This window comes from Psittacula echo, assembly GCF_963264785.1.
Source record: "Psittacula echo genome assembly, chromosome: 7".
NCBI classification, from domain to species: Eukaryota; Metazoa; Chordata; class Aves; order Psittaciformes; family Psittacidae; genus Psittacula; species Psittacula echo.
In genome coordinates, this window is record NC_137740.1 from 31152609 (window position 1) to 31224697 (window position 72089).

The window sequence follows — 72089 nt, forward strand, 5'->3', positions numbered from 1 at the left end:
GCATGGCTGGTTAGGCACAGAAAATTAGACATTCCTTCCAAAACCAGATGACACCACTCTCCCTACTACCCCTGCCTGATGTCACATGCCACTTTGGTGGAAAAGACAAGACAAATTCAAGACTTCTTAACTCTTCCATCTATTCAGCCATAAAACTTACTTAAAATAGACATTGTTATCTAGGAATTATACTTTTTAGTTCCATTCCTAGATCATGCTGTAGCCATATTCCGAAGAAGAGGAAACCATAAAGACCATAGCAAAACATTCCCTCAAAGAGGACGGCATCTCTGTATAATAAGCCAGTGTGAGGTCTTACCAGCCCAGGTCCAGCAGCTGGTGTCAGCTGTAGGAATTATGGCAAATTTCAGAAATTAAACTTTAAATAGTACCAGTTGGCACATACTCAGTTTTTCTTAAGCAAGCAGCACTGAATTTCTCTAGAGCATGAAATGAAGTATATGTAATTGCAGGCAGTGAGTGAGTATTGCTCCCCTTCCCTGCATGTGCTGAACTGCTGCTGACCGGGGATGGCATTTCAAGTACCGGTGAGAGAAGGGGACGTGAGGACACTTCCAAGGAGTTTGGAAAAACACTGCTATGTTCAAATCACATATAAGCTTAATGGTGAGAGTTTTTTAGCCTGAATGTTATCTGTTACCATCCTGTGCATAGTGTCGCTAGAGGGTGGGCACCATAAGAGCTCATCATAGCACAGTTTGTAACCTCTAAGTATTCAGTTAAAAAGGCAAGGGTTTCCTTTGGCTGATGAGAACAAAGGTAGACTTTCACTGGTTTTTACCCTGTGCCCAGGTTATACAACCTTAAAGACAATGACAAAGCCTCACATCTTATTCATTAAGGTATCCCTGAATTTCAGAACACTCTGAAGTTGGAAAATATCTTCAAATGTATGTTTCTTAAAGAGATTAGAAAGCAGAACTCTAGTTAGCTTTTGTCTGTCTGTTTTGCTGAGGGTGTTATTCTAAGAGCATGCAGGAGATGAATGATCAAAACTGAAAACCTTGACGCTTCTTTAAATGCCTTATTTTCATTTTTTAAGAAATATGACAGCAAGAATTAGTACTGGATCTTCTATTTCGATAATGGTAGTCATGTTGAAATGACAACAAACATCATTACATTTACATGCACATTTATGTAGACAAAAATTGTCATTACTTATTTTGGTGGAACATTTTATAATTTGCCCTATAAACAAATAAAATCTGTATAAGCTGGTTTTAGCCTTCAGCAGTATGTCAACACAAGCAATTTAGAGCTAGACTTACTGACACTTACTGGAAAGTATCTCCTTCCATTTTTAAAGAGCTTAAGATTAAAAATATAGTATTTATTTTTCAGTTTTTAACAGTACAATGAAAATAATTCTTGATTGCTGGCTGCAAATAAAAACCAAATTGTTGAATGCCCTCAGATGTTGTATATTTAAATTAAAATGAGGGAAAATAAAGGCATATTCATGTGTGTTTTGACTTTAATGTTCAAACTAAGGAGGAAATAAAATACGACAAAAAATGAGATGCAAACCAAGAAAAAAAAAACACACCTTCTTTTAGTCCATTTGCAAAGAAAAAATATTCTAATATTCTTCCACCATATTATTTACTTCCTCTGTTCTCACTTTTGTCTTTTATCTATGCTCTAATTGCTGTTATAATCAACCTAAATACTTTGTACTACTCTACAGAAGTTTTATGGTTAAGGCCATAAGTGCTAAAGCATTTGGGATACATATCTATTAAGCATCAAAGGTAAACCATAGAACCAAAGAACTATAGAATAGTTTGGGCTGGAAGGGACCTGAAAGATCACCTAGTTCTAACCCTCCTGCCATGGTTAGGGACACCTTCCACTAGACCAGGTTGCTCAAAGCCCTGTCCGACATGGCCTTGAACACTGCCAGGCATGAAGCAGCCACAGCTTCTCCAGGCAATCTGTTCCAATGTCTCACCACTCTCACAGTAAAGAATTTCTTCCTAATATCTAGTCTAAATCTACCTTCTTTTGGTGTAAAGCCATTCCCCCTTGTCCTATCCCTACATGCCCTTATAAAATGTCCCTCTCCAGCTTTCTTCTAGGCCCCCTTTCGTTACTGAAAGGCTGCTACAAAATGAGAGTATCATATAGCAAAAAGCATTTCCTAACATTGAAGGAGCTGAAGTGGTTTTTCTGAGTTACTTGTTTGAATGTGCAAATGGATAATGTCAGAAGACTCAGGAAGTGTCTGGGCAGACTATGAAATAGCAGGGAAGAACTCGATGTGTACTGTGCAAATCTTCCATAATTAATATCGGATTTAAAACAAAGATTTAAAAAAAAAAATCAGCTAATTAAGCTATAGAAGACAGTACAGGAACAAACTTGCTATTATATTTGGTTGTCCTGAATTTTTTTTATGGATGGATTTCTTGGATCAGCTTTCCAATAGAGAATGTGGGAGCAGAGAATCTAACTTGCAGTAAGGTGGATTTCAGACATTCATGATCAGAAGTATGCAACACATCTGTGACTGCAACGAACAGATTTATTGGTCTAAGATGCTCCAGATAGTCTTGCCCTAAGTTTCTATTCTAGCTGTTAGCATCATATAAAAATTAGCAGTGGTCAGATAATTTAGACAAGTAGGTATAAGATGACATAGAATGGAGAGGGGCTGATCTGCAATGAGAACATATACCTGTCCTTACATTTCAGCTCTCCCATGCTAGCAGGAGCCAGATCTCAGCAGAGGGTGGCAAAATGGCTTTTTACCTTGGTACAGAAGTTTTGTAATTTTTTTTTATATTTCTTCAATTATTTCTTCTTTCTCTTTTACGTTTGCTAACAGTGGCAAGAAAGGGATGGGCTTTATGAACCAGAGTGTGTAGAGTGCTGCAATCTATCTGTCTGAATGTTACCACTGGAATTCTAATCATTATAATTTAATACACCAGCAGAATCCATGTCACATCTGAGCCAAACTCTGCCCCAGATTGTGTTGAGCAAAGAAAATCTACTGACTGCAAAACAACTGTTTTGCATTTGCCTCAGTATGGCCAAGAGAAAAACACTCATGGTTCTCTTTAATATCAGGTCTGTTTTCAATATTAGTTACATTGGCCCAAACTCTGCTTTTTAAGTAGCACATTATACACCTGGATTAGCTTTGCTGAAGTAAACATAGTCATTCTACACTCGTACCTATGCAGTTTACCTGAGGATTTTATTTTCCTATTTCTTAGGGCTTTCAGCAGTCAAGATAGCTCTGTAAAAGTACTGAATATGGAGGACTTTATAAAATTTGCTATCAAAGTAAACCAAGAAAAAAGTCATATAATATAAAAAAGTCATGTAAGTTGACATACATGAGTGCTGATATAAGAAAGTGAATAAGGATCTGAAGAACAGCTGGACAGTCACCTCACACGGGTCAGGGTTACAAATGACTACTATTTCTGTCATATTGTTGACTCACTGTTATTGGCTCCAACAACACAGTCATATCTTCCCTTTTTTTTGAAATTCAAATGTGAACAAAATGCATTACCAACTACAAAGTTGGCAGTACAAACTAATACAACCCATTATAGGAGTAGCTACTGCTAACTCATAGTAGCTCTTACTATTGCTTCTTGAATTAAAAAAAAAATAAAATGGAAAGTTTTGCTTTGAGGAAAACTACCTGGCTGTTCCTTCATCCTCATTGTAACACATGATATAATATTATATGAGATACGGATTTAACATAGTCCTTTATTCTTCCTCCTTGCCTCACAGAAAAATACTGTGTGGTAAATGCCATTTATTGTTAAACAACATGTAAGAGAGGAAAAAGGCCTTTCACAGGATGTACCTTTGGGTACCATAATTAAAAGAAAAAAGCATAGTTTTATGATGTAAGAAAAGGAAAGCAACATTTGGTTAACTTAAATAATTGTAGCATATTTGTTGCTGTTTTCAAATACTTTGAATATTTGCATAGATTCCAAATATATTTCTGTTAATGAATAGTAAAATATGGCAAGTAGAGAAATAGGTGGTTTGCTTCTCCTCATTTAGATCAGAATAACATTTTAGTGTTGTTTTCTTCATAAAGATCTAGCTTCTCTCAAGGTGATACAGGTGATAAGGCAGGCACATATGGTAGATATAGTATCAGTGGGTGAAATAACATGAGGAATAATTTAAGCAGAAGCTTTTTTCTTTGGCCTTGGGGAAGGGTGAGGGAAACCTAAAACTAAAGCATATTCTCATCAGGAAAAAGAAACCCAATAATTTAAAAGCTTGTAATAAATGAAAACAATTTACTTGTGCCAGTGTTCTTAAGTGCCACAAACTCTTCTGCTTCTGCTGCTACATTCCCTAATGATATTACTGCATATGGCACATCTCATCTAATCTGTTAGTAAAATCCTAAAGTCACTTATGTCAGTCTCTAATGCAAGCCAAATGAGTCTTCCCAGTAATAAGAAGCTTCACAGAATTAGTTTTCGTTTTGCAGAAAATTGCCATTGGGGCTGGCACTTTTATCTAAAAATTTCACTCGTGCATAAGCAAAAAACTCATATATTATTTGGTTACATTCCATCAGTATGAGAAATAACATTGTGAGAATTCTATGCATGCTAATGATATATAGAAATCCACCTGCTTTCAGATAAAATGAGTTTAATTTTCTGTTGCCCACTGCCTGGTTGGCCTTTCATAAATTACTTATGCACAGCTATTATTAAAATAGAGGGAAAGCAAATTAGAAAGTCCTCATATCTCTCCACTGGATTTAACCAAGGCAGGGCTGTGACAGCTAGAGTCAGCGTTTTTGAAAAAATTCTGCTGTCTTGAAAAATTTTGCATCTCTATACAATTCTATGCCACTGTTGTAAACGTTCTGACCTGCCTTCTTACCAAATTAACCTAAATCCTTTCTATTTTTTAACATTAATGGAATCCTCTAGAGTCCTGCTGATATATATTAAAATATATTTATTGGTTAATTTGAATTCCAGCATTTTGTACCTCATTCCCCAGTACTTCTGTTATATTTGAACAGCTTGGAGCTTTAGCATTAGAAACTTACAAATTAAGATAAATACATCTGACAATTATCAGATCAAAACAACTTAACTTTCATTGGAATATATGATTGCAAATTTCCCTTCCTGATGAAAGAGAAAATGAGGACTGTCTGCTTGAAACAGTTAATTGGATTTGAAAGTACTGTGCATTTTAGCAATCGGTGCAGCTTTTGGTTGGTCAATGACTACTTGACCTACTGGTTTTCCAACAGAAAACTGGTTTTCATTTCTTGAGGGTCTTTTAAGTCCATAGTTCATGGTTACTTTAAGATTAATTTTCTGTTAATGATATTATTTTGCTCTTTTAAGATAAAGCTTTCTTGTGCTGAGCAACAGTGGCAATCCCATTACTGTGAGGAAGGACACCTTCTCAAATTGCATTTTTTTTTACTATCATCTGCATACTTATGCTATTTCTAAATGTAATTTTAACACTTTGGGGTTGTATTTCACATGCATTTAAACTGATAGCTACTTCGCTCCTTGAAAAAAATTACAAATATAAAAAAAAAAAACAAATCAAAAAGGCATTGTGGTCACCTGCCCAGTCAAAGCTCCCTTTTATGAAACTGGGTCCCAATTCTAATCAGCTACTGGTTTAATGCCTTCCATTTCAGTAGACTGACTCCTGATTAGAAGTGGTGTGGGTTAGTTTGGGCCAAGGACATGCCCTACAGGTTTCAGGCTCAATATCTCTATTTTAAAGCCCATTAAATTTGCATCCATACCATATAATAGAGCATTAAGCCAGTACACGCAGCAGGCAATTTTCTAATGCTAACAACAATTTTGTCCATAGCTGACATCCACAGTGCTTTGCTAAACCCAGCCAATCAGTGCTGGCACTGCTAAGAAGTCTCTCCAGTTCTCATACTAAAGCAGCTTTCCTAACAACTTGAAGCAATTATTTCAGAGGAGTTTTTCACTAAATTTACATAAAATGCATATTTATTTGTTATCTGCCTTGCATTCTCAGAGGGGACTAGAGACATACAGTGCTGGCCAGCTTTCAGGCTGTTATTTCATCTGTGTGCTGCAAATCTAACAGCTACCTGTCGCCAAGGGGGGCCATCCTGCTCTTCTTCTACTGCCATTGCACCAGCTCCCACAGTGAGGCAGTTCACAGAAGTAAACTAGAAGAAAACCATCCACTTTTTTTGTAAGGTTAGTTTTCTGGTAGTTTAGGTTCCTTAAATGGTTTATCAGGAGACTGAATAAATGCCAGAGTGGGGTAATAGAAGCAGAGAGAGCATACAGCCATCAATGGGAAGGGGGAGCAGGCAGCTATTAGACTGACCTCGGTATGATACGAAACCAGCTTCCCTAGCTCTCCTCAGCAAATTTAAATTCCACTGAAGAACAAATGGTTTCTTAATGAGGTATTTCAAATGTCCATCCATGAAAGAAAGCTCTGCATAGATAGGAGAATGAAAGATTATTATCCGTAGGTCTAAAACTAGACATAGATTGCAAAGAAACTGCAGATCTCTGAAAATCCGCTGGAACCAAAGCTAGAAGCCTGAGTTCTTTATATGTTTAAATGAAGAAAAAGAGAATCAGTTGAATAATTTATGTAAATTTGGTTTCTGGGTCTTAATTTCATGACACTGAGTAGGAGGTGCTCAGCAGGAGGTTGCTGGTCTCTGCTAAGGACAAGGGGTAGGACAAGAGGAAACGGCCTCAAGCAGTGCCATGGGAGGTTTAGACTGAATGTTAGGAACAATTCCTTCCCCCAGAGGGTGGTCAGGCATTGGAACAGGTTGCTCAGGGAAGTAATGGAGTCACCATCCCTGGAAGTGTTCCCAAATTGTGCAGATGAGGCCCTTAGTGACATGGTTTAGTGGTGGCTTTGGCAGTGCTAAGGAACTGTTGGACTTGATCTTGAAGGTCTTTTCCAACCTGGTTGATTCCATGACTCCATTGGGTTCTCTCTGTGGCAAGTGGCACAGAGTAGTGCTGTGGCTTTCGTGGTTTTCTGGACTTGGCTAGCTTGCCCTCTGGTTATGTAATCACCCAGGCCAGCACTCAAGATCTAAAATTGAGTTTTAAGCCACTTTTATGCATGGACATCAGAAATACTGTCTGTGGAGAATGAGAATGGGTCTACCTTTGTGGGCAGATAAAAAAGAAATTTAACCATTTCAGTTTTACTCATATCAGTAACTTTTGCCTCATTCAGGGTAATCATGTGAGAAAAGCCAACTCAGTTGCAAAAGCGCAACTAAGAATAAATTCTGATCACTGGACTCACGTGTTTATCATCCCTAAAGTAATTCAGAAGTTTTTAATTAAGAGTGCTTCCTTATGCTCAGTAGTCATTGCTAATGCAGAGACTGGTCCTATTCAATAATTCACATTACCAAATACGTAGCTCTATATAACTGGGATAAGTCAGACAAACTTTGTGCAAGTTTTGTTATCAATCTTAAAAAAATTTTACTTGGGTAGTAATTGCAATGAAAATGCAAACCATTGCACATGGTTTTCACTAGATTCCTAGCAAAAAGTATTTTTTTAAGTGACTGAAGTCCTAATAGGGAATATCCTCATTTCCTTTCCCTATTAGTTTTAGAACATAAACATTTTCTCTCATTTCTTTCAGTTCTGTTATCTAATAAAGATGGCAGGTGGCTAACTGATTAAACACAGATTAGACAGTTTTTAGCAATATTAAAAACATTTAAAAACTCATTACTCAGCTTCTCTAAAACCAGTCATTGTTTTAGCTATATGTATCATTCATAGCTACAACTACTGTTAAATTTTTCCCTGGTTTTGTGACTTTTAGACTGTACTTGCTTTGTAGTCTCCAAAGTTAAAACTCTGAGTCCGTATCCCTCCACTCTCAATAAAAATTTAAATTATCATAAATTCATGTGAATCCAGGAATATTCTTTAATGGAAAATATAAGTTGCAAAATTTGTGATTAAATTGGAAAAAGTAGCAGGTAGAGTGTAACACAGAGTTTCACACACAAAATTGCATATTTGTATGCTTGAATAAATTGAAATGCAATGTACTAAAAATACAGAACACTGCTGTCCACAATATCTGATTATTCCTTGCAGTTTCCTATCGCTCCTGGCAATTCAATGTCTGTAAATCTCACCATACATTTTCACGTATCTCTTACCCTACGCAGTCAAGGCCTAAACAGTTCATCTTCAGGTCTTAACGGTACACACATAACACAAAGGCTTTAGACACAGTGATGCAAATCACCTGTGATGAAGTATTGTAATTTATGACTTCTGGGTGCACATAGGCATTCTGGACAGGACCCCATTATGAAAGATGTTAGACAAATGTAGAAAATAAAAGGTCATTCTTCCTGTCAAAAGTCTGCAATTGAAATAATGTAAGTTATAGACATATCTGTGAACATAACACAATATGCTACATTAATAGACTGTGAGAAATCCATAGACTAAAATACATTCCCCTAATGACAGATAATTTTGAACATTAATGAGCAATTGAATTAAAAATAATTTAAAACCTCTGCCTCCAAATTGCTCTTGAACACAACAATTAAAATATTCACTTTATTTAACTTACCTGGATGCAGCAGACAACACTGAGTGAAAGCCTGCCATGAATTAAAATAGGTTCTGAACATACAGAACACCAAAACCTATGACTTCTATACCCTTTCAAGTTCAGAATGTCCTGTGCACTAGTAGAGGACATCCTATACTATAAGGCTGTTGAAATGCTATAATTAAAGGTCTGACAGAGTTTCCATTAAATCCCTGATTTTCAGGGTTTAATTAATAATAACAGTGAAAATTAATGTGAGTAGAATTAAAGCCACTGTCATAGCTTTACTGCATATTAATTTCTGATTTTAAGTCTCTGAAACATGTAGCCAGCTTCCTATCTTCAGGCAAAACTCCTGTCACAGGGGAAACCTCTTTCAATATAAAATTTGTTATAGGAGAAAGTGGATATTTGTTTCCTATAAGAACACAGAAAATATGATCAGGCTCTGAAACACCTATAGCATTTATATGGTAAGTTAAATGAATGTTTCAAAAAGTCAAGAAATACTGAAATGCATAAAGTTTTGGGAGAAATGTGTTAAGCACAGTTCAAACTCATATACCATAAACCCAATGAACACCCACGACTCCTCAGTTAATTCTTTCCCATCAATCAACTCAATGTATGTTTATCCATTTATCTTTGAAATATTAGTATTTTTAATTACTTCTATTTTTTTCTAAGTAAGAACTAAAGGGTTGGCCCCACAATGGAAGGTTGAGAACATATGGAAGTACTGGGAAGTGGGCATTCCCTGGAAACATGCAAGCAAATCAGATATTCTGTTACTGAAACAAAGGCTACTGGCATTTTGGATTTGGGTGCAAATAATCTGGAACACAGAACACTCCCTGAAAATAAGCACTGGTATCTCACCGTACAACCCAAGTAAATTTAATTTTTCATATAAAAGGATCAAATAAAACTACCTCTGTGTGGAAGTCTAGAGAAGGACCTTGAAGAATACTAGAGGATATTCAGTTCTCTTCAAAGTAAATAATACTACAGCTGAAAAATGTGAAAGCATGAAATTTTCTCAACACTGCTGTGAGAAACAGACCCAGAAATACCAGACATATGCAAAATACTATAGTAAAGGGTGGAGACAGTATATTCAGAAATTGTCAAAAATGTTAAGAATACTTTATTTCACATAAAAGCAGGTATTATAAAATACACACAAAAAATTCAGATTCCAAACTAATAGGTGGCATTATTTTCTCTTACATTAAAAACCTATCACACACAGGTTAATAGAAAAAAAGGGTTCAATACTATTTGCTGTTAGAACTGCTAAGTAGGTCAAGGGAGTTCACAAGTGAACACCTTCATATTATACAGAAAAGTGGGTATTTATATGGTTAAAGAAACCTATGCTGTCTCACTAATTAAAAATTCACATTGTCATGTATAATAATATAGATAATAAGATGAAAGCAAATTGAAGATATTATAATCTGTTTTCAGTAAACCTGGATACATTTGCACACCACCACAAAAAGTGTACTAGAAAGGAGGCAATCAAAAAATACATGCTGCTTCTATTGTGATCTTTTATCAGTACTGTCTTGATATCTAAATGTGGGGATCCACTCACTAAAAGACGGAGTCTTTGATATGGAGACCTTAAAAACTAAACAGATAATGTGGACAAGATGTTGGAAATGAAAGAATTATCATAGCTTTATCAATCTAGAATTTAGCCTATAGTTCCAGAGCAACCTAAACCAGAAATGTGACTGCCAGGCCCTGCTTCTGTCCTCCCCACTCTATGGGCTTCCTAGGCCACTTGCTGAGCTGTTCTAGTCCACTATTCCAGCAAAAAACTGTCCCTTCACAACTGAGCATTCTTTTGCCAGACTAAGGTACTAACATAGATCAGTAAAGGAACTGACAAATATCCATGGCAACAAGTGACACAGATGTGTGGCCAGGTTGGGGAGGATGGAGGAGAAGAACTCCTGCTTCAGGACAACTCAAACATAGGGATAAAGTCATTCATCCAAATTGACTTAGAAATTCTATGGCATGCATCATGTAATTTTTCTATAATGAGAATAAGTAGGTATAAACAGATCCTGAATAAATTTAGGATAGACATTTCAGAGACTTTTTACTCCCTAGAGCGCCAAAAGTTTGCACAGCCATCCTGTGAGGTTAATAAGAGCAAAAATCATAAGGAGATTTTAGATGGAGCTTTGCCTTATATGAGATGGTTGATAGAGATGATAAAGGGTTACAACTTGAAAACTCAAAAGTGTCCTTTCAGTTCTATGCATTTTGAAATGGCTCAACTAATTCATAAGTAAGAGAAGCTGAAAAAAAACCTCCTTTAAGTACACTGCATTGGAGGAAGTTAAATCAAATGAATGCCAACACTAAAACCAGGAAAAATATATGAATCTAATTCTGCAACTCTTAGGAGCCCAGAGTAGTACTCTTTATGATTTACTAATGTCAACATAAACCAGTACACAAAGAACAGTTAGCCTCCTGATAGAGAAAAATTACCAAGCAAAAAAGAGTAATCTATACTATTAATCTGGAGAATATCTTGCTCTGCTTCCATACTCTTTCAGAGTTTAAAGAATTAAAAGACCAAATCAAAACTGCATGGGGACATAGTTTGCTGAAATCCATGTCACAGTAGACAAGGAATCTGTCAAACAAAACTGACAAAGCCATAACCGTCTGTGTATTGCTGAGCTATGAGCTCTTGTGTTCAATTTAAGCTAGGCATCACACCACCCACTTTCTCCTCTCTCATTTTCTCCAATGCTGAGGTCACATGACAAACATCTGGTGATCAAAGCAAAATCATGAACTGGGTAATTTCTATTTGGACGTTACTTTTTGGCTCTACTTATTCCTGCAGCTGGAGCATTTCCTTCCAGCAGCCCTATGCTGTTTTGTGAGCAATGCTGGCAAAATGCCACAAATTTATGAGAAACTTTGAGGGGGCTTAGTGTTAAAGACTTTTACTTTCAAATCAGTACAGCTTGAATCAATAACACTGCTACTAAATGTAAACAGGCATAATAGAAATTTTACAAAGCAAAACCATTTATATGTAACATCAAAACCAGCACAAGGTCTCCACTCCATAAGAGTGCAAATCACATTTAAAGTAAGGCTAGAGAGAAAAACAAGATTACTCGTGATGATTTGCTGCAGAGTTCACTATACTATTTTCTTGATAATGAATTTCAGTCATATTGTCATGTACTTCAGGCTTCATCAACAGTGCTACACTGCAAAAAAATTTGATTTTAGCACACGGGGACAAGGGTGAAAAAGGAAAAAAAAAAGCACACATTATTATTTGATTTTATGAAAGTAGTAAATCCTAAAAATATTATTTTACTATAAATTTAATTTATGTTTCTTATGCATACTAAATACAGAATCACAAGGCCTTCACTGGATTTCAAGTTCGTAACTTTCATAGTATTATATTCAGTACAGCAGGCTTTTTGTTTTATTTCACTTCCGTGACAGCAGACAAAATAGATTATGTCTATTTTTTCTTTTTTAAAATAAAGACCAGGAAGAGATAAGACTTTTTAAAATAAAATTTGAGAAAACATCTTGCTCTGTCCAACCACAGATTCCAAAAAAAAAAGGAAAGGAAAAAAGTTGGAGGGTGCTGCTGGAAGAATGAGCATGGCTTCAGGTATACGGAGTAGTGGCTAATTCTGTGGTAAGATTTTGCTTCCATCAGAAATAATAAATGGGAAAAGATTACTAAATACATTTCCACTCTGAAGGGAAGAAAGCAGCTTCTGGTGTGTCGCACTTGTAACAATCTGCATTTTTTTGCCTTGCCATTATTTACAGTATCTTAATTACATTAGTTAAAAAAAAAAAAAAAAAAAGACAAACAGCACCTTCTGTTCCCTCTCAAGTCACTTCAATGTGCTCTCAAGACCATATGTACTATTCATATAAGCATGGCTTCAGTCATACCCAGAGAAAGCCCAATGATAAAGTATATGCAGTGCCTTAGTATGCTGGAAGACCTTCCAAACATGACCTGCACACGTTGTCTATAGGCACTTCATATGCCATGAATGGGAGGTAAAAAGCTCAGAAAGCACATCATGCTCCTGGCTGCTCTGCGTGTGCTTTTTAAGAGCTGTACACACTAACAGCAATTGGTTGAATAGGTACAAGCAATTTTCTCTTGGCTTTGGTACAATTGTAAGTAATTAAAGAATTTATTGATCAGGTCAGGTTACAGAAGCTGTAGCACACAATAGCCACATTTTGTGGCTCAAAATCCCATGTGATATAACAATTACAGTATTACACAGTTCTCAGTCCCTTTCCTCTCCTCTTACATTTAGACTCTGGCTGCTTCTGCTTGTACAGTTGCTCTTCTCAAGTCCATGGCTATACTTTTGAATTAGCAGGAGTAACTGGACATGGAGGAAGAGAACAGCTGCTTTTGCCACAGGTCTTGCAAAGAACTTGCTGGGAATTCTTCAAGAAAACTGTTTCTAAGAATTAAAACTTTTCACAGGAGTTTACCAATTTTCGTGAAACTTTCAGAGGGAAAAATATCTGAAGTCAAAGACAGGATTTTTGACCAAGGTCAGAAAAAGAGGCCTGGCCAGCATCCTGGGATATACATACTAGCTTGGAATGTCAAAGGCAAACATTCAAGTGAACCTGAGGCAGTATTTGTAAAGTTGCAAATGCAACATTGTACTTACTCGAATACTTGTATTACCAGATTGTTACCAGTGCGGAAGCTGCTTGGCTGCATAAGACTCCTGGATGTTGACTCAAGTTACGACCTTTACAACATGAATGCTGTCACAGCATTCATAAAGAGCCATCTTTCCTGTGCAGGTCAGAAGTACAGAGCTGGTTGAATGCCCAGTATGCCTAGAAACCTCAGTCTTAGGGAACATGTAAATAGGAGCTTATAATGAGCATAGAGAAGCAACAACTGGAACGTTGCCTAAGGACTGTAGAAGTGCTCGCACAATATCTATTTGATAATGAAGTTACACCAATGAGTTCAGTGAAAATATCCTTATTTTACACAGGGGTCAGAGAAAAGTGAAGAAGTTTAAACTGTAAAAACCTACCTTGTACATCTTATCATGCAAATTAAATTAAAAACCCCCATGGAAATAGTCCAAAGAACTTTCTCTGCATGTGGCTGTAAGTCATTTAAGTCACTCAGTCAGATGGGATAATGGCCATTATTTTTCACTTGGCCAGTTCATATTGTGACACCAGGAGAAAGACAGTCTGTCAAGTTTTTGTTTTTTCACCACACTGCTCCTGCCCTCCCTCCATTGTGTCAGGAGTGCATTAGGTGTTGGAAGGGCAAGGAGAGACTCAACCAGTGGGTGGAGAGGCTGCAGTATTGGAACTGAATAGTAGGCAGCCTGTGGAGTCTGTCTGAAAGGCTGTGCTGTTTCTCTTTATGGCTGATATGTATCTATGTCCCCATACCGTATTACATGGAAGGGATTAGAAATAGGATTTCTGATATTTCAGCTGACATGTCAGGAGAGATCATTTCATGCAACTGTCTATGTTGCAACCTAAATCCAAATATTCTGCCTTTTAAAGGGATTGTATATATTTCCATCTGTACTCCTCGGCTCAGAACCGTATTCTGCAGTGACTGATACTGCAATGAAATGCACTTCAAAGGGCCTGATTCATAGGTAATGTTTTGTATCTGTAGGTGCACCTTACTCACTGCCGAGTGACATAAATCACTACATGCAATGGGAATAAGTGTTGAAATAGCTCCAAAATCTACGTGTATCAGAGTTTGTAAGTTTGGAAGTTCCTTTGCAAATAAAAAAATCAAACAGTGTGGTGAGGGGTTTTTTTGGTTTTTGGTTGGTTGCTTGGTTTGCCTTGTTTTTAACCAATGCCAAGAAAAAAAACAAAGTAACAGAAAAATAGCTCAACTGGAAGTGCAAGGTATCAAGGCCACAGACTATAAATACAAATAATACTACTGCACATCAATCTTAAACAGCTTACTGCAACTGTTAGTGTAACTTTACAGTATTTACAAGTTTAATCTTTTAAAAGAAAATTACAGGATCATAATATCAAACAAGATTATGCTATGTCCTATATAGTATTTTACTATACATACAGCAGTAACAGGACAGCCAATATGCACTTGAGCAATATCAAGTAACTATTGCATGAAGATGATAACACTGCATGCCAAATATTAAGCACAGCCACAAATCTTAGGACCATCTGAATCCCCCCCAAAAATTCGTGATAGCCTCATTGTATGTCTAATGGGAAATGTATAATTTTTTCTGCCTTCATATGAATATGCATTGAGTATTCCAACTATAATATATGGATGTAAGATTTTCAAACTCTTGGCTGCTGAGGCAGTCGAAATTCCAGAAATGCTAAATGCAAAAAATATCCTTGGATCCTGCCCTTGTGACAGAATAAAGGCACTTTTGCTAGGTTATTTGCATTTCTAGCACCCTTGCAATGGCCCTTTCCTGTTGAATTCATGCAGTGCACAGACTCCACCAGATAGAAATTTAGCATAGCTCTGTTGTTTTGAATAAGCTATGTGCTATAGTATTTTTTGCTAAGGGTCTGCTTCCTTGTTTTTAAAGCTTGTCCAGCATGAGAAACAAATCTCCCAGTGAAAGCAAGCAATATCACCAGTAGACACCCTTCTTCTGGAGCACTGAATAGTGATAAAAATATTATATTAAGTAGAAAGTTTTGCTTGCCCAAAGTGCTAGGCAGGAAAGAAAATCAAGCTCCTTCTCCCTTCCAAAAATCTAAACCCATTTGATTTATGCCAGTATTTTATAACATGGCCATGTAATGACCTTGTTCTACAGAACAAATACATTGAAGAGAAGCCGAGTTTGGGCCTGCAATTACACACCTGCTTACACATTAGAATGTTTCTGCCAGAAGCATACGCTCCATCTCATTATGTTGCACTGTGTGTAACTTCCAGCTTCACTAACCCGTAAATAGATACTGTTTGCAGTAAAGGGACCATGCACATGTTTATATGACATACAACAAAAGACCTTGGTTCTCCAGAGGACATTCCTGTCACTTTCTCTTCTGTGGCTCCCCAAGCAAAAGCTGTTGCCTTGACAACTCTGGGGCATTCTCTGGCTCCATGTATGCTGGTAGGAGGAAAGCCCATCTCCTTCCACAAAAAAGAACTGCTAAGAAATAAACAATTAAAAACTGTTATGATTCCCTCAGTACCGCCAAAATGGGAAAGAAAATGAAGGATCTTGTTACAGACACATGATTTTATAAGCCAGAAGCAGAAGAATTCAAGCACTGAGGATTCATAGCACAAGCGAGATACAGAAGAAATTGCAGTTACTTGAGACCAGCAAAATACTGGGAATGGCAATGGCTAAGGTCAGGCTAAGGTTCTTCTCTTTGATCAGCTTCCTATAATTGTAAGGCCACTTGCCTTTCATGGCATTGCCCTTGCTTTACCATTATACTCTTTATGAAGAAAGTGATAAATAACAATAAAATTATAAAAACAATGTTAAAAATTAAAAAGGATCATTTTCTCATTTCTACTAACTTTGCATATAGCCTCTCATAGTAGTAAGTAATTTAAGACTAAATTTCTTTATCTCAAATTTTGTGTCCCATTTTTCTTTTTTGAGTGCCACTCTTCGAGTGTATTTATGAAGGAAAAAAAGAGAAAACTGATGGTCAGTAAAGAGATCACTGTCACTGCACTCCACTAGAAAGAAAAGTAGACAGAGATGCTGTTTATATGTAACACAGAGAAAACTTCAAGCATGCTGCCTTGAAGCTCTGGTCTTTTCTGTATCCTTTAACCAACCTGGGGACTATCCAGCTGTGAAGTATTCAGCTCTGTACCAAAACTCTCACCACATCCATTAGAAAAATAATATTCATTCAAAGTCAAAGCTTGTATGTAGAAAGACAGATATGCTATTGTAATATTTAATTTCTTCATTACCTTAAGAAAGTACATTGGCTTTTGGCATTTCTGTCTTATCAAACCTTCTCCTCCTTTAAGGACTAGTGAAAGTTCAAGCTGTCTGTATTGGCAGTAGATATCTAATGATAACAGGTGATGTAGAATCATAGAATAGTTAGGGTTGGAAAGGACCTTAAGATTATCAAGTTCCAACCCCCCTGCTATGGGCAGGGACATCTCCCACTAAATCATGCCACACAAGGCTCTGTCCAACCTGGCCTTGAACATCGCCAGGGATGGAGCATGTATGTGTCCTTTATCAAAATAAAATTATTTTGGAAAGTATCCATTAGTAATTAGAGTTGGATTTTCAGAGTCAATAGAAGCTAAAATACAGGAGAAGCTACTCACAATTTCATGATGCTCATAGAATCTATAATAAAAGCAGTGGACTGTATTCTGAAGAGACTGCAGTACATCAATAGACACGTCTGCAAAAACACCTAACACCACTGAAGCTCTAGCATGTATTTTGTTTACTGTATTTTATTCAAGGAAAGGACAAACAAAAGCTACTGTAGTGACACCTCTGCTGACAGTTAAATTTAACATGCAACCATGTATGGCCAGGCTTCAAAACACACCAACCTGATAGTCAAACTAACAGTGTTTCTATTTTAAGTTAAATGGAAGGGGATTAGGGAAGGAAAACTCCCTCTATTGACCACTGACATTGTTTATTACATAAAAGGTAATTGCTTAGAGAAGATTCCATCTCCTTTTGCTGCAGAAAATGTCTTGGTTTGCTGTTAACCCTTCTCCCATTATAGTGTAGTCACATATGCACCACTTCTCACAGAAGCATAGAGAGCCTTCTGCATGATTGAGGGCAAGAACTTTGTAATGTGCTACCTTTATCTGTCATATTTTGGTCTACAGCAGTAAATTTTGTATGCTTCTACTGACTGCTCCTGGAAGTATGGTAAAGATGTGGCTTTTTATGAAAAGATAAGGTACACAGAAATGATATCCAGAGAAAATATGGTAATAGAAGAGAACAGGCTCAAACAACAATGAACAGCTCACAGTCAAATCCCAAAGTATTAGAAGATTTCAGGCTGTGTTAGTAGAGTACAAATCCACCATGGATCAACTTATTCACCCATTTACTGTGGTCCCTCGCTTGGCCTGGCAATTAGTTCAACTGTGGAAGGCTACTTGAGTACATTCACAATCCCTATATATTCTCTGCAGCACAAATGGACTTTGGAAAGGAAGAACTAGATACAGGCTACCCTATGTAAACAAAATAACAATTACTTTCATACAGATATTACAGTTGTGTCTGAAAATAAAATGCGAGTAAAAACAATCTAATCTACTTTGCACCCTGAGCAATGTAAGGCAAGTCGTTGAACCTCTTTATGCCTCTGTTCTGTCATCTTTAAAACAGGGATCATGCTACTTCCTTTAGGAGACTCACTGCCTAGTTTTTGGACCTGATAGTGTCATGAATTTTCCTGTTATGTGTAACATACATGTGGAGCTGGGAAATTCTATGTGCCTTTTTAAGACAATCCTCTCTCATTAAGCCATCTTAACATGCAAAAACCCGATCTGCCAAGCAAAATGTTATGTTAGCAAAAACTCAGTTAGGCAAAACAATATCCACAAATAGCGAAAAAACAAATCTGATCTTTAACACATTCTTGAGGAACTCACCTGAGCAGACTGATGGTAAAAATTAATGTCATTGGGTAGGCCTGATCTGCAGGAAGAAATTTTTCCATTCTTCAAAGAAACAAAGAGAAGAAAATTCCTATTTTTAGAATTATGATTTGAAATGGCTGTTAGAAAATTTATGAAAACCAAAATTATTTTACCTTGTTTTCCCACCAGTTCTGACTCACCGTTCCATGACAGTTTTTACAATTTACAATAAAATACTGCCATTAGTTTAATCCTGTAGTAATGAAAGATAGTTTGTACATGCATAAATAAAACTGCTTTATACTTAGCAGTAAGTCTCAGTCTCTTCCCCAAAACTTTTAAAGTAATTTTGGTTACAATTAGCAGCCCCTCGGAACATAATTATTCTATGACTGGCAATTTTGCAGTGAAGACTCCTGTCCTGTCAGATAGATTTTAAACAGAAAGGTCATTTTGGATAATAATCTCTATGATTTTATCTCCCTCTCCCCCACAAAGTTAAAAGCTTGAGTTAACACATGATGTCTTAAGGGAAAGGAAGATGTTTTCTTCTAGTGTTTTAGAAATGTACTATAACCTTGACCTACACAAATAACTTCTGGAGGCAAAAGTGCAGTTTTGTTTCTCAGCGTAGGTCCTTGGCTTTACTCTGAAATTCCTCAGAAGGCTGCTGATCATAGCATCAAACAAAAGGGTGATTTTTAACAAGTTTTGTGCTTGAATCTGTAGGATTTGCTCATCTAAAGCACAGTGCTGCTTTTTCTTTTGCATTTGCCTGCTCCCACTCAGTGTAAGCAGGTCCTTTCAGCTGACTAGTGTCAATGATAATAACAATACATTTTTATTTTTAGAACACTCAAATCTAAAGGCAAGTTAGCTCTGCACATGTATGCATGCACACACAAATGTAAGTAATATCTGAACGTTTCCAAAGGACAACAAGTCCTTTTGGAATAGTAATGAATAGAGAAATCATCTTGTGCCCTGCATGAGATAGGTGCATTTCAAAATTTTCCTGTATAGCTTCCATGAAAATTGGCCCCTAAGCAAGGGTGTGAGTCATTGATGAATACAGCTCTAAGGCTTCATGCTGTGCAGCAAGAGCTGTAAAAGGCATTAGAGGAACACAGGGGAGGAGGAGGAGAGAGAGAGGGGGTTAGGAGGTTATTAAATAAAACCTAGTAATGGTTTTACATGAACATTTTCTGAACAGTGTTTTGAAAACGTACATCCTAACCCACTGGGCACCATTCAGACTGCTGGCTGCAGTGCCCTCTGTTGGCTGATTCTCAAGGTGGCTATACAGAACCTTCGCCACTGACATAAAATAAGCTTTTGTCTATACTTATCAGGATTTGTTGTTACAGCTACCCTAGCAGACTGTCAGTGAAAACTGAAGTTGTGCAAGTAAAACCAATTATCTTATGCTGGTATGCCTTACAGTAATTTTTCAAATTAATTTTGCAGATAAAGGATGTTTTTTCTCCTCTGTACACATATCCATGGCACAAGAGCCCGTGCCCACAGCACTGTGCCATCAAAAATCACAACCTTTACCAGCACAACTATGCAAAAAGTGTAGGATGTGCCAAAGAGAAACCTATTGGTGACAAATCTAAACTCCCTCAAACTTCAGAGGTATTTGATTTTGGCTCATATTTGTCTTCTTTTTCTCTAAGACCAATGTTTTAAAACTGGTGTCAATTTATATCATTCACTGGTTATCCATAGTCTATGTATAACTGATAACACATCAGACCTGGATTATGAGCAATTTCCCTTTTTATGCAACCATGTTTCTGCTATCCAAGTCAGGAGATCCAGGTTTCAACAAAGGCATTAGATTTTTAGTCAATACTTCAGTCATTGTCATGTCAGATTCTCTATCATTCAGATTTCCTGCATGTTCTGATCTCATACTCACTTGTGCGGTCTCCTCAATCTCTCTCCCCATTTTCACTTCTTCCATTGTGTTAGCAGTCTTAGTGCACCCATCTGAAAGAAAAGATACAATGTGTCCCATTACATCCCATTATCAAGCACCCTGTGACTTACAGGGGAGAAGGTTCACATGGGAAATTTCTTATAAACAGTGATTAAATGACACTAACCGCCTATACTGGGTTAGCTACAAATAATCAACTAACCCTTTAAATGAGTATTTTTTCAGAAGACGGCTTAGATGTACAGACAGGGAAAAATTTTTTCTGTATTTTAGATAACAGAAGTATCACTTGTTAGAAAGCCAATCATAATTAAAATGTTTATTTTCACACAGATAACAATTTAAGGAGCTTGGGCATAAACAAGCGAACAAAAAAAAGATTTTTTTTTTTTTTTTTTTTAACATGCACAAGAGGAGCTAGAAGTCTTTTGAAGGCCAGAAACTGCAGTTTTACATTTATGTAATTTGAACAAACGGGCTCAGTGGTCTACATAATTGAAAATTCAACTAAAAAGGAACGCTAACAGAGGAAAATAGTTTGTCATGTTGCAATTACTTTTGTTTCTTTAACAGCTTTAAAAATAACACATATCCTTTAGAAAAAAAAGAAAAAAAACCCCACATCTTTGTGTGTATATATACATATACATATATTTAAGAATAGGAATTATATATTCCCCTTTAACCAAGTGTGAACAACTGGTGTTGCTTAAAAAAAAAAAAAAAACCAACAAAAAAAAACCACAACAAACCACAAAAACAAAAACAAAAACAACCCCAAACAAACAGAAGAAAACCCAACAAACCCAAAACAACCCCCCAGCAAAACCACCCTGAAATACACAGGCACGCAGCACCATCTGCTGGATTAGCCTGTCTGTCAAACATTTAGGCATTTACAGAATACATTACCACAGGCAGAAGTGAAAAGCCATACCAACAAAAGCATACCACGGAGATTTGTTTTGTAAGGCTCAGGCAAGAAAAATCAAGGGGTGTGGAATTTCCATGAAACTTGTAAAGTAATACTTTTTACTTATATAACACTTTTTCAGGCACCATGTATAAACACGAAATTCACAAAACCATGAACAGAGCACTTAACAACTACAAAAATTCAGAAGTTTTGTATGTGTTTTAAATAGCTTAATCAAGATTGATTTAATTTAGTTTCTTGTATGTATGTGTTATGATACATGATTATAAATTACCATTTTTTTTCCACTTGATGCCTGTCTTTCTTAATGAATAGGTCTGACTGTTCACCCAGCAACAAACAGCTATCCAATAATTTGCTTTCTTCTTCTCAGGCACTATGTGGTCTCATGTGTTATTTAACAAACAAGCTCTGTGTGGATAACACAAGATTATCAGGTGCCCATCACTGCAATGCCACATTGCATTACAGACATTAATTTAAAATCCCTGCAAATTGAGTTGCATTTATTTTTCACTGAGTAAATAGAGGTCCTTATTTTGGGTAGGAAAGGAAGGGGCCCCTAATATGTACACAGCAATGTGCCATTGTACTCTCTGCTGTCTTTCTAGTAGCTTGTAGTGTCTTTGGAATTCAACCTTTTCATTCAGCCAGATCACCTAACTGCACTCTGCAATACCTAGCTCTTGGCACGCTACCCTCCAGCAGGTCAAAAAGCACAGTACTTAGCAGGCAGCCCTTTCACCTGACACCTTCCAAACAGCTGAAGCTTCTGTCTTGTTATTACACCAATGCATCACCTCTGCACTGATCCCTTTTGTGCTTATTCCCATCTCCGATACAGTGCTGAGAGCTGCAGGTCCTAAGAATTAATTGTGAAAAGCCAGCTGTATACACATGTCAATCTTCTAGAAGTCTCCTCTACATGTACTAGAATCAAGAACACATCTATCTTAAGAAGCTTGATTTTTCTGCCTACAGAAATTTCCCTTCTTCTTAATGGCCATATATCCCAGCTATCTTTTATCCTCCTGCAGCTGACCATCTTTGTCTTGTCCACGCTGGTAGCACAGGTCAAGTCATTCCACATTCCTCTGGAGGAAACTAACTGTATTCTGCACATTATTTTCACAATCAGACAGACATCCTCACTGAGCTGCAGATTGTAAAAGTACATGGCAAGGAGATCAAAACATAGGACTTTGGCCATCAGAAATTCATCCACCCCAGAAGGCAAACACTAAGGTGTTTGGAGGTCTGTTGCCAATTCCTGTCTTGAGCCACTACGTTTTCCTGCCAAGCTTGCTTATTCAAAAATTCAGCACATCTTAGAACTGTCCATAGCCCACCATGCCACGTAAGACAACAGAGGCAAAAAATATCTGCTGCATGACCTCTGTATTTGTTTCACAGGTGGCTCGAGGCTCTGAACCGATACCATTCCTCTATTTTTAAGAAAACAGATTGTTCTCTTTCCATCAATGCTGTTAGGAATAGCTTACGACTTTTCTCAGGGGAATGATCAGTAAAGTGACCAACAAAGACCTGCAATAATCTGCACAATACTGAAAGTTCCTATTTTGGAGCACCCTCATCAGGTCTTCCACAGTTCTTCAATCTTATCTGAAAATCTTACTCCATAACACATGCAGATATCTAGCAAGATCAATGCTTGCTGCTCTGGTCAGTGTTTCTACTTTTCCACAAGCCTGTGTTTTGTAACAAACCTCACCTTGCTCCTCAAAACCACACCCCAATCATTTGTCAGTGCTTATTGCTGTTTTGCTCAGCACTTTTTAATCATGCTTTGCTTGATTCCTTTAATGTCTTTTCAGACATTTCAGCCAGACAGTGGGGTAAATAGTTACCCACAGAGGGTTCCTGCAGTAAAATTATGCAACCTGCCAAGGCTGGCATGCTTTTCTCCATCTATCAGTGATGGAACTCAATGGCACTGTATAATTTACAACCCAGAAGTACAAATAGGTTCAAACAAGGTAACAGCCAAGCTTGCAAAGGTTATAGCGTAAGTGTTGATGGTCACCTGGATGCAATCTCTGGCTCAGGGAACCCACCTAGGTTACCTACGTTAGGGCGTAATGCCAGAGGCCTATTCACAAACAGAGCATGTCCCACGTATGCTCCTAGAAATCGGCTATTAAGTGTTATAACAGCAGGTGAGGTACTCTGCCTGCTCTGACCCCAGGTTTGATTACAGCTGCGGCGCAAGCTGGCGCGGAGGCACTCAGAGTCGCTGGGTCTGATGCCTTCCACCTCAGCACGCTTACAAGCGGCTGCCGGCAAGACCATTGTGTCCAGACAGGTCTGGCAACCCCACTAACAACAGTTCTGCTCAAGAGTGGATATATAGGCGCTCAGACCAGCCGCTTCGAACCTAGCTAATTTGTCGCGGCAATCCCCGCACGGCGGAGTCGCCAAAGGCCGGCGCCAAATGGGGCGGGGCGGGAGGCGGCCTCCTCCGCGGGCACTTCCCGTCTGCTCGGCCACCGGGGCTTGCCGTTGCTAAGGGGACGGGTAACGCCAGGCGCGGCCCGGGCCAGCCGCGGTTCGCCGGTGCCTGGCGGTGGCCATGGACAGCATTAACAGTAACTCCACCGCCTCAGTGCTGGCTGAGGTCTGCTGGGACGATGGCTACGCCGTCCCCGTTGCCGACGCGGAGAACAAGGAGCTGGAGGGCGAAGTAAGAGCGGGCCTGAGGCCGGGGGAGGGAAGAGGCATCCACCTCCCCTCAGCAGCTCTGGAGGACTGTTGCCACCTCACCGGCCCCTCGGCTGAAGGGGGTGACGACGCTCTGCCCCTGTCTCCCCGCCTCGGGACGCGGGGCGGCACGGAACTCTCCCCGCCACGGCCAGGCTGCGGGGCCCGGGGAGGGAGGGAACGAATTAAAACGCATGAGTTCTGTGGAGGGAATCGGGGGCGATGAGCTAGTCTCAGAACGTGGGACCCGCGTACCTGCAGGCCTTGTGCCGCGGGGACCCCGTCCTGTCTTCGGTGAGGGGCAGTGTTCCGAGCGTCCTGCCTGCCCTCGTGAGGCTGGCGGGGGCCTGTGGAGCCAGGGGTGCACCTTCCCTTAGCAGAGCCGGGCATGTTCTGAAATCCCGCATTTCACAGCTTTGGGGGAACCTAGTGCACACTTCTTATGTTTGGGGATTAGTAATTGCAATTACTGTATTTTTAAGTAGATGCAGGTAACCAGCACTCAACCAAAAGTACTTGACAATTCTAACCCTTAAATAGCTGCAGCAGATGCAAAAAGAAAAACTAAGCCTGCAAAATGAGTTGACCGACTTTGAAGAACGTATAGGAGCAATGACATCCCACTTGAAAAATGTGAGACAAGAGTTCAGCCTCACTCAGGTAAATTGCTACCTATAGCAAATGCATTTTATCAGACAGACTTGTAACCTGAGTATCTTTATCCGGTGGTTTCCCTATGTATTTTGCCGGCTTTATTAGAGCTTTGTCAGGCCTTTATTCCAGACTTCTACAGGAAAGAAACTGTATATCTCAATGCTATTACTTGATGGTTATTAAAAAGACCATCCAAGATCAAATGCACCTAGAAGAAAGCCAAGAAGGATGCATTTTAGAATTTATTTATGAACGAGGACTTTTGTAGATGCTAAGAAAACAATTGGTGAAAGAAAATAAAACATCAGTGTAAGGGAAAAATACATTTAGAATGTTTATAATGGTCAAGACTTAACTGTGAAGTATTAGTGAAGACTTAATTTGTGGACATGAAAAATGAAGTCACATGGTCAAGGTGGAAGTCTAGTCTTGCACTGAGTTAATTGGCCAAAATGGGTGGTTTAGGGATTTTTTTTTTTGTTGTGCTTTTGTTTGTTTGTTTTTTGGTTTTTTATATATATACTTTATTGTGGAATTATAACTGTATTATTTTCTAGTCTCTTTACAAAGCCAGAGAGAATGAAATTGAAACTGAAAAACACTTTAAAGCCCTTGCTGAGAGAGAACATGGACGTCTCAAAAGTGAGATTAAACGACTGGAAGATGAGATGGTTATCTTAAGAGTAAAGAAAAACAGTCATGAAGTAAGGTTTTAAATTTTTGCAAGAGAACCCCAGTATTGAAATTAGATTTTATAAATTGTCCTCACTTGCACTTACAGAAATAATGTAACTCAAGAATTGCTAATTACAATTAAAAGTTATAAACAATAATGATGATCTAGGTGTGTTTTTCCCTGCATAGGCAAGTGGAGTGACACTGAGTATCTCCATTCATAGACTGGTCAAGACTTAGCAAATATGAACTAGGTATTGAAAGACTTCTGGTTTTAGTGTTCTAAATGCCAGATACACAGCCACACACCTATATTGTTAAGTCTTGCAGGTATTTTCTTTATGGTTTAGAAAAGACCTTTTTAATGGCAAATCTTCTCTGCATAAAATAAACTTGGGTCATGATTTCAGCATAAAAAAATTGCTTTAGGCAAACAACAAAAAAGTAATTCTACTGAATTACAGTCTTTTCTGTTTAATGGAACTGTTCCTTTTCCTTTCCATGGATAATTTGTGTTTATTTTTTTATTTGCTGGCTGTCTTCTCACTATGTCTGTTTGTAATTGCCAGTCTCTCAGAATGGGTAGCAGGATTAAAATATCCTTGTATTCAGCTGGATCCTGATTCTCCAAATTTGTGTTAGGAAGTCTCTTCAGAGTCATGTGGGGCCATTTGTAAATTCATAGGCAGGATAAAGGATGTAAGAACTGAGCCTTAGTTTGTGAGGGAGAAATTTTACTCTATGATGCCTCAGATCAGTTCATTATGTGGAATAAATATCTCGCATATATGTCTATCTTGCCAGAGGTTGGCTTTCCTGTTTAAAATTATTTGCATTTTAAGTTTGTGATAACTTACTGTCTTCTTTCTTATAAGACCAGGATGTCTATTTGCTAATAGGTATCCTCAAGTATAATACACATTTAACAAAAAAAACAAAACCTAGCAATACTGTTGACAACAAGATGTGTGTAAACTTCTTACAGTACCTTGAGCTGTTTGTTTCAGTTACTATTCAAAGAATATTAGATATTTAATATTAAATCTTTATCTCCAATTTTCTTAGAGTACTATAAATAAAACCACTAAGAAGTTGGAAAACTTGAAACAACAGATGAACTGTGATGAGGAAGTTCTGGAGAACTGGATAAAGGAATCAAATCGTAAAGATAATGATGCCATCACAATCCAGAAGTATGCACAAAAAGATAAAGGGAAACTAGGAGTAAGTAGCAATGACAGCAATTTTCAGAAACAAGAGAGTGAACCATTTTAGTATTTGCAGACCTTGTTACATTATCTAGTCAAGCAAGATGGTGACAAGATTTTATACAACAGCACTTTTAAACTGGTTTCCACTTAGCTCAACAGGGCGATTCCATAGGAGTCTCATTTTAGAGGTCAGAGAGAACAAGTTTTATGAAAGATGGAAGGCATAATGAAAGACATTAATTTGTTCATCTGGGTAAAATTAAAGATGTGGTTTTGTTTCTTTGTTGGTTTTTTTTCTGAAAAAGTGCACAAATAGATAATAAAGTGTAGAAAACAGTGCTACTGAATTGAAGAGTTCGTTAAAATGCAGGCCAAATATGAGCAGATAATGTAATTTTTCCCATTAGAAATGAACTTGTTAATATTACTGAGATCAAAGTACGCTTACTTCAGTAAATCTACCTGGAATAAGGAAAATTGTATAAATAGATACTCCAGTCACAATTTCAGACTTTATATGGGTCAGTGCTCAAGTATATTATTAATTTTGAGATAGGTATGTAACCCTGGTTAATATTCTTTTGAGTCTTTACGTACAGGGAGGAGAAATTTTATTTTTACTAATTAAGTACTGAATCCCAAATCTTTAGCTTACATATACAGTTTCACTGATACCATTTATATTAGCAAGTGGCACAGCATAGGAAGAAGAGTAAAGCCAAACAGCTGATGCAGAGAATGCTACATACACATTTACAGACAGTGCAGGGTTACTTTGGCCTTGCTGCCATTTGATCCTCAAAAGTTTAGGAGGCTAGATTCTCAGGTATTTGTTCTCTAAAATGCAATAAATTGATGCCTCAATAATTCCATCCCAAACTGTACTAGAGCCATAAGAATTTATAAGTTATTATATATTTGTTTTCAAATACATAAACTAGATGCTCTTAAGGTCCTTTCCAACCCTAAACATTCTATGAATTTATGATTATATTTTCATATCCTTTTATTTTAGGCATTAATCCTTCAAGTAGACAAGTTGACCATGCAAGCAAATCAGAAGCGCAAAGCTCTTGATAATGAACTTACAGAAACCATAACAGCGCAGGTTAGTGCTTAATGTTCTTGAAGATACCTTGTTACATGTGAAATGTTTAACAACAGAAATCATGAGAGTGCTTTCTTGTAAACAGATAGAGCTTGACAAGACAGCTGACGATTTTCGCAGAGTTCATCAAGAAAGGCAAGAAGTCATCAGGCAGTGGGAGAATGCAATACAACAGATGGAAAAGAGAGATCAACAGATTGATCATTGTGCTTTGGTAAAACTGCTGTGATTGATCCCTATCTGTGTGTCAGCCTACTTTTGTGTCTATGATATTGTTAAGAATTTTGCTGCTCACACATAAACTGTTAGGGTGTTTTAGGCATTCAGTGGTCTCTTTGTATCTACCTCTATTGTATTAAGGTGTTTCAAAGTTCAGGTATTACTGAAATATATTCAAAATTTATTTTGGAAGGAGTGTCTCTCAGTGTAAGTAACGGTGCTCTGCTCGATACTGTGCAAGCTTTAATTTTTAATCTCAAGGTTGTTGGGAACTGCAATGCATGCCATTATCATCTTTGACTTAAGAAGCATCAAGATGGAATGCTGTTTGTAGAGATTAAGGACAGTCAAGTGCAAGGGGGGGATTCTTTGTCTGGGCTGCAATATTAGAAAGAAAACAGAACACTTGGAATGGAAGGAATTGGCATTTCTAACTCTGAACAAATGCCTGACTAACATTTGTGTCAGAATTATGTTAAATAATCACATTAAGGTTAAAAATTGGTCCTTGCATACATTCTGCAAATGGGGAGAAGCAACACCACTCTTCTAAGCAAAAAAAGATCTTATTTGGATCTTTTAGTTAGTATGAGTTAGTATTGATTTCTAAAATATATAGTCTTCATTGGTTTTGTCAGTGCCTTGTGCACAGATAGTACAATGGCAAGAGGTACAAATGAAGTATATTTTGTCCTGGATTTGTCAAGAGAAGCGTGAGCTCCTCTGAAAGTTCTGCGGGGCAATAGGACAGATGCACCAGAAAAAGCTTAAAGGATCAGCGCAGAGGAAAAAAATTATTAATGCGGGTTCCAAAGTAACAATGGCTTTTTTTTTGAAGGGGGGAAAAGCATAACTGAATGTACAAGAAGATTCTACTTAAATCTTTTGCTTTTCTAGAATGATATTTTTCTTCTTAAAAAATATCAGCTTTAAGTTGCCCATGCGGGTATTACATATACCTTGAGCAGAAACAGAATGGTTTAAGCATGAATTAAGTTATAATGCTAAAGAAATGTAATAGCAGAAAATGAGAAGCCAGAATAAATACTACCAAGCAGAAAATATGACGGCCTAATTTAGCAGAAATATTTTGGATTCCAGTATTTCAGGTCAGAAGACTTCTGCAAAGAACAAATGACAAAACCCTAAACAAACAAACAGCACTTTCCAACAAAAAAGCCCCAGCTCTGGCCAAACTTCCATACATTAGTAGTCCACAGAATACTCCTACTGATGCTTTTATGAACAGTTTTGGTGTGGGGTTTTTTTTGTTTTTTGTTTTTTTACATTATAACTACAGTATAATTTGCCCAGCAGCTAATTTTTGACTTAACCTTTCAAAGTACACAGTTTTCACTGAGCTATAAATTTGCCAGCTAACCTAAGTGTCACTACTGTTGCTAATTTTGCGGAGCTTGTTGGGGTTTTTTTCCCTACTCAATGAAAAATAATTTTTATTTCATACAAGTTTATAGTGTTAGGGCTTTTTGAAATTATGGGACTATTTTGGAAGTTTCCAATCCTAACCACTTGTAGTATTTTGTGTTGTGATGTATTAGTAGAATGACGTAATTTAAGAATGATGTGATAACTGAGCTGTCTCATGCAAAGAGTAGTCTTCATAGCAATCTTCTGGTTATACCCTTTATTAATGTAATACATCTTAACTGAGGCAACAAATCTGAAATATTTTTATCCTGATAGCTAATAGCAGAGATAAAACAGGAGATCAGAAAGAAAGAAATGGTGCTGAAAGAGAAGACTGCCTTTTTGGTAAATGAAACCCTTAATAATATGGAATATGAAAAGAAAATTTCTTCTGCTGAACGGGAAGCTACCAGCCTCCGACATGAGTATCAGACTCAGGATACTTACAGGGTTCAGCTGCAGGATGAGGTAAGGATGACCAAACGGTTCACAAAAGCAGACTGAAACTGTAACTTTTGACGAGATGGAGGAAATACAGGAATAGGGTTTGCTTTTCTCTGGTTTTAGACTTGACCCTTAATAATTCAACAAAATACTTGCACTTCTCAGTTTAGTCATGATTATTGAGGTCTGAACCCTCAACTTCATCCTTTCATTGATAGTGGTGAAGAGATTAGCTTGTATTCTCTGCTGTGTTGATATAAAATGCATGAATTTTCTTTTAAATAGGATAACCCTTAAATGCTAAAGATGGAGGAGTGTCTTGCCTTTAGCATACATAGACAGCAGTATTGTACAAGGATGAGAGAAACCTTTTCTGGATTCTAAACAATTCCTATACTGCCCTCTCAGAAGTGAGTTTTGATGGCCCTTGTAGACAAGTTGAAATTATTGGTGGAAAAAAAAACCCAAACATTTTCACATGGCTTTCTAATCAAGAGGCAGTAGGATAGGGCTGCCCTGTGAACAAGCTATACTTGATGTTGTCCATATATTGTTGCTTATATTTAACCTGCACTTAAAGCTAGAACTGAGCTGCAGTGCGTAATTGCTTAAAATCGAAGTATTTCTAAGAGGTAATTCAAGTTTCATGGCTCTGTTGAGAAGGGATACACTTGTATTGACTTAAGTTTTCTCTTAACAAGAAAAGCAAGATTGGCAATTAAAAAACAAACAACACCCCCACCACCACCTGCATCCTTAACTTTGGGTAGTTTTTTCTGTAGCAGGTGGTTCATAAACTGATATCCTAATTAAATTGTAGCAGCTCAAACAAGGTGTGTAGGCTGCTAGATTACCTTGTGGTTCATGCAAACTTGAGGCTTCACAGAATTGGTAGGTTTTCATCTCCCAAATGTGAGATTCTTGCCTGAAGTTTTTTTTCCACAATCAATACTATCTAATGTGATAATGAGAACAGTCTCCCATTATTAGGTGTTAAAACATTTGTGGCATGCAAGTGAGAAACAAGGAAAGAAACAGACTTGCGGTTCAGCTGACAACTTGTGACCTTCCAGTTTCTTATTCTGGTACAGAGGAAGGCCTGCTATATATACTTGATCAGGTTTCTTCATCTGTGAAAGTGAAAACAATTACACTGTTAAGTGATACTATAGAGATGAATGAGCTCCTGATTGTAAAGTATTCGTATCCTGTTTAATGAGGGCATGCTGTCATGTATTTTTACCAAATTAAATGTCTGTGTATGTTTGTCACAGTGTTCCTTTAACTTAATCAAAATAATTATATGTACTCAATAAAGTTTGAATTAGTAGCATTTATTAGATATAGAAGTGTATCCATATTAACAAAGAACCTCTCAAAGTCAGCTATGCTCTATAAAACCATGGTTCCACTTCTACAGATGCTGCCAAACAAGAATTGCAGCCCACAGTACCTTCATAATTCATTCTTAATCATAAAGTATTTTGTCCTAGTATTCAGATTATGCAACTTAGTCTATTGAGTTTACTAGCTGTATCTATTTACACCACCTCAGAATTTGCAGCACTTCTCATTTGGAAAATACTGTTAAAAGGGAATACTTTCCAATAAATAGGTCCCTTACAAGTTTAAATATCTTAATGTGTACCAAAGTACGTAAGAGCTTGATTGCTCCCTTTTGTAATTTATTAGCTGGATACTTTGAAATCCACTGTGGACAAAACTGCTTCTGATCTGGAGTCTTTGAGAACACAAGTAACCAATCTGAAGAAAGAAATTCAGAAAAAACAAGCCAGGTAAGAAGCAGACCTTTAAAAATATAATTTGTAAGGGTTAGCACTATAATCAAATCCTTGAGCTAGCAGAGAACCTTAAATCGTGTTGATGATTAAAGCCTCCAACTTTTTGGTTACTTCAAGTCCTGCATAGTTTCTGGCACTGGGCAGTTTAGGCAATACTCCTGGTAGTCCTTGCTATTAAAGGGTGTGGAAAAAATCTCTTAGGGCCTTGGTTACCTTTGATTCCAGTTCAGCCTACTTTATTAGGCAACTGCTCAGCAAGGTATGCTGCTTGATTTTGTCAGTGTGTATATGCTATGTACATTGAACTTGATAAACTATGTAATTTTCTTTAGATTGAGCTTTCTTAATGAAAAAAATGCAAGTCTTTCCAATAAGCTGAAGCTTGTGACTGAGGAGACACTCAGTTCGGAAGACAAAGCCTGGAGGATGGAAGAAATACTAAAGGAAGAAGAAAAAGTTGTCAAGGTAAAATGTTTTTAGTGGTTTCTGCAAATGAGGATTCATTTGGATTTGCAAGCTCTATCTAGAACAAACAGTTTGGATTAAAATGAAATGTAAGTATTAATATGACATGTAGCTATTTCATCAAACAATGAGGTAATGTGCATGTAGTCACTGTCCCTGGAAGTGTTCACAAGCCATGTACCCAAGGCCCTCAGTGCCATGGGTTAGTGGTGGCCTTGGCAGTGCTGGGGTAAGGGTTGGGCTTGAATGATCTTAAAGGTCTTTTCCAACCTGGTTTATTCTATGATTCTATGTAGATACATCAGTATCTCTGCCAGGAACACTCTGGAGGAAAAAAAGTGGTCCTAGTAATTCAGAAGACTGTGTCCCCACATATGAACACAGGATACTGAGCTGTCACTATACAAATCAGATATAAGCCCAATATTCTGACTACATCAGTGTACCTCTGACATCAGCTAAAAGTGACTTACAGCTTCTTATCCTGATTGACATAAAAGTTACTTACTGGAATGTGGCAAATTTTGCTATAAAGATATAGTAATATCCTCTGCTTTGTAACAATATTGAAAATTTTCAAAATTTTGTGTCTTGCTTGGCTCTTTCTGGGAGTTCGTGTCTCTAAGCATTCTGTTTTATGGGCTGCTGAAGAGCAATGGTCCTTGCATTCCTATAAGTTTGCTGTCAATAAGGTTGTTAAGGTGAGAATCTTCTCAGGATGACTTTCAGTAACCTTACCACTGAAAACTTCTTGGCTTTAGTAAAACATCACCAAAATTTATTAACCTGCAAAGAGCTATGGTTTTTGCAAACCAGGATGCAAAAGATTTTTTTTTTTTTTTTAAATCTTTTAAGCAGATCTGGCTGCCCTAGTCTCATCTTTGTTACTTGAATTCTACTACATGATACTCTGATTCATCTAACTTATTATGAACTATTAAATTACTGGCTCACTTTAGATTTTATTTTCATAATGAATAAAGATTTTTGATCTGGGAAGTGGCATGAACAGCTGCAATATGGTGACTTTTTTAACATATGTAATAATACTTATTAACATATATTAACATATAACTGGAACACAAGAGGTTCCACTGAAACTTGAGAAGAAACTTCTTCTCAGTGAGGGTGACAGAACGCTGGAACAGGCTGCCCAGGGAGGTTGTGGAGTCTCCTTCTCTGGAGACATTCAAAACCCGCCTGGACACATTCCTGTGTAACCTTATCTAGGTGTTCCTGCTCCGGCAGGGGGATTGGACTAGATGATCTTTTGAGGTCTCTTCCAATCTCTAACATACTGTGAGACTGTGTGATACTTTATTAATTCAAAACCCACTTCTTATGTAGCAAATTAAGTATAGGAATAAAAATATCCTAATTCATTATCATCTGATGAACTGCAAAGGGCTTTTGAATAAATGCAATGTTGTAATGCAATAATCTGAACCTCCCTGCATTTCCAAAAATTTTCTACTGGTTTTTTTACTTTGCTACTAATTCTCCTAAAATATTTTACTTTTTTTATTTTTTCTTTTTTTTTTTTTAAACGCTTTGCTGGACAACTTAGTATCGGATGCACTAAAGCACTTTTTTTACTGTAGAATGCCCAATTTAAACTAGTGTGACAGCAGGTGTTCCCATGCAACTGACAACAAAGCTGTATCTGTGCATACCACTGTATGCTCTTCCCCCTCTCCCCTGCCTTGTTCTATTTTTCCTGTAACATGTTGTTGTGGTTTAAGTCCAGTCAGTAATTCAGAACCACGTAGTCACTCGCTCATTCCCCCGCTTCCTCCTCCCGGCTCCTGAAGGGATGGGGAGGAGAATCGGAAGAATGTAACTTCCACGGGTTGAGATAAGAACAGTCCAGTAACTAAGGTATAACACAAATCACTACTGCTACCACCAATAATAATAATAATAATGATAAGGGAAATAACAAGGGAAGAGAATGCAACCGCTCCCCACCTGCTGACCAATACCCAGCCCGACCGAACAGCGATCTAGCCCTTCCAGGTAACTGCCCCCAGTTTATATAGTGGGCATGATGTGTTGTGGTATGGAATACCTCTTTGGTTAGTTTGGGTCAGGTGTCCTGTCTCTGCTTCCTCCCGGCTTCCCTGCTCCCTGGCAGAGCATGAGACTCAGAAAGTCCTTGGTCAGGCTAAACATTACTGAGCAGCAATTAGAAACATCAGTGTTACCAGCGCTGTTCCCAGGCTGAAAGTCAAAAACACAGCACTGCACCAGTTACTAAGAAGGAGAAAAATGACTGCTACTGCTGAACCCAGGACACATGTATGTGAAATAATCCCTTGCAATAGGTTGCTATTTTTCAAACTTTTTAACTTGACAAGCATTACCTAATACACTTACAGAAACTAGAGAGGGGATGCCTTTCTTTACAGTTTCTTAAATTGCAGGCCTTACTTACTGGTTTTGATTTTCAGATAATTTGAAAACAAGTTGTAATGATATAACAAAATAGATTGAAAATTAAAACCTTACTTGCTTCTCCTTAAGACTGTTACCAGGGTGGCTAAACCATTAGCAGTCTCTTTACTTGTGTCCGTGGCAGATAACCTAAGATGACATTGAGCTTGGCAGCTCCACAGCTTCAGGGTAATATTTTAACTAGGATGAACTGTTCCTGAACAATGTCTGAAATGTATTAGTCAGAATCATGCCTTCTATCACCATTAGACACACATGGCTATTTGCTGCATCTATTAATTTACTGTGAAGAGATATTTACATGAACAATGTTGATGAAATGTCACTATTTTGTGCTTTAGTTCTGTGATACTTCTCCCTCTTCAATCTCTGCCAAAATAACGTTGCACAGTGAAGCTTACTGAATATCTTATCGCTATTAACAACCTCACTTAAAGAGACAGAAACTATTTGTATTAAGTAAATGAATTTAGATATGCAAGAAAGACTATGAAATGAAGATTTATGATTCAGTTTTAGTAGACAAATTAATCATTGTCACTAGCTTCTCAAAAACAGCTTAAAATTGGGCACATGCATAGAAACAGTTTACTTCTGAAATTAAATTCCTGTGTTCAGGCATGATCCAAAGCCACTGACAGTAGTATTAAATGCTACAGGCCATAATGATTTCATATTAAACTCACACCTGCTTTTTACTTCCTGAGTTTTGATTTGGAATGAGAATGCAATTATGAACTCTTAGAGGAGGAGTTATCTTTTGCTGTTATTAAAGCCAGCAAGATGGTTCACAAATAGATTGCACAATGCATACATATAAAATCAAGATTAAGCACAATTTTAATCGATGTAAAACAGTGAATTCTAAGGTGGTTTGCTATATTAATTTAAATGTGCATTTTCAAACTCTACTAGACTTCAGCAAAATGTAAATGAGCCTTTCAAAACAGGATTGTGATGCCACATCACTTGTCTTAGAGATGTACCTTACAGGAGACTAGCATGCTGAACGATCTGAGCTCTGGAAGGTCTTTGGTTATTTGCACAGGGGAGGGAAAGGAAGGGGAGGAAGAGGAAAGTTGCCTTCTTTGCTAGGGTTATAAAAAGAAAATAATCTCCATTTACTTGGTTTTCAATACCTTTCAGGTTATCTGAAATGTTCATCATTCTCTCGCTGCAACAGACCCTACTAAAACATTATTCACTGCTTCAGGTGTTAATGATAACTTACCTCTGAGAATAAGGAAGTGATTTTAAAATGTGTAATTAATTTTCAAACAAAATTATTTCCACTTAGATAAACACACATATATACATACATATGCATATACACAGAATTATGTTTTAATAAACCATTGAAAGCTTTGTATTGCATTTTCCCAAATATTCATATATACTTGTAGCAATAAGGAGGGTTTTTTTGAAAGGGGGGCGGAGTTTACTTGTCTGAATAGCTGAAAAGAATAGCATTCCATAACAGGGATTAAAACAAGGAAAAAAAAAGTTATGCAATAGTAGGGAAAGATCCAAGTGAAAAAACAAGTAAAGTTGCTTTCTCTGTAAGACTTTTCTGGCCAACCATTTTGAAGATCTTCCATGTTCATATTAATGGATATAGTATTGCAATTCTTAAATCTATACAAGATTAATAAAGGCAAGTAATTCCTCAGAAATTACTTCTGATGCGATTAATTGCTTTCTACAATCTAATGATTAATTTGTCACCAGGAAAAAGACAAAGAAATAAACCAGTTGAAAGATCTCCTTTTCAAGAAGATCCAAGAGTTTAAGGTGCAGAAGGATAAGGAGAAGTGTGTTCTAGCAGAAATTGAGGCAAGTCGGTCATCACTTAAAAAACTTAAGAATCAACTGCACAGACTTGATGCAGATGCATTAAACCAACAAGAAATAATATATAACCAGGTAAAATGTTAACATACTTTCATGCTATGATTTTTACTTTGGTCTAATGAGAATAAGTTGCTTGAGCTCTGTAATGTCTGTCAACATCTTGGCATTTTGGAAAAGACATGCAATGTAATTTGAAGTCTGCTTTTATTTCTGTCTCTAGATGTATGGATATGGAAATAACTGGAACTTGCTATAGTACTGCCTACATTATGTGCTTGTATTTCTTTATTATTTGAATCTGCTGCTTTTCCCACTAATTTCTCAAATCAGCTCCTTACTTTGATCCCTCTGAATCACAGACACCTCAGGGTACATTTTTAAAGCAATACAAGAGGTACATGCCAAAATCCTGTTATTTCCTAATTGGATTTTGTGCATATTTCCTATGCAGTACTTTGAAAATTTGCTCTTTTATATCAACATCCACTGGTAACAGCAAGATGGCAACTCTGCTGTAAGCTTCCCTACAGCAGATTGTGCTGAGTGTGCTTTGTTACTCTTCTAGAAGATTACTCCTGAACCATCACTGCAAATCAGTCACCTAAGAATATTTTGCTAAGGAGGTCTATAAGCCATAAATTATTATAGAAACAATAGCCTAATTGGGTGACTGTCTTAAAGCCAACATTTAGATCCAAGTTTATATCCAGTGTTTTAGCTTTATAGGAAGGCTATAATTGCTTATCTCAGACTATTAATTCTCTTAAAAATTATTTTAACAGGATTTTTATATTCAGCAAGTACAGAGACGGCTGTCACGGTTAGAAGGGGAGCTTAATACAGATGAAAAACAAGTTTTGGAAGCAAAAGTTGCTGAACTTAAGAAAACCTTAGAAGAAAAGAAAAACACATATGATGTTTTACATGTGCAGTACAGGAAACTTCAGGTAACTTCCTTAAAACATCAGGTTGATTGTGTAACATCTAGAAGCCTCAGTGAATTAAGTTGGTTGGGTCTTTTAATTAATAACTTGGTATTAGATTAAAAGATATCTGAACTTAGTTTTCTACACAGGTCACACAATGTTCCCTATACCTTCCAGAAAAATAGCTCATTACTGCACCACTGAGACACCTTAGCATGAAGACAGTCATTGAAATATTGAAAGGCAAGCTTAGCATTTCAAGATGTGACTGACTGCTTGCATGTGTCTTGAGTTTGTTAGGACCATGTAGAAATAGGAGGATGTTATTCTGTGATGTTACTATTTACTTTCATTTTTTTCATAAAATGATAATTATATTGCATTTAAAATTTTACAAAGCAACATTACTGAATTAAACAAATAGTATTTGAGTTACTTGATCCCATCCTGACATGTAATTCAGAAACACTATTTTTCTGTCTTTTATTTCCATGTGAGAATTTTACATGTACATGCTTGTGCTCTGGTTTTACATTATCCAGTGACCATTGTTAATTCTCTGAAAATGCTCTTACCTCTCTACATTTCTTCTGTAGCCAGTTTGTAATTTATTTTTATAAGGAATGTATTTTTTTATCAGCTACACTTTGCCACATTTAGAAACCTCTTTTCAAAGAGAAACCATACCAAGATAAAAATCAGGTTTAACAGAACATCACACCTGGTTTCTCAAAGTGATGGGTAAGAAAAAAAGTTAAGACCAACTTAATGAGGGGAAAAATCTGCTTATATGTAAGTCCTTGAAGATGAGATCCATGCAATAACAACATTTAATGTTGGGCAACTAATGCCTATGCTTCAGTTTTCGTAAGATGCAAAATATGAGCAATATAATCAAACATTGAAACACAGCTCTGGAGTATTATGAAAGTCAAATGGTTTTGAAGATGAACTATGAATATCGAAGTCATGATCAGAAATGCCAGGAGTTAGTTTGGTTTTTTTTTATCCAGACCAAAGTACATGATTATATTAGAATTGCCCCATTGGCTGAAAGATCTATATTGTATAAATAACAATTACTACACTCCAAATAAAATAAGCAATGACATTAATACTGCAACAGCACTCTGCATGAAGACTGCAATGCTCTAGTCAGCAGCATATGGACACAAGGAGATGATAGTTCCTGATTCCAGGACTTAAAAATATTTCATTTAAAATTAACTAGTGGCTTTTGGTGCAACCTACATTTACTGTAATAAATTAAATATAACTTACTCGGAAACAGAATGATGTCCATTTCCTCAAGAGAGCAATGGATAAGACAGAAGAAGAAACAAGCAGTATGATGAGCAAGATAAATGACCTAAATCTTTTCAATGACAGATCAGATCAGGAGTTAAAAAAAGCTAAAGCCATCAAGCAGGTACAGTATTATTTTGCAACTTATACTAATACAGGACACGTTTCTGTAAAACACACAAACTCATGACTTGATCTGCAGGCTGTTCTCTGCCTCCCACAGTGTTATATCATGATCCCCATAAGAACCCTCTTTGTAGTTTTTTAACTTACACTTTCATTTCCAAACTTTGAAGTAGTTTTTCTCACTGTTGTCTTCCTAAGGAAAGGGTTGCTTCCTCTCTGTATGCAGCATAGTTTTTGTTTGGGTTGTAATTTTTATCACACATTACTTATGTCACAATAGCCAGTGGTGTGTTGTGTTTTGGTTTTGTTGTTGTTGGTTTGGTTTTGGTTGCTATTTTGTTTTGTTGTTTGGTTTTTTGTGTTTGGTTTTGTTTTTTTTTTTCTGAGAAACAATTGCCTTTAAAGCAGAAAATATTCAAGGATGCCTTTACCTAGCACTGAATTTTAATTCTTAATCTGTGATGCCAACTAATAAATTTGGCTCAGGTTTGTTATTAAATTGCGAGGTTTTTTCCAAAAGATGGTTTGGATCTGTCTATATTCCAGTCCAAGGAATTAGAAAGAAAATGGAAGTCCTTCTCCACATATTTTGATAAACATAAAAGCTCAGTCCCAGTCCTTGAGTTACTGCATGTTTATTCTACAATAGGCTCTGGTCTTACTAAATGGAGCAGAAAAAGAGAGGGTCTAAGTAGCAGGGGTAAGAGTTTTGCTATCAGCTGAACTGGTGTACTTGCTGCTCAATGAAAACTCTCTTTCCCTAACCCAGAACTTTTCTTGGGGATAAAATTCAGGGGAACAAAACAAAAAAGCTGATAGCAAGAAGATCTTGGAGAAAAAAAAAAATGGTAGAATTTGAGATTCTTTAGAGACTTAGAAAAATTATTTGAAGTGTTTGTATGCTAATGGAGTTCACCACTGTCTGCTTTTCATAAGCTTTGGTATATATAAATTTGCTTATGTAACAACACAACTTGTAGACCTGCAGGATCTAGAATGGGTTCCACAACAGGTTCAAGTGAGAGATTAACTGCTTCAGAAAGTTCCTTGCAAGGTCCACTGAATTTCTTTGAAATGACCTAAACTGAATGTAAGTTGTAGATGGAAAAGTCTAAAACCCCATAACAGGCTGAATTAGAAAGTCTGATGAATCCATATAAAACCATCTACCCCTATTGCACTCACCATGTAAACTGCCAGAAAATGAGAAAGTGAGAATATTTCTAAATGCAGAGCAAAATGAGTCTTACAGTTGTATATATAAAGGTAAAATAATGGATGCCTTTTAAAAATTTATTAAATTATTAACTGTTATAAATCTTAATTAAAAATGAAGCCTCCTTATTTTGAATCCTTTTTGGCATTTATTAGGAGATGATGGTTGAAGATAATCTCTTAAAGCTGGAATTGAACCGTCTTCAAGATATTCTGTGTAATAAGTCAGAGAAAGTTCTAACACTGGAAAAACAAAAATTGGAGCTAAAGAAAGCCATAGCAGAAAGAACTGAGGAAATTAAGATTCATAAGGCAATGCTGGATTCTCAGATAAGACTTGTGGATCAGGAACGGCAACGCGTAAGGTAACTATTCTCACATAAATTTAACTTGTAATTTTTCTTGAATACTTTTCATATGGGGACTTACTGAAAAAGAAAAACATTTTACCCAATTTCACCAATGGGAGAAATTGAAGATGAAATAAGTCTTGCTCAGTTACTGAGACAGTTGATGCTAGTAAGAGATTCCATCTCTGAAATCCAGCTTTAACCAGTTGGTGAACAAGAGATTACTGTTTATTCTGTTAGTGAAGATCCTCTACAGTATTGAGAGGAAACTTCACATGCAGACATCTTTTTAAAGTAAATGTCGTATGTGTGTGACCCTGCATTTTTTTCTTAAATAATTGGGATATGTGCAATTGTGTCTGGAGGTATGACAAAGTATTTCAAACAGAAAAGTTGATTTTAAAGAGGGTTTATTCCCAACTACTTGATAAAATTATAATTTCTTTGACTTACACAGTAAGTCTTTTTGGTTTGGGTGGTTTGGGGGTTTGATTTGGTTTTTCTTCCTTGTAGCAAATGTGCTCTCCATTACATATCTTGTATAACAAAATTAAATGTTCTGACTTATGTATGTACTCTCTTGCAATGCAACCACATATGAAATAACTTTTCCCTTCTGTAACAATCAGTGCAAAATATCTGGTACAGTTTTAGCTCTGAAATCCCAGTATCTCTATCCAACCAAAATTCAGCACTTCAGCAGCTGAACTGCTGAAATCTGGCAGGCTTTTTATTCATCCCTCTGCTAACCCCACCCCACACAACGGGAAATTAGAGTGATTTAGTGTGACTGAAGCTTAACTGCTCAGCGAGAGTGCAGAGTGTGTGGTGCTTTTTCCTATGATAATTACACAGCTAATTGATACTTCTATGTAATTTGATTTGGCGTTGTTGCCTACTGTTGCTTATGCTCATCTAATAGTGGCAATATTAAGATAACATCAGCAGGGGGCAGCTTGTGCAGCTGTAGATTTAGATGCCAAACCTCTAAAAATTTTCGAGCAGGGCTGTGGCACAGCCTCCCAGGATGCAGTGATCTGGAATATGAAAATAAATTTGACTTGCTCAGAACTGCAAAAGAAGTGCAAGTAACCAGAAAAATGGATGACTGTAGCTGGGAGAACACAGCAACAAAAGCCAGGAGCAGCACAACTGCTGCCCTGCTTGCCTCCTGGTATATGGGCAGGCTGCTGGAATAACCTCAGGAATTTAAATTGTTATGGTAAGAACTGTCCACAAAACACTACTAAGCAAACAGTTTCTCAACCCTTTTAACTTTTTTTCTTCCTGAAAATAAATCAGTGCTGAATTTCAAGATCGCCTAAATAAAATTTATAAACTAAGATGCAGATATGAAGTTCTTACTATTGTTATGACATCACCTGAAGAAGAAGAGGAGAAAAGTCAAACCTACTATGTAATTAAGGTATTTCATTAACGTAATTCATTATAATTCAAGCATTTAAGCTATAGATTTCCTTGGGCTCTATTCAAGTTACAAAGACAACCTCCTTGCCTACTGCTTACTTTCAGTCTAATTGTTTTTTGTTATCTGACACTGTTTGTTATTTAAATGATACAGCAATTTCACATGAGTCTCCGTGGAGCCCTAATTTTGAGTAGTTTGAAAATTTTCATTTCAGGGATCATTAATTTACATTAGGACACAAGAAGTACTGGGCATGCGGTTATCCAGTATAAACTGAAAACAAGTTTACCACTGTCTCACATGATCTTAAATTATTCTACGCTTCAGATTTAATTTTAGCTATTTATTATACCATATGGTATTTCTACCTTGAAGAATGTCAGCTTTCCTCTTTTACTTCTCACTTTTGCATGCTTCCGTTTTCCACTAGGGAAAAAAGTCTTTATCCATAACGCCATACCCCAATTCTGGAATGAGCATATATTATTTTTGATCTTCACAAATTCTCTGATTTCCTCTTAAAGCAAAATGCTTCTAGCTGTGATCTTGGCTGTGAAATCGATCGTTTTCTCATTCTTAAGTGTAAAATTTCATAATGATGGTATTTGTGATATTGTGAGATCCAGCACAGCATAAGACCCTCTTTAAAACCCTTGTGGTCACTGGGGGTGTACATCCTCCACAGCTTTGGAGGTTTTTCACCCTATCAGATTTTTTGAGGGGTTACGGAAAATACTTCCCTTCCCCAACTGGGTGTGTTTCTTCAACCTCTCTGATCAGATAAATGAGGACTTTCAAGTGAGTAATTCCCAGAAAAACTGGATGACTTAACACTCAGTCAGTGGTTTTCTGTAGCATACAATCCCAACTCTCGGATTTTGTGGGTAGAGGAAACAGATGTGAACTGCAGCACACGCTTCACATCAGCAGTGCAAAACATAGAAACTGCTTTGTACACCATGTGGATACTGCTAATCAGGACCTTATGAGCTTAGACAGAGAGGCAGATACCTGTAATGAAATGTATATGGATGAAATACCTCAAAGAACTTACAGTGCTGTGAATAACTACTCCTTCCAATTACCTAGTAACTCAAATCTCAGGTCAAGACTGACAACAAAGCCCCGTATCTAACTTGGATTGTTTCCCCTAATATTGCAGGTATTTTTTTTCTGTATAATTATCCTCATATTTTCAACATGAGTGCAGTCACCTAAAATACCAGTTTTATTTTCAGGCTGCACAGGAAAAGGAAGCACTGCAACGTGAAGGTGATGATTTAGATGCAAAAATCTGCAAAGCTGAAAAAGAAATTGTAGCTCTGGAAAACACTTTGTGCATACTTAATAACTGCAACAACAAATACCGAAATTCTTTCAAGGAAGTCACTGAGACAAGTATGTAAAGTAGAAATTGCTATTTGCTTTGTGAGTTACAGGCAATGGTACATAGTAGGGAAATTCCAGGGCACAAAAGAATGAATCACAGAGAGACTAAACTGATAGTAGCAAAAGGGAGTATAATTCACACACTACTGTGAATAGTTCAGAAGAATAAGCACAGAAGTGCAGCAAGGTGTGATTAACTAATATTTACATTCTTCTATCCAATTTATATGAAAATCTAAGCCTGTATAGATTTTGTGAATAGTCATAATTTGGAACAGTCAGAAGAGACAAAGCATAACGATGACTCCTGGTGGGGTGGGGGCAAGTAATTACTTGGGAGAAGTGCCTGCTTGAAATACACAGGTCTAGTGGATAAAACTTTGCACAGTACAAAAGGCACTACTTTCTCTTTAATGCTGCATCACACACAGCTACTAATTTAAATTACAGAAGCAGGACAAGCTGTGCCACTGCTCGCCTTTCTGTAGCAGACTGAGCCAGCTTGCACGCAGAACTGTACCCAGAGTTTAGGTATGTGTGCTCTATCTAGCAATGGAAACCAATCGCTTAGCTACACCATCATTGCCTCTGGTTTTTCACAGGGAAGGAGGTGGAAAAAACAGTAACCTGTCATGTGGGAAAATGAGGAGAAGAGTAAAACTTAAACTGCACAATTTTAGTGCAGTGTCAGGAGGTTTTAAAATATGGACTACCTAACTACAAGTTTTTGCATATTAGAAAATCCTCAGAATTCTTTAAAATATCCTTATCTGTTGTTTTTGTGCCACTTAGAATTCATAATCTTGCTCTCCATCAGTGGAACTTCGTTTAGTGTGTAAAAAGCATCACTATGAGAAATTACATAAACTTAATTCTTGAGAATGCTTGATTCTTTAACTTTTGTGCCCTCTGCTGGCTCTAGAAACAGCAGGTCGTAAACCATTCCCATGAAGCCAGTTACTTTTTCACAATGATTTGGAATTAGTAGTAGAGTATTTAAAAAACCCTTAAACCTCAAGGTTTCTGCAATACTACCAATACTAACATAGTCATGTTCGGTGATGCAGTTACTGTAGAGTGTATCTTAATTTACAGTGAAGTACACCTGTATACACAGCTTGTCCAGCAATAATACTGCCTTGTTGTTTGGAATCACAGGTGAGGAATATGAGGAAAAATTGAAACTAGAGGAGGAGAAAAGGGCTGCTGATGAAAAACACAGATACAAAAGAAGACAAATCAGGGAACTTCAGGAAAAACTCCAGGTAAAATACAAGCAGAAGTTCCAGTTAGACAAGGCTGCAGCATGTAGCTAAATCCATGCAAACCATCCTATTGAAACAACAGGATATTGTAGGACAATTTTTTCCCTGTTCTTTTATATTCTATGCTCTGTATGAATGGGTAAGATTTTTTAAGAAGGCTCTACCTCTCCCTTCAAAAACAGAGTGCTTATTTACTTTAATCACAATGTAACTTAAGACTTTTTATTCACATACAGCTGGAAGTTGCAAAATCCCAGATAAATGCTGATAGTGTTCTGTTCTGGCATCCAAGAAAGCAGTTGTATTTTTGTGTAGCATACACCACTATACTGCATCATCCTGTCAGGTACTGCAGAGATTCAAATCCACACACCTTGTGTCCTCTGGCATCCATGTCCCAGGATTTTTCTAGAACACATTCTGGTTTATTAGCATTTAAGGTGCTTCAGTTTAAACAGAATTAATTTAGCTTCGGAAAGCTAGCTGGCTCTTAACTTAGGAGGCCGAGCATTAGATTCAGGTAAAGGATAGCTTGTGCTCCAGCTTCACATAGAGCACTTACTCTTGGCTCCCCTTGTTATCAAAAAGCCCACTTGTCCTGTAAAAAAGAACACCACTGAACTCTGATCTGTGACATTTTAGTTACAATTTTCTTAGGCACATGAAATCAAAGGCACCTTGTGATATCCCACATGGTTATTCTAACTTCAGTCTTCTCTCTACTTCCTGAATCAGTGGCTGCACATCAACATTCTTATTGCTTATTATACCACCATAGGACATACCCCTTACTTAAGAAATAACATCTCTTAAAGAGAAGGACACATCTTCAGCAGGGAATAAGTTCTAGGATATAATGAGGTGTGTTAAGACATAACTTTTCCTTTTTTCCTTTATTTTCCTTTATTATTTTATTATTTCCCTTCTCCCTTTTTTTTTTTTTTTAATAACACAGAGCTGTTCTTTTGGTGTGGATGTTATTCATTCCAGTCAAAGGTATAAATCTCTTCCCATGAGAAACAATGTTATTTTTGTTAGGATAGCTTCCACTGGTAAGGTGGTACTGTGTGATTCTTTTCTTTAAAGATATGTAAATTCCCTGGTAGTCTCTCTATCCAGGTATTTATCCACTGAAGCTGACAGGCAGAAATTTTTGAGTTATCCTTAGTACTAACTGCTTGGGCTACATTTAGAAACAAGTAGTGGAAGGTCTGGTATCACTACAAAGTAATACAAAAAATGAGAGGATATCACACTGCTTTATAAACTCAAACTACTGTTCAAATGAATTTGCAGAGCATGGAAAAAAGTTTTGATATGGTACTGAAGCAGGAAGCCCTATTCCAGGAGCAAAAGAAGGAAAAACAAGCTCTTGTTTTGCAACTGAACAAAGACATAGAAGAACAGAAGCCAAAACTTGAAAGGGTTATAAAACAGGTTTGTATAGTCATTAATGGCAACTTCTAACTTTACAGTGATAGATGTAAGTACAGTTAAACCCACAGAATTTAAACTTGGGCTTCTGAAAAAGTGTTGCATTTTCATAATAGCAAAACTTTAAAAACATTTGTTAAAAGTGTTCCAGGCTATCCAAGGAAATTCAGTCGCAGAAGAAAACTAAAACAGAAACACAGGAAGAAAAAGACATTGATCTTCGTGAACTGAAAAGCTTCAACACAACCATCGACAAATTGTTAGCCAGTGTTCTAGAAGCAAATCCTGATTTAACCATGCCCTTTCAAATATACTTCCAGCAGGTGAGCTTTCCTGTTAATTGACACCAAGATCTTGAGTGATAGCTCTACTGAACTGATGATGAGTGTCTTTCAAGGGCAACTCTTCATCAATGAACTATATTTAACAGTAAAACAGGAGAAAGTGCTCATCTGCTTATAACATCTCTTCAAATGAGAAGGATTATAAACCCTACTGGTATACCCATGCTTATCATACAACCATTATGTCAACTTTTTTCTTTATTTTCTTTCCTAATTTTCTAGTCCAATTTAGAGCTTCCTACAATTGCTTCTGCTGGTGGTAGTCAAGGTTCTCAATCACCATCTTCACAAAGCTTGCTAGCTTCTATCCAGTAAGTGGCAGCAGTGGGGTTTTTGTTTGGGTTTTCATGTAAGTTCAAGTTAAAACCAGCTGAACTAGTGTCTGAATGACAGAATTCCCCACTCCTTAAGACCTTCTCAATCTTCCACTTTCTGAGCACAAATTTGAGCTCCAGACACATTTTGCACTTTCTAGTGTAAGCTCCCTTTCCTAGTTAAATAGCAAAGATGGACATGTATGCTTTTACCAATACCATTTTCCCCTATTCAACATCTATGCAAATAACAGTACATGTAACATGCTGAATTGGTTATGATCTAACATTCTCAGGGTACTTAAGCAATTAGTGCTGATGTCTACAAAGATTCTTGGTTGGGGATCTTGCCTGGAGTAAACACTGCTGTTGGGTGGCTTTGTTGTAAGTTACCATTAGAAGCTCTATTTGAGACATGAGGATTTCTGGACACTGATGAGTAAATGTTTTGTGTTTCAGATCCTCCAGAAGCACAAGTTCAGGGACTAGTCAGACTTCATCTCTCAAAGTCATAGATCTGTGCTTGCTTACTGACTCTCCTGCAAAAGCAGCTGCTGTTGGTACCCAACCATCCAGCAGAGCTAGCACCTCTGATATTTGTAAAGGCAAAAAAAAGTCTTAAGTATCTTTTGAAGGTCATAGTAAAGGCTTCAGACTACTTACGGCTTCTTAATTGATTAATCTGTAACTTAACTTTTCTATGACTGTATATTGACAATCTTAGCATTAATTTCTATCAGAAATGTATGTTTTATCTTTATTCTACAGCATGCAATAAATTATCTAGGAGAAATGTTAAGCATATGTTTTATATAATAAATTAACCTTTACATTACTCTCTCATTTTGCTGTTTGAGAACTAAAGAACTTTAAAACCATCCAGATGCCTTTCCATCCTTACAATGAAAAGGAGAGTTAGATTAAAGCCATTAATTTTTGTACATTGGTACATTCACTGCTGTCAAAATAGTTTTATATTACATTGCAACAACCCAGAAAAGAAACTGTATGCTTCAAGCTAAGACCTGACATGACTATTTGATTAACAGTCAACGTTGATCTTAACTAAGCTATGTATTTCAGAACTGTACTTTTTCTATTCAAAAATTAGAGAGTACCTTTTCTGCAACTGACCTATAACTACTTATTGTAAATGTATTGTATTTTAAATGTACTCATTGCATTACTTGGAAAACTCACAGTTGAAGTACAATGAGCACTGCATAGCCTACCAGGTATTATTAGCTCCTTAGCATGTCCTGCCAGTTATCTCTGCAGATGTCATTGTAAACTGAGCACAACTTTTTCTACAAGCAATGCAACAGTTAGTTTGCTTGTAAAGCAAATACCTAACAGCAAAAAACAAAACAAAACAAACAAAAAAAACAACCCCAAAACACAACCCAAAGGCCCACACTTGAACAATAAACACTGTTCTAAAACTCTTCTACCTCTGTTGGGGGTTCTTTCCATTAGAAAAGATGTTTGATGCATTTAAGAATGTAATACACTTGCCTTCACAGACACTGAAGGTTCTGTGCGTATATATATACACAGCATATGTGAGCAGTGCACCAGTATGAAACATCCCAGCAACATTCACAAACAGACACAAAATTCAGAATTAAGAAAATTTAATGAGCAAATGAACTATGTACATTGATAGCACATTACTTTTATTCAGTTATCCTCTTTCTATAGCCTAAGTTTGATAACACAATACCAACAGTCAATAGTACCCCAGGGGACAACAAAAACCAAACACATCCCATGTGTTATTAGAGTGCATATTTGATGTGAGTTGCAGCTAACTACAGTCCAGGGGTATTAAAGGATTTCAACCCATGGGAGAATATTGTGCAGGAGCATCCCAAAATAAGAGCATTGCACACTTAGATTTTAAGAAATAACTGTTTTTATGGAAGATATCCTTACATCTCTTTCCATCATACAATCTTTGCTTTAAGAATTCTCTGACATTCTGCAAGACAGAACAAATTCCGCCTATTGTTCTTTATTTACGTTTCCTCAAGAACTACTCAAAAGTTTAACTACACTCATGAACATAGGGTGTTCTTAGGTACTTCACTCTTTCTTCTGCTTACTTCCTTTCTCCCTCTCAAACTCAGCTATTTGATTGAATATGTTAATTAAGTTCTGCGGCAGGTTTCTTTTAATGCCACTGTCTCTTTGCCCTGTGCCCTCTAAAGAGGTTTCCTCATCTGGTTCCTTTGTTTTACTAGTCTCCTCAGAACTTCTCGTACTCTTATACTCACTTTCATTTTTATGTTTACTTAACACATGCCTATCCCAATCGTAACTTTTATCACCTTCACGAAAGCTGGTGCTAGAATATGACCTGTATTTTCCCGCTGACTTCCCATAATAGTCAGACCCTGCTGGAGACACGTAATACCTCTTGTGACCTGAGCCATGTTTTTTAAATGGCTCTTTTCTCCCCTCTACATCCCTTTCCGATCTTCTAAAATAATGCATACTGGGTTTATCATATGACTTACAATACGAAGCTGAGGAACCCCTCCAACTAGAGGAAAATCGATCTATTTCACCACATTTTTCAGTTTTGCTACTGCTTGGCAGTGTTCTGGAGCTACTGTAGGAATCTCCTGAAGCTTCAGACCTACCTCCAAAAGTGTCTTCATCATCACCCGAAGTCCTTGAAAAAGAACAGTGTGTCTCTTTTACTTCTGTTTTTGGACACACTGAGCTGTCCTGCCTTTCCAGCAGTTTCTCCACTTCAAAACTTTGGTTAAGAAAGGAAGCAGAGGTATCAGCTGGAGGTGAATAACACTCCTCTTTCCTAATTTGATCTTTATAATGGGAAGAAGCTCTAGATGTGTATTTTTTGGAGCTACGGGAAGACTCAGATCTCTTCCGACACTTTTTCCTACGTTTCATGTGATCAGAGGAAGAGGAGGAAGAAGAAATTGATACATCTGATGAAGAATCACTTGATGATGATGAGGAAGAGGAGGAAGTTGAAACTTTCCTTTTCTTCTTCAACCTAAAAAACATAATCTGTGAGATAATCTTCATTATCGGGCAAAAATTAGATGCAGAAAGCAAATCTGTACTTCCCCCAGTTTGGCTGAGATTGGACTGTAAGGCACGAATGGAAACTGAGCCTGACAATTTCAAATATCATTTCTTTATAAAAATATTTAAATTAAATCCAGTGACTAATTTGTTATCAAAATCTTTCCAGGTTTAATATGGCATTACACTCTGCAAATACTTCACATTGCTAAGTATTTTTTAAATAACTTCACCTCACCGTAAATATGTTATTTTTTAAACAACTTCACCTTTAACGGCTATGTTTATTTATTAAAGGCTATATGGACTAAAGGACACTACCCACAAAAAGAAATTCTGGAGGAAAAGCAGTTTATCTAGGCAGAAATTACCTAGGAGCTTACTAGGTACTTACTAGTAGGGCATTCTGTTTGGAAATGGATTGTTCATTGTTTTATCTGCACTTACTGCCATGTAATCAGTATACCGAATATAACAAAGTTACCTTTTTTCTTCTTTTAAGAGCTTACGCAATTTTTCTGCACTTGTTTCTACTTTCTTTTCTTTCTGTCTCTCTTCTTTGGCAGCTTGTTTCTCCCTCATTTCCAAAGATTTCTTTTATGAACCCAAGTATCATAAAAAAAAATTACATTAAAAATGTTAACACAGGTATTTTCCCCATGTCCCCAACCCCATTCAAATGTACATTTACACCAGGGATGTTTTACCAGAATTCCCAGACCAAGAATTAATATTGGTCATGAATTTGGTATTGGCCATTGTGATAATCAGGTTTACATTAAGGACCATATTGCAGTTTTTATTCCATTAAAAAGTGTATTTGACCAACCATTGCAGTGGTACCCATGATCCAGTATACCGTGAAGCATGGAGCCCAGAAAGTATAGATAGAATATACCAGAAAACACATTATTACCAACATGGAGAAAACAAAACAAAACAACAAAACAACCAAACCCCAAGAGAGAGAAAGGTTTTAGGGAAAGTATCATTATTGTAGTATTGTAGTTTACAAGTAAAACACGGCAGAATTTTAAGATGTATTCAAGTTGGCCATGTTTGAATACAAACCGTTTGGTAACAATTTCACAGACCAGTTTGATGCATAGTTTATGTAAGAAATCATGTTCCAAGGGTTTGTGGGTGATGAGCAGCACCAGATGTCAGATACAGCAACAACGGTCCAATTCGGAAGAAAATGCATTGGAGAAAAACACATAATCAGTATTACAGGAAAACATACTGCAGTGTTGCTTTAGCCATTCTCGCACAAAAGATTCAGACTTATGTATTAAAACACAGGTAAATGCAGGAGAGCATCTCATCAGATGAATAATTCTTAAACTACATAAGCCTATTAGAGATCAGATATCTGCACTCCACAGCCCTGAAGAGGAGCTCTATTCATATTAAGAGTGAACAGAAAGTCTGACTGCTTTCAAAACTTAGCAACTGTCTGAACAGACATTGTAAAGGAAATCCTTAATTGCTGTTAAGGCTACGCAAACCAACAAACAATAGCTATCACTGTGGCTTTTATTTGATGCTTCAATGACCCATTACACTAGGAAACCCTAAAGGAGTGTAAAAGTAATCTCCTTCTTGCTAAGGGTATTCTTCATTTTAACAGAGACTGACACCTCTTTCTAAAGAAGCCAAACGTGTCTCAAGTACTGTGTAACAGTTTATCTATGATGTAGTTCAGTTTAATTGAAGAGACTGTCATATCTCCTCTTCCCCTTTCTTTCAACACTGTCAGCATTATGGCTCCACCAACTGAAGAAGTGTTAAGGCCATCTACCCCAGTCTATGTACTTGTTACACACAGAACAAAACAAGCCTGCTCCTCAGTGCTCTAGTTTACTCTTTGATCCTCTGTGGAGGTCAACACAAGTTAAGGAGATAAATAAAAGAAAAACAATTTTAACTCAGATTGGCAGAGAGACCCACCAGGGCTCACCTGGGAACCATGCTGCATGCAAGAGAAGTGACAAAATAAACCAAAAACAGACAGCAGAGGACAGTCAAAACTGTCTGCCACCCTCCACCTCCTGCTGTTTTCCTTTAAATTACGTCTTTATTTCCCCTCTTCTGTGATCTTCCTGTGAGTTAGCTTTGGCTGGTGTTACTCTACATTTCCACAATTACTCCAGATGACAAGGATTTGGCCAGTAAGATGGAGTGAAATGTTTATTTGGCTTGCTCAAGTTTACACTTTCTCTGTTTATATTCACATAATGTTATCATTTAACGGTATTAATCATGCTTGTATGATGGAATATTCTTATCCTTGTTTTAGCTGACAGGATTAATAGGCTTTGCTCTTTCACTGTCTCCACTATTTGGCATTTCTTTACTATCCAGTTCAAAATAGTGAAGTCATCAAGGGGTACCTTCTTCTGATAGGTACAGCCATAATGCTTATTTGTAAAAGATTTACTTTAAAGAAGGGAAGCAGACAAACCACGACCTTAAACTCACCATGTTCAAAAGATCTAATATGATTTTTGATGTTTATTGTCACTGAGAGCATTGTATGAAGAGAAAGTAAAGAATCACCTGTATATGCTTACGGAGTTTTGTTAAGGCCTCTTCTGCTTCCTGAAAAGTCTCATCCAAGCTTAAGGCTTTCTTATAATAACTCTCAGCATTTACTAGTTTGTCTTCCTCTTCCAACCTGAAATTCAAGTGATAATAATATACAGTTAAGCCACAGATTTTGATTTTTTTTTCTTATTTTTAGGACTATCTTTCTTATTTGCACTATGACGGTACCACTGCCTCCCCTCAGGACCATATCACTCACCTTAGCCCACCTCAGTACAAAAGTAAAACAGTACTTCTGACACATTATTATCTCTTAAAGTAGTAAATCGGTATTTTCTGACCTATTATTACCTCCAAATCATCAGTAATACTATTCTTGGACGTGTCAATTACAGTTTCAAAAATACTGTTTCTTCTTAACATAGGGCTTAAAAGAAATCTATTTCCTGAATATTCTAAAGTAAATTTTTTTGTTACAGAGTTTAACCAATAGTTCAGTAGAGTAACAGAACACAATTTTGTTACAAATACTTTCCTAAAGAACCAAACATCTCCTCCACCCCCTCCAAAAACAAACAAACAAAAAAAGCCCAAAACCACCCCAAAACAAACAAACCAACCCAAAAAAGCCAAACAAACAAACAACCCAAAGCCTATTGGAATGTATTCACACATTTGACAAGACTCTTCAACCCTGGTATCCTACCAGTGAAAGCATAACAAGGATTAAACCTCAATTATTTTGCTCAATTGGTTTTTTTTTTATAAACCCAGCCAGGAGGGAAAGATGCCATTCTGTGTCCTAACTAGACTAGTATTTAAAAAATATTATGAGAAAAATTGTCAGCAACCAGATGAAAACAGACTTACTGCCCGCCTCTTTCCACAAGAGTCTGACAGAGGTATTTTCTTGCATTTCTATGGGTAGGACAGTTTTCTAAAGCAAGTTCAAAGTCACCTATGGCTTTGTTCAGACTTCCTTTTGTTGCATACCTAGAACAACAGACCAGTTGCGCAGATTTCAGTGTTGTTTCTCTTTCACAGAGTAGAAAACCCAGTGAAACAAGCAGACTTACAGAGCTCCACGTGCTACCAAAGCTTCAACATTCTCTGGATCAAATTCCAAAGCCTTGTTGTACTCATTCATGGCTTCCACATGGTGCCCATCCTTAAAATAATCAACTCCTGCCTTCACACTGGAGAAAAGGATTTAGAAAATATCATGTACAGTTAATCTGTGCAGATTTCATACTGTTAATTGCTCACAAATCATGGTTCCAAACAAGTCACAGGTAATAAAACTTTATCTGGTTATCATGTACTTAACACTGGCATTTCAGATTAATGTGATAGAATGGAGAGCATTTCTGCAGACAGAGCTACTATGTTACACTGTTTGTCATTTATGGAGTGAATACTTAAGCACTTCTCTGCACAAAACTCTGGGTGTGACCTACCACCATTAAACTGGAAAAGGCTTAATTATATCCAGAGTTAAAAGTCACCATTAAACCAATGACATGAGACAAGATGGATAGATGGTACACACTGAAACCAGCTCATCTCAAACTCAACTATTTAAGGTTCAGGTAATATGAGCTGTAAAACCTTTCTTCTACAATTCCTAAGAGATTAATTGCTTCTTTTATTGGAAGAGAACCAAAAGATGAATTTCAGAACTTTTCATAATAACTTTTTTAAAAATTAAAATTTATATTTAACATTACAAGCATTTTTTTCAGCAGCTAATCAAAGTTGCAAACCACTTATTTTACGAAAACCACTGCTTTGCTAGCACAGAACCCAGAAATTTTGAGGTTTCAGCTTTTGGTTTCGTCTTTTTTTTTTGGACCTGGTGGATTCAAAAGAAGTTTTTCCACAAAAGATGTACATTTTGAGGAGAAGAGTCTCTCTTCTGCCTCCTTCACCCTGTAGAGCATGCCCACATACACATGCACAACTTAAAAGCAATAGCATGTATCTATAGCTGCTGTTCCAAACGCAGCCAGGAAAATACATTTACCTTTTAAACGACAGCAAGTGCACTTATTAAATCTACAGTCTGAGGCCCAAATGTCATGACAAGCAGTAATAAGTCATTCAACACCCAAATTTAAAGTGAAAAATTGTGTACTTGGTATTGTCTAAAATCTTAATCACATCTCATCAATAGGCCAGCACATTGCAGATGTTCCAGGGAATTCTCACTTTAACCTGACAAATATTTTGGAACTTGATCTTGAAACTTTATCTATCATGTACCCATTTAGCAGTTGCGCTACTTTCAAGAAGTTCTTCCTGGTTACATCACTACACAGGTGCTGGAAAAAGTGGTTCAATGTGTATTTTCTTTTAAGAAACATAACCTGTAACCTAACAATAAGCTCTGACAAGAGAAAGTATTACATACCATTTCAAGGCCCATGATTCAGACTGCTTTTTCCTCAATGCAGGGGCAAAATCTTCTTCATTGAAATTTTTACTTTAAGGAAAAAGCAAACAAAACCATCAAGTTGAAGTTCTGAGTCTACAAAATGAAACTTACAACATGTAGTGCAGTTCAAATAAACTAAAATATTATTTATACATTGCTTTATTGCTCTCCCTCAGTCAGGAACATTCTTTTGTATTTCTGAAACCAGCTTTTCCTAATCTATCCTAGAAGTGCTGAATCAAACTAGTACAGCTGCAGCACGTTCAACAAAAACATATTCACACCTGCTTTGGGACCTAATATATATCACTAGGTACGTTTGAATCTATTTCATGAAAGAAAGCAGATGTATTACTAAAATAAATACTGTGAATGAACATCTGACAGAAGAAACTAAAACTTAAATATCATCCACTCCAATCCAAAGATACTAACAAGATCTGAGCAATAAATTCCTAAGGTATTTGGTATCAAACACTACGTGTCATAAGGTGTCTTGCTTATTCAGAGCAATAGAATTTCAAATGTAAGTTTCTTACTCTAGAAGAGTTTGCTTTTAAATATTTAAGGACATGTAAGCTGCAGTCATGCAAATCAAAATGGAAAAGGTTTAAGTATAAGTGGTCTGGTCTATCTCAATGGATTAAAATAATCTTCACAAAGCTGTAGGATAGGAACAATGTAAAGATCACTTACATTTGAAGACTTCTTAGCAAAGACGGTGGATTTGATTCACTTATTCCTAGTTTTTCAGCTAAATATTCAACTAATGATGGATTACCAAATCCTGGGGAACGATGCAAAACCTCTTCAAAGGTCTCTGCTGTATTAGCAACTTCCAAGCTTCGCCTTAAAAGAAAGCCAAAAATATAAACCACAAAAAACCCACTGACGTACACTAGCAAAACCTCACAGATATTATATTCAATTTCATGATGCTTACGTTTATAATAAAAATGCCTATATTGAGATTTATCACTGCTCACAAGTTGTTCCATTTTACAGGCATATATTTTTCTACAATTTAGCAACTCTTGTATCTTTTAGCCTAAGCAAATTTCTGAAACCTATTTTGGCACCCATCTAGGTATCTCCAGGACATAAAAAATTCTACAAAAAAATTGGAGAGAATGCTGTGTCTTCCTGTTTTCTAAGGGCAATTTTTAAATTTCAAAAATTTCATATTCCAGTCTCCCAAGGTTCTTGTTTCTTTTGGTTTTTTGGGGTTTGCTTGTTTGTTTGTTGTGGTGTTTTGCTAACATGGTCCCACAGTGACAGATACCTCACTCTGCTTTTTGCTTTCCTTACATTTTGGGAAAGATGCTCAAAGACCAACCACACTTGACATATCCAGAAACAAGTATGTTATAGACAGAAACAGCAAAAACCCTGTAATCATCCGATTAAGTCAGAAAAAACATCAAGTTTAAAGAACAGTTTGTCAAAAATGTTCTTCAGACACACTGAGTATACCTAGCAAGTACAGCTGAATAGCATGTTCTTACTTATAATGTAGTGGGAAGTCATCAGAAGTAATTACGCCTAGTTTTGTCTTGCAAAGATGAGGTGGAAGAGGAGAGCTGTAAAGTGACACAGCGAGCTTCTCATGGTAACGATCAACATCCTTGACGACAGCTATATAAACAGCAAAAGATAGTTACAGAAATGTCTCAAAACTGAAAGATTGGTGACAAGTTCTACAGCTACTTGCCTCGAATAAGGTCTCCAGTTTGATAATAAGATAAAGGATCTCCATGGCTGCTTTGAGAAGGCACATCTCTCAAAGGACAAAGAGCCTGCAATAGAAGAATGTAGGAATATCATAAACAAACCCAAAAGTTGAGATTTTTTTGTCCCCAAAATTATGCCAGATTATTATTATTTAATCTTAATGCACATCAGAACCATGATAGTTAAAAGCACAGCCTGGTTCAAGTAAAAACTTATGCACCCATGAATTACGAACCACTCAGACGTAGTACACATTGAGTATGGGCCATAAAAAGAAGCATTTGCTGTCTCAGCAATGCACCATAAGCTATTCACAAATTCAGATGCCACCCACCATCCCAAAGTTCAGTTTCACTCTTCACATACCACTCCATTAAAAAAACACAAGACAACGAATACATTAAAAAGTTACTATTTATCAACAATAAAATACTGATCAAAGCTGTATCTTACAGTGATTTGTAAATCTGAAATTTCCCGTATGAAACGACTTCCCAGACAAATCAAGACCATGAAAAAGCCGAATTCACGAATAGAAGTAATCTTCCCGATCACGATATCGCCACGGTCGATGTCTTGAAAAAATAATCCTCTCCTCTCTTCCCTGGGAACCTCCATGAATCGTTCCAGGGGTGGCATAACAGCATAATAGTCTGCAACACACAACACAGTTGTGAAACAACTAAGCTACAACCTGAGAACATAAAATACTTCACGTTAAAATCGCATGTTTTAAACATGCAAAATTTAGTTTATTTGTAACAGGCTGTTTGTGCGCAGCCTATAAAAGGCACAGCAAAAACTGTCACCCTGTCTTCAGCAATGCCGACTTCGGTGCAGGGCCCCCACACACCCAAGCACCGTTCCCGTGAGCCAGCCTACCTTCATTTTCTTCAATCGTTTCGGAAAGAGGTCCGCTGGGTCTCCACGAGTGGGCAAAAAGGAGATCAGCTTTTTTGGCAATGAAGCGCTTTATCTCGGTGTCAAGGCTCGTCCTCTCTTTGCTAGGAGAAGGAGAACCCCGTGAGAACCACCCCGCGGCACCTTACAGCTCGCTCCCCCAGCCGCACCGCCCCGGCGCCCCTTACCAGGTTGCCGGCGGTTGCGGGGCGCCGCGTGGCTGCTCGAAGACGGTCCCCGGCGGCGGCAGCAGCCCGCGGAAGTCAGGGTTGTCCTGCTGCTCGGCGCGGAGCAGCGAGAGCAGCTCAGGACCATGGTAGCTGAGTACCTGACGCAGCAAGTCCCGATCCATGCCACCGCCGCCAACCCACCCGGAACAGGAACAGCAGCCTGACACGGTAGTAATGAGCAACGCACATGCGCCGGGCGAGCGGTCGGTACCAAGAGTAGGGCCGTGACCAGGCGGCTGCGGCGCCCCCTGGGGACGAGGAGGACCGTTTGCGGGGCCGGTCTCCAGATTTCCCGCTGCCTGTGTTGAAAAATGAAAAGGAATACTAAAAAGTAAAGTGTACAAATTACACAGATGGCCGGCGGCTACGGAACGGCTACGGAACAGCTCGCCAGCCCCGAGGGGCGCGGGAGCCCCGAACGGCCGTTCGCGAGGCGGCCGTGTCGGGAGAGGGCGCTGCGCCCCCGTCGCGCCCGGCTGAGGCGGAGTACTCCGGGTGCGTGGTGCCCACCGCTGTCATGTGCGCCAGAGGTGGGAGCCAAGCACAGGTGTGGAAGAGAAAAAGCAGTGCTTCCTCACCAGTATATCTCCTTCTGAGAAGGCGCAGCTCAGGTGCTTTCCCCGGCATATTTTCTTCTGCACGTTAGCGGAAGTGTATTTGTTTAAAAGGGGATTCTCCAGAACTGAGGAACAGCGCTCAAGAAGTTCTCAGTTAGTTCTCAGTTCTTAAATGTCTTCACTAACTTACAACAAAGAGAATAAATGAAAGAGTGTTGCAGACACCACTGCTGTGTGGGGCGGGAACGTCACCCTGGAAGGGATGGGGGCTCACCTCAGAAAAAAAACACCACTGTGATACTCATGCTCTTCCCTTGAACTGTCCATCTAATAGGCTTCCCATCAGAAATTCATACAGGTGAAATGAAGAAGTGTGCTGGCTTTGTTTGTCAGAATAGCTATACTGAAACGAAGAGGGGAAATGGGCAGTTACCTCAGGAAAAGATTATGAACTGAGATTACAACTGAGCCATTGAAATAGGCCTAACACAAGATACAATGGTTCAGTTTACCAGCACTAACTTTAAAGACATTTAACTCAGGAGGTTCTTCATGCTAATCATCTCTTCTAGCTAATGGATAAAAGTGCTTTAAACCAGCTGGAATTAGTCCAAGTCTGTCAGAAAGACCACAATTCTTCAGTCTCCAAGAATAATTTGTCCCTGGCATCACATTTAATAATTTTAAAAGGGGGTGGGGAAACCCACTGTAAATGGCATAGTGTCACTTCTACCTTCAGTACAGTGTTGCAGAAAAAACAGCAATCTGGCTGTTGGCAGATCAGTGACATAAACTCCTCTAGGAAGCAGCATGACTGAGAGGGCAAGGATCATATCAAAAACACTGGTCTCAGAAGCTCAGTTCAAAGCTGCCAGGGATATCACTGGTACAGCAGACTTGGGGAAGACACTAGAAGGACAAATTTATATTTTATTTTCATTTCATGTCCCCCTGCTTTAATATAACAAAAGATAAAGGAGGCATAACACTTACTATGTACCAAACAGCTATCAGGATTTTGATTTAAAGTCTTCCTGTTCTATATAAGATGAGGTGTGTACTTAGATTTCTGATTACTAGGGTGGAAAATCCCCATGAACACTAAATAGAAAGTTCTAAACATTAAGACTGATTAGAGACAGATTGACACGGAAAGGTTAATGCACCTGCATAGAAGCAGTGCAGAAAGGGAGCCTTTTCTGGATGAATCACACTGCAAGTGCAATGTCCTGAGCTGTGTTACACAACTGCTAATAATGGCAGTTTAATTTGGGGAAATAGCATTTTAAGGAAGAGTTAATTTGTATTGCTTAGCAAATACAAAGAGCTAGTAATAAAAATGTGGTTTGAAGCACAATCTTTTGTGTAAGCATTTCTCCAGCCTAATGAGCAGACACACACACACAATGTACAAGTAAGACATTATGAATAAATACGTAAAATGTGTTACGAGTTCTGGACTTAAAATCCCCAAAATCATGGTGAAAGCTGAACAACCTATAATTATGGACTCTTCTTACAGACATTTCCTTCTATGAATAGAAAATCAATTGCATTTTAGGATTATATCATGTTAATACACAGAATATAGATTAGTTTCCCCAGAACATGAGAGCTTCATATTTAAAGTGATGCTTTCTTTAACTGGGCCCAGCAGATTCTGAAGTTACCTTCATCAAACAAACTCCAAATTATTCCATCTTCAGAAGCAGCTTTGCCAGATCCAGGTACGTGAGCATGCTATTGTAATTTTCAGGTTACAGTAAGGAACTCAGAAGCAAAGGAAGATTACGACATATTGTGCATTGTTCCACCTCACTCAGGGCACACAAACTTCTGCCATCATTTTCTCTATCGGGATACTGCCTTGGGTATCCACTGTACTTTTAAAAATATCTTTGCATATTTTCAGTAATGGATTCCCTCCCTTCCCCCCCCCCCCCCCCCCCCCAATTCTTGCTTGTTTTATGTCTGTTACTCAATAGGAAATATTTTTTATAAAAGGATATAGCAGCAACTACAGTTCAGTCATGGATAATGCTAAATGGAGCAGCATGGAATAAACCCAGTGGTATATATAGAGCTTAAGAGACCCCAAGTCCTGAAGAAAGGGCATGCTCCATGTGCTCTGATGTCATTAATCCTCTGTTCCATTGACTTCATCCCATATGCTAAATAAACAAAGAAGGCGGGCAGGAAGTGTCCTTATTCTTCAGGAGAAAGTGATACAAGTCAACATACTGCCCTACTCAAAGAAGAGCATTCCAGACATTCTGAAACCAGACATGTCTAAATAAGTTTGATGTAATTTTTCTGACATTTTAGGTTAATGCATGATAAAAGGCAGCTCTCAAAATCCATCATGCAACCTATAACTCACCCAGTACAAAGCTTATGAATTTAAACCAAGGTGGCTTTGAACCCAGGGTTAAACCCATAGTGATAGGGCCCCTGAACAACCCAAAACCTGAGAGGTGTGATAGAATTTTAGAGGGGATATACATAATACTAAGCAGATTTTCATCAAAGTTCAGTAAGCACAGTTATAATGCAACAAGGTCAAGCTGCTTTTCAAGCATTGCCAAGTATCCAGTTATCCGTGATAAAGCTTACAAGAAAATTGCATAGGGGAAAGGATTTTGTGTCAAAAGCTACATTTTATCACTGACAAAAAGATTTGATCCTCCATGATCATGCTTGTCAAAGTATTATTTTTTGCAGAATTTTGGCAGATCTGAGATAAATTTTAGCCTGTTGCAAATGGGAGCAAAATGTTCAACTAAATATGTGGACAGAAAGATGAAACCAATAGTACTAATGACAACTAACATGAAGAGCTATACTTCCAGCTGTGGTGTTAGATTTTTGGCAAAATATGCCAAAACCAGTCCTGCTGCCCAGACTTTCTGTTAATATAGAAAGGAACAAAATGATTGTTTGAAGATGACATGATATCCAAGATACTATTTGGCACAAAAGCAATGAAGGGGCAAACTATTTGCTTGGCAGCTAGTGACTCTGCTTTGAGGAAAATGTTACATGCAGGCATAATCTCCAAATATGATGGAGGAGGTGTGAAAACATCACAAACTTGTAGTGATGGAACATCCTAAGCCTAATCAGGCATTTCCGTTTTTAACAAATTCATCATTAAGTCCAACTTTGGCATGGTCCGTGAGAGAGTACAGTTTCAGTGACATGTAGACTCACCTGAAGATATGCTGAGTAATTACTTATGGTGTCATGGGCCTTTGCACTTCTCAGATTTCTGGAAATGTGTAGACAAAGAATAGTCAAATCCATGTAATAGGTATGCAAGGATAGACTATGGAAGCTGCCCGGGCTCTGAATCTACAATTAGAGCCTGTTGGAATACAGCAGAAATAACAGTTAAGAAATGTCAACTGAGATTTCTGGGATTTCTGTCAGCCTGCAGGCAGTGGAACTGCTGAGCCTTTGTACGGCTCTGAGGATTACTGCTTGTGCACTTAGTGCAGCATTTTGTGCCTGCAGGTTAGTAACAACTATTTGTTTCCGATGAGACTGAAAATGTTTGGAGGAAACATTAGCATTAATTTATTGGTTTTTACCTACAGAAGAAAAAACAGGCTGTTGTGAATGAAGGTTTGCTTATTTGACAGGAATACCAGTAAAGCAACTTAGTGGTAATCCTGACACAGACAATATGTATACACCCACCTGTACAGCTTGCAACATATCTAGAAATACTGCCTACAGAGCAAATTCCTATGATACATGAAAGACTCAGCAGAAAGTATGCCAAGCAGACAGGTTTTTGTAGGTTTTTTATGAATTTTCCAGCTTCTAACAATCCACAGACTGGCAGTATCAACTGCCATATAGCAAGGGAGAGACATCCTGGTTTTAAGTTTTAGAGTAAGCCATTGCAACTTACAGTCAGCATCACAACTTTCCAGTCAGCAAAGTAGATTATTACTTACAACCCAAAATTATATTTCCAGCGCGTAGCAAAATACAGTAAGAATATTTAATTCCAAGTCTGCAAGCACTATGAGATGTTTAAGTATTCAGCTACTCTCAATTATTAAATTTCTTATCCATAATATACCAATATTCATGGTTTTATTGTTAAATTCTTTCTCCAGCAACTGTTGTGTTTCTAAATTGTCTTGTCAAATATGAACTTTCCAGAGATGTTCGAAGAAGTCTCTAAAGTATTTTGAAGATCTAAACTACTTGGAATTCTTCTATTCCTGGTAAAACAACCTACTTCTTTTTGTATCTCATGGTAAGTTGCTCTAACATTCCTTTTCCACAGCATGTGTAATGAATATTGCCTAAAGAGCAATTAACAAGTATCAGAAGTTGTTCATTGTTTGCAATGAACCAGACATATAATCACAGAATCATAGAATCATAGAATAGTTAGGGTTGGAAAGGACCTTAAGATCATCAAGTTCCAACCCCCCTGCCATGGGCAGGGACACCCCACACTAAACCATGCCACCCAAGGCCTCATCCAACCTGACCTTGAACACCGCCGAGGATGGAGCATTCACAACCTCCCTGGGCAACACATTCCAGTGCCTCACCACCCTCTCAGTAAAGAATTTCTTCCTCATATCCAATCTAAACTTCCCGTTTAAGTTTTATCCCATTACCCCTTGTCCTATCACTGCAGTCCCTGATGAAGAGTCCCTCCCCAGCATCCTTGTAGGCCCCCTTCAGATACTGGAAGGCTGCTATGAGGTCTCCACGCAGCCTTCTCTTCTCCAGGCTGAACAGCCCCAACTTTCTCAGCCTGTCTCCATACGGGAGGTGCTCCAGTCCCCTGATCATCCTCGTGGCCTTCCTCTGGATTTGTTCCAACAGTTCCATGTCCTTTTTATGTTGAGGACACCAGAACTGCACACAATACTCCAAGTGAGGTCTCACGAGAGCAGAGTAGAGGGGCAGGATCACCTCCTTTGACCTGCTGGTCACGCTGCTTTTGATGCAGCCCAGGATACGGTTTTGTCACAAATCATTGTCACAAATAAAATAGCAGGCCCTTAATTTCATAAAAATTTGTCACTGTTTAAACTATACTAACATTAAAAAGTTGAAACTATTTTAACTAAATCCTAAAGAGTTAAACATCTGGCAACTTCACAATACAGATTAGTTTGTTTCCTCCAATTTAATGCATGAGCATACCTTTATTTAAAACAGATAAAATGTATCAAAAAAAGAGTTTTGTCCTAGGCAGGTGAAACTTCCATTAAAGTTGATAAGCTGAGCTGGTGTGATATGATTTCCAATTAATTTTTATCTTAATAAGAATTGTCTGGAAATACAGTGATTAACAAATAATTTTGCAAATAGAAAGTAAAGTTAATTCCAGTATTATCTGGATGGTATAATTCCAGTAACTAACAGCTGGAAGTAGTGACTGTTGATTTTCTCTAGATTCTCGTCTTATTAAGATAGTTGAATTCAAATACATAATCACAGGAAACAGAAGCTCTGAAACAAATTAAAATCTAAAACAGAAACAAGAGGAGGTAGCTTGAAATGTGAAAAAAATACTTCTGTGAAAGAAACATGTGTATGTATGCAGGTAAAAATCACCAGCCTAAGAGCAGAAGTATGGGACCCATGTCAAAAGTACAGCAAGAACCAGAATTTCTCTTAAAAATATAAAAATGCAACCTCTAATATTGTGTCCCAAATCAAATGCAGAGACAAACTGAAATGAAAACGATGTATTCCATTCATCTTTTTTTTGTAGCATATTCTATGACACTGATAATAAATTCTGTTTCTAAAGTTATTGGCAGCTTAGGTCACAGAATGATGCCTCAGAAGGTTTCAGAAAATGTAAAAATAAGACATGTAAATACCTTTGCAAATTAGGTCTAAGAAAGGATGATAATTCATACCACAAATAAAGTTCTTACTTCATTTGTAAGTGCAAACTTTTCATGCAAATGGAATTGTTTGATGTCACAACTAAATCCAGATGTAGCTCTGGGCTGAGCTGATTGTGAGTGAGGAATAAACACACAAATTTAAAACACTGGTGTTTAAAACTCTCCTCTTCTAATTATGATGATCTGATCCTCCTAAAACTGGCAAATATATACATTAAAAAAGCTAGGAGGATTGGCCAGGTTAATAAATGGTTAAAAGGATGATGCCATAGTCAGGGGTTTGGGTGTTTTGAATACGGGACCCAAGTTAGTAGGCCAGGTCTACTGGGGGCTGGTAGAGCTGATCTGACAAAGAAGAGGAAGAGTGGTTTTGGTAGCAGGCTTGCCAGGCTGGTCAAGGTTTCTTTAAACTAGATGTGCTGGGGAAGGGGGGCATCGTTTCATCCCATCACACCCAGTCAGTTGCCAGCACCTACAATAAATGCTCGGAGCGATGCAGAGATATTCCAGCCACTCCAGCCAACGAGCCGGCTTCATTTGGAGCTTGGCTCAGATGCCTCTATACAAACACCCGTAGCATGGGAAACAAACAAGAGGAATTAGAGATGTGTGCACGACTGTGGGAGTATGATATAGTAGGCATCACAGAAACATGGTGGGATGGCTCCTACGACTGGAGTGTTGGAATGGAAGGTTACAGGCTCTTTAGAAATGACAGGCCTGGCAGGCGGGGAGGGGGAGTTGCTATTTATGTTAGGGATAGGCTGGAGAGTATGGAACTGTGTCTGGGGACGGGTGAGCAGTCGACAGAGAGTTTGTGGGTCAAGGTTAAAGGGAGAGCAGCGATGGGGGACATTACTGTGGGGATCTGTTACAGACTGCCTGATCAAGAGGAATCTGTGGATGAAGTGCTCTAGAGGCAGATAGGAACAGCCTCACGCTCACAGGCCCTTGTTCTCATGGGAGACTTCAACCACCCTGACATCTGTTGGAGTGAAGGTACGGCCCGGCACTAGCAATCCAGGAAGTTCCTCGATTGTGTGGAAGACAACTTCCTTCTGCAAGTAATAGAGGAGCCGACAAGGAGAGGTGCCATGCTTGACCTTGTGCTCACCAACAGGGAAGGGCTCGTTGGAAATGTGATGCTCCAGGGCAGCCTTGGTTGCAGTGACCACGAGATGGTCGAATTCGAGATCCTCGGGACAGTGAGAAGAGCGTGCAGCAAGCTCACTGCCTTGGACTTCAAGAGAGCAGACTTTGGCCTCTTCAGGAGCCTGCTTAGTAAGGTTCCATGGGATACAGCCCTAGAGGGCAGGGGGGCCCAAGACTCTTGGTTGTTATTCAAGGATCAACTGCTACAAGCTCAGGAGTGTTGCATCCCAACTTGAAGGAAGTGCAGCAAGAGGGCCAGGAGACCTCCTTGGATGGATTAGGAGCTGCTCAGGAAAATTCAAAGGAAAAAAGAGGCTTATAGAAGGTGGAAGCAGGGACAGGCGGCCTGGGAAGAATACAGGGATGCTGTCCGGAAAGCTAGGGACCAGGTGAGGAAGGCTAGGGCCCAGTTAGAATTGAACTTGGCTAGGGATGTTAAGGATAATAGGAAGGGATTCTATAGGTACGTAGCAAGTAAAAGACAGACTAGGGACAACGTAGGCCCCCTTCGGAAGATATCGGGAGAACTGGCTACCATGGATTTGGAGAAGGCTGAGGTTCTTAATGACTTCTTTGCCTCGGTCTTCACTGGCAAAGGCTCTGACTGCACCACCCAAGTCTTGGAAGGCGAACGCAGGGACTGTGAGAATGAAGACCCTAGGCCCACTTAGGAGAGGATCTGGTTCGAGACCATCTTAAAAACCTGAACGTACACAAGTCCATGGGACCTGACGAAATCCATCCGCGGGTCCTGAAAGAGCTGGAGAATGAAGTTGCTAAGCCACTGGTCATCATATTTGAAAAATCATGGCAGTCAGGTGAAGTTCCCGACGACTGGAAAAAGGGAAATATAACCCCCATTTTCAAGAAGGGGAAAATGGATGACCCGGGGAATTACAGACCAGTCAGTCTCACCTCTGTGCCTGGCAAAATCTTGGAGCAAATTCTCCTGGAAGACATGCTAAGGCACATGAAAAACAAGGAGGTGCTTGGTGACAGCCAGCATGGCTTCCATAAGGGGAAATCCTGCCTGACCAATTTGGTGGCCTTCTATGATGGGGCTACGAAACTGATGGACAGGGGCAGAGCAGTTGACGTCATCTACCTGGACTTGTGCAAAGTGTTCAACACTGTCCCACATGACATCCTTGTCTCTAAATTGGAGAGACATCAATTTGATGGGTGGACCACTCGGTGGATAAAGAACTGGCTGGATGGCCGCACGCAAAGAGTTGTGGTCAATGGCTCGATGTCCGGCTGGAGACCGGTAACAAGTGATGTCCCTCAGGGATCGGTGTTGGGACTGGTCTTGTTCAACATCTTTGTTGGTGACATGGACAGTGGGATGGAGTGCAACCTCAGCAAGTTTGCCGATGACACCAAGCTGTGTGGTTCGGTTGATACGCCAGAGGGAAGGGATGCCATCCAGAGGGACCTCGACACGCTTGTGAGGTGGGCTGATGCCAACCTGATGAAGTTTAACCATGCCAAGTGCAAGGTCCTGCATCTGGGTCGGAGCAATCCCAGGCACGGCTACAGGTTGGGCAGAGAAGAGATTCAGAGCAGCCCTGCACAGAAGGACTTGGGGGTGTTGGTTGATACGAAAATGAACATGAGCTGGCTTCAGTGTGCGCTCGCAGCCCAGAAAGCCAACTGTATCCTGGGCTGCATCAAAAGGAGCATGACCAGCAGGTCGAAGGAGGTGACCCTGCCTCTCTGCTCTCGTGAGACCTCACTTGGAGTATTGTGTGCAATTCTGGTGTCCTCAACATAAAAAGCAGTGTTCAAGACCAGGTTGGATGAGGCCTTGGGCAATATGGTCGAGGGTGAGGCGTCCCTGGCCATGGCAGGGGGGTTGGAACTAGATGATCCTAAGGTCCTTTCCAACCCTAACTATTCTATGATTCTATGATTCTATGAGGGACTGTGTGTACATGTGTAGGAGAACAGTAAGTGGGAGAAAGAAATCCAAATTTTTCCATCTGTACATAATGACATAATTTTAACACACTAGAAAAAAAAAACATCAACAAAATCCTTATAAGCACAATTCAGTCTGGTCATGTTCTAATCTGTATCTTCACAGACAGAGTTAATCGAAGCTCCAATACAATGTTTCCTTAAGTTGAGAAGTTAGAAGGAAATGATGTAGCACTTTCAAAAACACTGGGAGGCATGGTTAATGCTAAATAGCACACATACAATCAAAAGTTTAAACAGAAGGTTAGTGGTGTGGGAGAAGGTTGGTGCTGAAAAGTAGCACTTCAAGCAGACGTGGTTGAACTGTCTTGTTGGCTTCCACTGCCAGAATGTGCCTCTGAGAAATAAAAGTGACAGCTAGGGAAATGGGGAAATAGATTATTGTCAGGTCCTTAAATGCACCATTCCATTATTTTTTATCTTTCACTTCTCTACTTTGGGTTTTAATCTCATAATGCAAATTTAGCACTTTGCTTCACTAAAAATGAAGGCAGAAAATGTCTTCCATTTGTTAGGAGTGATCATAAATTACATCTGAAAAATACAAGGAACTGTTTTTTTGTCAAGATCAGTGAATTTAAATAACGTATGGCATCCAAACAGTATTTTGGGTCCTGCAACTCAGAAGAGGGTTACAAATTTCAAAATGCGAGAAGGGTTTTTTCCCTAGACTACAAAAACTGTTTTGGCACTGAGTGCCAAGATAAAAGAAAAAGTCTTCACAGAATCACAGTATGTTAGAGATTGGAAGGGACCTCAAAAGATCATCTAGTCCAATCCCCCTGCCGGAGCAGGAACACCTAGATAAGGTTACACAGGAAGGCGTCCAGGTGGGTTTTGAATGTCTCCAGAGAAGGAGACTCCACAACCCCCCTGGGCAGCCTGTTCCAGTGTTCCCTCACCCTCACTGAGAAGAAGTTTCTTCTCAAGTTTAAGTGGAACCTCTTGTGTTCCAGTTTGAGCCCACTACCCCTCGTCTTACCATTGGTTGTCACCGAGAAGAGCCTGGCTCCATCCTCGTGACACTCACCCTTTATATATTTATAAACGTTAACGAGGTCACCTCTCAATCTCCTCATCCAAACTAAACAGACCCAGCTCCCTCAGCCTTTCCTCATAAGGGAGATGCTCCACTCCCTTAATCATCTTTGTCGCCCTGCGTTGGATTCTCTCCAGCAGGTCCCTGTCCTTCTTGAACTGAGGGGCCCAGAACTGGACAATGGCTAGCAGTGCCTTTTTTATAAGGGGTGGACAGCAGAGAAATGATTTACAGTATCAGGTGCTCAGGAACTAAGGTCTTTGACAAATCATTTGTTGCAAAGTGCTGTCAAAGAAAAACCCAACCCAACAACAATTGCACAGGGAAAAAGTACATTAAGATACCTATTCTCTTCAGTATGGCTAAATAGAGTTGTCAAAATATATCAAGGACTATAAAATATAACAAGGGCTATGATGAAGTTGCAGACTCTAAGCAGTAGTAGGTTCCTGATAGTACCTAAAATGGGCTATAGTCCTCTGTGTTCTACTTCAGAAATTGCATTTTGCACAGCTGGGTGATGAAACAGTTATTTGGTCTCTTTAAGAGCTGTGTCAGAAGCCAGAAAGAGCAGGAGGAAGCAGCATCTTGGCTAGTGTGATATACAAATTTTTTTTTTTTCCACAGGAAAAACATATTATTGCCTTCATGCTTTAAAATAATGAGCATAGAGAAGAAAAATACATTGTAAAGTAAGATAAGAGCACAAGAGCTGTTTAGCTTCACTAATACCAGAACGGAAATGAAGGCACTTTTTTGTAATTTAGCTGGAAAAAAGGAAAGCCATTACTAGAAAAAATCTGTAGATTCCTCAGGTAAAAAATGATACAGCATAAAAAGTTTACATTTTCAGTGGGGAGCATCCTGTGGTGCATCAAGCTGTCATGCAGCTTAGCAGCATGACACATTTGAGTGATTAAATGCCAGCTCCCTGGCAAAACCCAAAACAACCAAATTAAATGATTTTTTCAGTGGAGAAAGCCACTGTTCTCTTTTCTTTTGCAGTGGCTCTCACAGCTGAAGAGACACAGCTGCAGGATAGTAGAAATTAAAGTCTCTCAGCAGGTGAACTTTAGTTTGAACATACCACTTCACAGGGTATAGCTCTCTGCCTTCAGTCTCACTTGTCTGTTTGGGTAAAATACAGCATTACTTAAAAATTTGCCTTCAGTTGTTGACTATGCAATATGGTGGACCTTGGAAAGCAATTATTGTGGCAGTCCATATATTTTATTTTGACTCCCCAAAACAAGCAGAGTTAACCCAGTTACTCAGGTACGTGAAATCAGTAGAATGACAAACTGTCAACAGAGCAGCAAGGGCCACCTGCATATGGAAGGGAAAGTGAGCTCGGTGGTGAGCAGGACAGGGAGGCTGTTGTAAGCAGTGACCTCACCAAGGAGCTGGGATCAGTATTTCAGCATCACCCTGACGGCTGGGGACAGCAATCAGGGTGAGTTACAGCCCACTGATCTCCCAGTGAGTCCTCAGCGTTGAGGCAGCTCCAAGCCAGAAAGACCAGCCAATGGACTTGGGTCTCGGTGCATGTTTGGAGGTCAGAGCTTGGTGAAGACACAGTTGTGACATGGCTACAAGGTAACATGGGGAAGGCAATAGTAAACACTCAGCTTAAAAGCAGCTCCAAAGCCAAAGGAGGGGCATGCCCTCACTTCAAATTTTCCTCTCAATAGTTCTTGTCAGCAAAGGAGTTGATCTTGGGCTTAGCCTACTAAACCCCTTAACTCAGCCAGCTGAACTCCAGAAGGGCATATACTCACGGCTCTGACACAAGCTCAGGATTTGCACTTTGACCAATGCAAAAGCAGTTGTAGCATATTGGTACAGTTCCATTTCCTCATGCAGGTGCCTCATATGTGGCTCATCAGCCAGTCTGAAAAACAGTTATCTCTGTTTCTTGAAATGTTCACAATTTGTTATGCCTCAGCTTGTTCAACATGAGTGGTCCCACCAGTATGTTACCATCTGAAAAGCCAGTTTAGGCTTACATTAAATGGTATAAAAAATCATTATGTTTTGGGGTCACTTAGTATTGTTTATCCACCTTTGTTTTCTTCATAATGTTTGCAGTTCTGAACTGGTCACATTCAGCAGCTGACCATGAAAAATATTCTCCTTAGATCAAACAAACCTACTGGGAGTTCAGCGCAGGAGCTGCTGTCACACAGGGGCTGATGCAATGCACACACTGACACTTGACAGCAATAGTGATTATCCTGTAGTTTAATAACATGTTAATCATCTTAGAGTCCTTATTCACTCGCAGGCACACACTGTACTCCCATACTGACATTAAAAAACCACCCAAACAAAACACAAGAGGACATTTCTATAGGGCAGAACATACTTGGAAAACTAAAAGGATCCTGTCAGTGAAAATAGTCTCTTTATCTATCCTAGAAGACAAAGCCAAGAGAAAGGTGGTTTACTTCTGTGCTACTTCATACCTAGACTTGGGATATACTCGCATAGACTTTTATTCACTAAATTTAATAATAATGTGAATGTAAAAGTATAACTTAGTCTTGGCATCGTATGCACACACTGTGGTACATCAGCAAAAACTTCCCCCACACCAGTATCTTACTGAGTTCTAGATGGTCCTCTGGAAAATCTGTCTTTGATTCACCTTTAGGTGAAACACCAAATGGTTACTTCTGACAGAGGTGTCAGTTCCAGGTGCAGCAGTAGCCTTTATTATTTCTTTATCTGGATCATCGTGATTTGAGGTCACAACTACTTTCACATGTGCTACTAAACAGTCTGGAGGCTTTTAATTTTGTCTGAACTATGAATACTATGGGAGGTCGTAATGGACAGTAACTGTTTGATTTGGGCATTCTCAGTCTGTGAATATTCCTTAAAAGTGTGTCTGAGTTTGACGGACCCATCTACCCCACGGAGAGACTGCTCTTTTCAACGGAAGCAGCTGAGCCTATTTGGTTTAGATCGTCCCACTGGCACAATATGACAAAAGAAGAACGAGAAAATCACATTAAGGAGCTCTGCATGTAGCCCAAGAAAAGACAGTGAGACACTTAGTGCTCACATGAAGAGAATTCCTAAGGATCAGAACAGAAAGTCATTGAGTTTTCAAAAAGTAAATCTAGAAAGAAAGACATAATCTGAAAACTCACAAACAGCAAAGACAGACATTATTTTTTAAATTTGTGTTCACTTCAGAGTTGGTTATAGATAGAGAATTTACTTACTGTAATTTATATTCTAATACAACCTTACGAGTTTATAAGTCTTTTGAGGGTACTCACTCAATGTAGATCTATACAAACTCATCTTGAAGGTCAGACTGGTCCCAGGTCCTGTCATGGGTTAGAACTGCGTGCGTTGGGAGTCTGCTGTGCCCCAGTCAAGCACTAACAGCCAGCATAGTCCCTGCTGCCGCTACGTAAGGCACATACAAAATGCACTGCCATTAATGGGAGCTCATGAGAAGGTCATGTCCTGATGCTAATGGAAATAAATTAGTTGCCCAAATATATTTCGTCAAGACTTTGAACAAGTTTTCTAGCAATGAGGTTTGAATAGTTCCCTGGGAAAATTTTACACTGTATATTCATTTCTGTATCAGAGTTTTTATCTTAGTAATTCAGCCTAAATTTTGATTTCTTCCTTCCTTCTGCCTCAGAACATTCTAAGTAATTCCTCGTTCCTATTACTGTTTATCCCATTTGTAGACTGTTGGCAAATTCTTCGATTCCCAATCACTTAGCCTTCTTTTCACCATCCTAGTTGGTCCATTCCACGCTTCCCTCTTTTGTCTGTTAAAAAAATCCCTCAGTAATTATTTCTGCTGTACACTGAAAGACCTTCAATTTGTTTGTTGTATTGAGCTATCTACAAATGCATGTACGCTTCTGTCAGAGTTGTATGGAGATGAACAATTGCCTCCTTATTCATGTTGCATGAGCACAAGCATTCCACCTATTTCTCAGTCCTTCACATTACTGCTTTCCAGATTTGTCTATCATAGTAACTACGTACAACTTGAATTATTTTTCCTGAGATACATCAGCTGGCATTTTTCTAGGTTGAATCCAATGTTTGTCACATTTCATCAAGTTTTTAAGACCACCAAGAAACAGACTATTTGTTTCCCGGTTGCTTTCTATCCTTTTTTTTTCATGACTCATTCAGAGCATGTCCAAAGCACAGTTGCGAGGTTTCATTAACATGTGACTGACTTCTTTGTCTAGGTTATTAGTGACTATATTTTCCCAAAAGCTACCAGTGATCTCTAC

At 38.3% G+C, this 72089-nt stretch overlaps 2 protein-coding genes across 3 annotated transcripts; one reads left to right on the forward strand and one right to left on the reverse strand.

Moving 5' to 3' along the window:
- Positions 1 to 23755: 23755 nt before the first annotated feature.
- On the forward strand, positions 23756 to 46913 carry CCDC39 (coiled-coil domain 39 molecular ruler complex subunit; the record flags this gene model as incomplete). The annotated part of the gene is made up of 20 exons (XM_080624005.1): positions 23756 to 23866; positions 24424 to 24543; positions 25095 to 25241; positions 26278 to 26436; positions 27439 to 27535; positions 27621 to 27745; positions 29455 to 29646; positions 31315 to 31418; positions 31757 to 31889; positions 36072 to 36266; positions 36977 to 37141; positions 38412 to 38549; positions 39923 to 40131; positions 41419 to 41542; positions 42784 to 42943; positions 44093 to 44199; positions 45496 to 45636; positions 45777 to 45956; positions 46200 to 46288; positions 46751 to 46913. 20 exons carry the CDS (start codon positions 23756 to 23758, stop codon positions 46911 to 46913), a joined length of 2859 nt encoding a protein of 952 aa, XP_080480131.1.
- A 524-nt stretch (positions 46914 to 47437) lies between these two features.
- On the reverse strand, positions 47438 to 57345 carry TTC14 (tetratricopeptide repeat domain 14). 2 transcript variants are annotated; one of them, XM_080622383.1, is made up of 12 exons: positions 57149 to 57345; positions 56943 to 57064; positions 56514 to 56713; positions 56041 to 56125; positions 55835 to 55964; positions 55026 to 55178; positions 54306 to 54377; positions 52972 to 53091; positions 52766 to 52888; positions 51908 to 52025; positions 49833 to 49942; positions 47438 to 49316 (listed from the first exon to the last, which is right to left on the reverse strand). In XM_080622383.1, the coding sequence occupies exons 1-12, from the start codon at positions 57310 to 57312 to the stop codon at positions 48377 to 48379; spliced, it is 2337 nt and encodes a 778-aa protein (XP_080478509.1). In that variant the 5' UTR covers positions 57313 to 57345; the 3' UTR covers positions 47438 to 48376. The 2 variants fall into 2 exon arrangements, with proteins under 2 accessions (XP_080478509.1, XP_080478510.1); XM_080622384.1 differs by lacking the exons at positions 47438 to 49316; positions 49833 to 49942 and having other exon boundaries at positions 49951 to 52025.
- Between the last annotated feature and the right edge of the window lie 14744 nt (positions 57346 to 72089).

Excerpts from the sequence above, each read along its gene's own strand:
- TTC14 (XM_080622383.1), bottom strand. The coding sequence starts at position 57,312 with ATGGATCGGGACTTGCTGCGTCAGGTACTCAGCTACCATGGTCCTGAG. Across the intron at positions 57,065-57,148 it reads CCGCAACCGCCGGCAACCTG|CAAAGAGAGGACGAGCCTTG; the intron begins GTAAGGGGCGCC and ends TCCTTCTCCTAG. Across the intron at positions 49,943-51,907 it reads AACTCCGTAAGCATATACAG|AAATCTTTGGAAATGAGGGA; the intron begins GTGATTCTTTAC and ends GGTTCATAAAAG.